The sequence below is a fragment of the Nelumbo nucifera genome, chromosome 1 (assembly GCF_055504915.1).
Source record: "Nelumbo nucifera cultivar China Antique chromosome 1, China Antique-T2T, whole genome shotgun sequence".
Lineage (NCBI taxonomy): Eukaryota > Viridiplantae > Streptophyta > Magnoliopsida > Proteales > Nelumbonaceae > Nelumbo > Nelumbo nucifera.
Window position 1 is genome coordinate 117,717,833 of NC_142649.1, and position 71,835 is coordinate 117,789,667.

At 37.1% G+C, this 71,835-nt stretch overlaps 1 protein-coding gene across 2 annotated transcripts; it reads right to left on the reverse strand.

Annotated features, from left to right (window-relative positions):
- Positions 1-15,771: 15,771 nt before the first annotated feature.
- LOC104601777 (uncharacterized) lies at positions 15,772-48,238 on the reverse strand. Of its 2 annotated transcripts, XM_010265239.3 has the most exons (13): positions 47,702-48,238; positions 46,347-46,521; positions 45,344-45,427; positions 35,248-35,489; positions 30,356-30,590; positions 30,092-30,171; positions 28,136-28,220; positions 27,904-28,035; positions 19,962-20,075; positions 19,703-19,750; positions 17,866-17,941; positions 17,083-17,139; positions 15,772-16,067 (listed from the first exon to the last, which is right to left on the reverse strand). In XM_010265239.3, the coding sequence occupies exons 1-13, from the start codon at positions 47,914-47,916 to the stop codon at positions 16,021-16,023; spliced, it is 1,590 nt and encodes a 529-aa protein (XP_010263541.1). In that variant the 5' UTR covers positions 47,917-48,238; the 3' UTR covers positions 15,772-16,020. The 2 variants fall into 2 exon arrangements, with proteins under 2 accessions (XP_010263541.1, XP_010263542.1); XM_010265240.3 differs by lacking the exon at positions 17,083-17,139.
- Positions 48,239-71,835: the final 23,597 nt, after the last annotated feature.

Sequence of the window (71,835 nt, forward strand, 5' to 3'; positions counted from 1 at the left end):
GCAGTACCGTGGAAATTGATAAAGTAGTCATGTAATACCAACTCAACAATGGAGACCAAATTCATTGCACTAGAATTGGCAAGGTTCGAGTCAGAGTGGGTAAAGAACTTATTGGCAGTTATACCACTTTGGTCACTGCTAGTTCCGTTTATATCTCTCCATTATGATAGCCAAATAGTGATAGCCAGAGAAAAGAACCAAACTTACAATGGTAAAAGAAGGCATATCCGCTTAAGGCATAATCTGGTAAGACAATACCTCAACAAAGGTACAATCGCTCTGGATTTTGTGAAGTCTAAAAAGAACCTTACAGATTTGTTAACCAAACCACTGACTTCTAAGGTGGTTTATGAGGCATCAGTAGGAATGGGGCTGAAGCTCGTTACATAAGTCATTAGTGATGGACACCCAACCTACGTGGAAGGATATCCCTGAAATTAGGTCGAATGGGTAAAAATGAGTCGCTAGATGACTTGGGAAAGCACTATCATTTTGTGTCCATTTCAAATGCCAAGGTAAGATAATGCTCATTGTAGTTTGAGGATGTTGAGCATAAGGCTCTTAATCAATTTAGAATAGTGTGTGCATTGCATGCTAAATAATTGACGTGAGTGTGAAGTTTAGCCGCTTCTAAGAGAAATCTAGGGATGACTCTCTAAAAGACTCATGATTTCAAGAGGGGAACAAGGCCGAAATGTTCCAAAACAAAAGAACCACTAAAGAACTGGTGAGTTGAGTTGGTTGGTAGGGCTAGTTACGACAAAGAGGAAAGGTTGAAGGAGTCTGACTCCACTCGTATTTTATAACATAGCCTGTCATACCTAAGTGTTGATTGAGGTCCAAAAGACATCACCATGAATACTTTTCTCACTGTGATGCTTAGATTGTTCGATTGTCTTGTAATTTTGAATCTTGTAGGAGATTGTTGAAAGAAAATTCAAAATTTCAAGAACCTCTCATCCCCAGCTTTGGATGCATAGGAAGACTCCTTGTCCCATATTGCTTGGGAAAGGAGTTGAGTTAGAGTATATCTATAGACTTTCTCTCTCTCTGGGTAGGGACCCATAGGAGGAAAGCACCATAGAGATTCCCATGCATGAGCCCTTATAGGCCCTCAACAGTCAAAGTTTTTCTATACATTTTTTAAAGTTGAAATGTCTATTTTATGTGATTTGACAAGATGCATGTCTCAAAAATTTGCATTAATCAACCAAACTTGATGTGCAAATAGGGTTGGCAATTTTGACCCCGACCATGTGATCCACCCATTCCACTTGGTCGAGGGTACCCATTGGATCATTGTTTTAGATCTAGAGTTGAAAGCAACATTTTCTCCATCGCTTCCTTGAAGGCAACAACCAACAAAACTACCATTCAAAGCAGTTTTGTCCAGCCTATCGATAAACAAAACCACCATTGGAAGCGCCTATGTCCAGCCTACTGGTGAATAGAGAACAACTAGTCAGCACTTCTGTTTCACCTCATTGAATTATCTTCTTCCCCAATTCAACAAATTTCTCTCTCTCTCTCTCTCTCTCTCTCTCCTGTTAGAGACCCAAATAGGGTCGTAACGTAAATTCCGTCTACTTCGAGGGAGACGAACACCTCCAAAGAGATAACTCTAAATTAACAAAAGATAATTCTCATAATCTATACTACTTTAAAAAGTACGAATGACCTCAAGAATATTTCTAGAATTTTTTGAAGACAAAATTTACCCCATCTATATTTAAATTTAATGATAAAAATGAAGGCAAATAGGGTAATCGGTTATTGATATTAAATGAGTTGAAAAGAGGTAATTTTAAGATATTCAATGCATTCAATTCCCTCATTAAATCCAACATCTAAGTTATTAACTTGCATTCATGTTGATTGAATCATATATTGAAGTCATTTTGTTTCTTCTCAAGTTCTCATCATTAAGTTCTATTAATTAAATCCATACTTAATAAATTAATAATTCCAATAACATAAAAGCTTATACTTTTAAAATCTACCTAGAAAAAATAGTATTTTCATTTAGGTGGTGGTAAGAAATTAAACCATTTTGGGTCAAATGGGTCAATCCATGTTGCCACGATTAAATAATAAAATTCAAAAATAGATAAAATAAAAAAATTGGGAGCATTTTTAACATACATATTAAATAATAATAAGTATGATAAATAAGAAATATTGTTATTATTGATGAAAATGAAATGTAAAATTTAATTGAAAATAAAATTATTTTCCTATTCTCTCTCATTAAATCCTACATTTAAGATATATTTTTCCCATCATTAAATTCTTGTAATGAAATCCACAATATTAATTTTAATAGTATAAAAATAAATATTTTGAAAAGTAATTTGAAAACAAAACCAATTTCTTCCCTCTCGGTGGTGGGCAAGTAATAAGGCCATTTGAGGGGATTAATAAATAATACCATAATTAATTAATAAAAATTTAAAATAAAAAAGTATAAAATGTAAGAAGTATTTTTATTAATGATGAAAATGGAATGCTAAATTTAAAATATACCTAAAAATGAAATGATGTCATTAGGGGTGAGCAAAAAAGCCCAAAAAACCAAACTGAAAATCTGGTTAACCAAACCGGTTGATTCAATTTTGGTTCACTATTCTTAAAAAACCACAAGTTTCAGTTGACCTTTTAAAAAATCCGGCGGTTAACCGAACTGACCAGTATATATATACTGGTCAAGCACCAAACCACCAAAACCGAGCCCCAGCTACTCCCTCTCCGGCGACACCTATCATCTCTGCCACCTCTAATTTCAGGTTCAGGCGACAACAACCAATCCAACACTGACAAATCGGCCACCACTTCAATGTTCATTGTCCAAGTTCGACTTCAGGCCTTCAACTTGTTTAAGGTATTTTTTATTTTTATTTTTTGCATAGATATTATTTATAGTGTATTTTTATTTTTTTGTATAAGTATACAAGCCTTCTAGATTTAGCTTGTTCATTGTCCAAGGTTATTACACAAAAAAAAAACTGAAAATAGTTCGGTTTTGGTTCAAGTTATTAAGAAACCGACCAAGTTGGTTTAGTTCAAAAAAACCTCACGAACTGAACCGTGAGCACCCCTAGATGTCATAGCCAAATAATAAAATTAAAAAAAATAGAAAATTCAAAGAATCACAAAAATAAAAAAAAGGATAGAGAAAATTTTGGGCACATATCTAATGTTATATATTTATAAAAAAATAAAATATTGGATACATCCCTAACATTATGCATTCATTATATTGAACAAAAATAAGTATTATAGATAAGGAATAATTTTATCAATGATGTAAAAATTAAGTGTGATAAGTAAAAATTATTTATCTAATGTAAATGAAATATATAATTTAAAGGGAAAATTATAGTTAAAGCCAATTGTACATTTAAATTTAGGTTACAAGTTGGTCTAGAAACCAGTAAAACTCTAACAACTAGCTCTACATTTCAAATTATAAAACCCCCCACCATGTCATCGAAGGCTTATCCGGCTATTACCAACATGGGACTCTTAATCCATGTTGGACACAACAAAAAGCCTATATCAAAAATAGGTTTTTAGTTTCTCTCATGCTTCCTCTATCTCTCGATCTCCCTCCCTTCTCTCTCACTCTCACAATCATCTCTCAACCTCCCGCTCCCTCTGTCTCTCCCTTCTCTCTCACTCTCACAATCATCTCTCAAAAATAGGTTTTTAGTTTCTTCTGCCTCTCAGTCAATATCTCCTTCTCTTTCAGTCTTTCTCCCACTCCCTCTATCATTCTTTTTTATTTTTCTTACAAAGGGACCAACCACTTGTACAATCAAGCTATAAATTTCTATCAAGTAGATGTAAATTTCATAGTCAAGAGTTTCTTGTGAATTTTTATCAAATTGGTATAATGATTTTTGGACCATACCAAGTTGATCTCAAATTCTTTTATATGGTATGATTAATATCATGTAAGTGTGTAAGAAAATAAAAAAAAAAGAATAAGAGAGGGAGCAGAGGGACATTAAGGGAGAACAACAGAAATTAAGGGAGAATAAGAGATTGGTCGAGAAAGAGAATCAGAGAGATTGAGGAAGAACAATAGGTAGAGAGAGAATGAGAGAAATTTATAGAGAGAACTAAATACCGAAACAGTCCCATGTTGGCAATAGCCACATAAGCCTCCAATGACATGGCGAGGTTTCTATAATTTGAATTGTAGATAGTTGTCTGAGTTTTGTCGGTTTGAGGACCAACCTGTAGACTAATTTTAAATGTACAACCCACTCTGACTATAATTATCCCTAATTTAAAACCAATTTGAAAGGAAAGCTATTTTCTTATCTAGATGGTGGGTCAATGGTCCAATTTTTCAAGGAAACCAATAATGTCATAATTTAATAATAAATATTTAAAAAATAATAGAACACCAACAATAAAATTATACAGATTTTGTATAAAACATTTGAAAACATTTCTAATGTCATATACTCATCATATTAAATAAAAACAATTGTTAAAATAAAAGTTATTTTTATTTATGATAGAAATAGAATACAAAATTTAATAATAATAATAATACTTGTTATTTGCTACAAACATTTAAGTTTATTTTTAATTATATATATATTTTTTTAATTTTCAATTTATAACTTAATTAACTATGATATATCTAAAACTCAAATAATTAATATGAAGAAAAATTTCTCACGTGCAATGCATGTGCTTAATTACTAGTGTTTAATTAAGAGGGAAATTACAACTTAAATAGACTCTTTGATAATAACTGACTCCCTAAAACTAAGTAACAATTTGACCCACTTACCCCAACCTTAATTTGACCACTCTCATAAATTCCCAACGTTATCCAATAATCCTAAACTCAACTTATGACTTTTAAGAGACCCCAAGTAGATATTTATCCACAAAAATCTCAACAACTGACCCTTATCCATCCAATGACTCCCCTAAATTTCTTTAATTACATTGGCCCATAGGCCCCCATTAGTGGGTCGGTGACATCTCCCATCTTGAACTCAGTGGCTGCATTCACTGAATGACTATACACAATAATGATTTTTCGAAGCTGGACTCTGTCAAACTTCTTGTCGCCTTCAATAGTCATAGTTTATTATTCAAAAAGATCTGCAATTAAACCGTCGGCTTTGCCATTGTCGTCACCATTGACACTGTTAATATCCATTGCCCTTGGGGTTGCAAAATGCAAATACCATCTTTTCCTTGTAGGAACAAACAAGAGTACTCCGTTTTTTCCTTCTGGGTTTTGACTCAACGAGGCTCTTTCTAGATTTTGACATAACAAAGGATCATCGTGTGAGAAGAAGCACTTTTCTTTAATCTTTTATGTTTTTATATATTTTGTTGTTGTGCTACATTTTTTTGCAATTTTCGTAATTTTATATGTTTTTGCGGTTAATACATTTTCTTACAATTTTTAATTTTATTTTCCTCAGACATATATTATTAACAATTTTTTATCTATTTATATATTTTTCTTCAAATTTTGCCTTTTTGTGTTTACTGAAATATATAATTCTTGATTTTTTTTATCAATTTTTGTTTTTTGGCAGGTATAATATTTATATAATATAATATGCAAGTTTCTACATTTTATTCAAATTTTAGTATTTTTTGTATTTTTATGATTTTTTTTGCAAACAAAAATGTTTTTGCATTTTTCTGAATTTTCTGCAATTTCTTACAATTTTCCTGTAATTTTTATGTTTTACATGAAATATATATTTTCTACTACTTTTTGTGGTTTTATGTCTTTTTTATTTTTTGTAAAAAAGTTGAACTTTATGTTTTCAATTGAGGTATATCGTTCTATATATTTATGCAATTAGAATGGAGAAAAGGAATAAAGATAAAAAAAAAAGTCTAATTTGAATTAAAGGGTCAAATGGGTGGGTTAGGGTTGGTCAAGGTTAGAGAGGGGCACAACCCATTGTGACCCACTAACATGGGTGGCAAATGGGTTAGTGGGTCAATATGAGTAGGTTGGTACTCAACCCACACCCAAACCAACCCAGCCCACCCATTTGCGACTCTTGGGTGCAAACAACAATGGTATCAAACTAGGGTTAGGATTTATACAAACAATACTTGTACAATGGGCTGCATAACCCAACCCAATTATGAGTGAACCCAAATTTCCTGCTCATTTTTCCTACCCACTCTTTATTCGCCTGAATGGGAAATCCCGTCTGAATTATGAGTGGGCATATCAATATGTTGCAAATTTACTCTTGATTGGATAGAGTCGATTTGATGATGTTAAAGGGAGTTCAGATTTACTCCTTACACCCATCTCATAGCATGTCACAACTGCACATTAATTAGGAACATCTCCCATACTTGTATGTTTTCATTTATGATTGTAAGTATTGTAAGGTGGATGTAAGGACCATTCTATGAGGAGGAAATTTGGATTTAAGAAAGTGCAATGTCACACTCTTTACTTAGATGAATCCCGAGAATTAAAACATGTTTTACAAATACTTTTCTCAAAACATAACATATATATATATATATATATATATATATATATATATATATATATATTATGCAAAACAAATCTCAAACACAATTGAAATCCATTATCGGCAATTTAGGTTTTCATCAAAGAGAGTGTAATCTTGATCATTCACTTTGTTCAACAAAGGGGCCGATCCTATCATTATGATCACCCACTTAAGTGAATTCTCAGATTGCCCCAGCATACCTAGGTTTTGACCCCCAAAGGATCTCACTAATTGGCATATCAAAGATAGCCCGTTTTGACACATAGTGTAATACCATAATCAAGTCTAGGGGTTATGTGTAACTTTCTAGTTTTCCCCATCAGTCTCCAAGGTCTAGGGCATAACTGGAAATTGGTATGAATTCAATGCTTCAATCAAACACACACTACATGTGCTTCGGGTCTAACCCTAGCAACTGAGACAAGCTGCCCCAACTTCTTTGGTAACACATCAGTGTCAGCCTTGGCAGAATAAACTCCCCAAGTTTATCCAATAGCTGAGAACATTCTAAACTAACACGAGTCTCATAAGTGTCCAATTTAAGGGGGTACTTTCATAGAAACATACCAATAACAACATGAAACAATAATGTACTTTTATTCATTTACAATAATATATCTGTATATCAATATGATTAGAGCTAAGGGCATACACTGTCTAACAACAAATGCCTAGAGTTGGTAATTCTCAAAAAGGCTAATGGTTAAGCATAATGTACATTGTCCAAGGAGGGGTGGTACAACTCCAAACACTATGCTTCAACATGTCCATTTTGTGAGTTATTCTTTCAAGTAAGCTCCTATTCAAGGAACGTATGAAGTTGGTTCTTCTTTTAGACAAGTTCCTACAACAACAAATGAGGCGGGTTCTTCATCTGGATCAGCATATTGTCTTATAAGAAGAGGTCAAGTAGAGGTAAGGCTCAGTATCCTACAAGAAGATTGCAAGTAGAGGTAGGGCTAACTATCATGCAAGAAGAGATGCAAGCATAGGCATATTACTTCATCCAGTTAGACAAGTGCATACCCTAACCGCACATGGTGTGGGCTCCTCATGTAGACTACCACATGTGAGGTACTTAATCTACTTGTCCTATGTAAACATATAACTTAAGCAATAAAATAACTTATTTCTATTTAACATGTGTGTAGGTTCAGCAACCATGTAGTGAAGAGATTAGATACGCCCAACCTTGAAGACCCATTTCTTCTTTTACATGTTTATCACTAGATTATGAACAATGCAATGGGATTTGAAGAACAATGATCAAGTGCTTTTATATGGTTGGTATCTCTATTTTTTTGTATGGTTGGAACTCCATTTCTTTTGCACATGTAACTCATAAAAATCACTTACATAATAAGGCCATGCATAATACACATGCCCATAATTCTCTAACTTCCAATTTTTAGACTCCACGATGATGCATTCTCCACATCAGCATAGACTTAAAATCTTCATAATTGATGTTTGTTTTTCTCTAAGGCTCCGTTTGGTTTGTGGGAAGATTTGGATGGGATGGGAAAGTGTAAAAATTTGCACTTCTGTTGTTTGGTTTTATATATGGGAACAAAATGGGAAAAACACTATAACAAGCTACTTCTTCGTCGGATTCATGTAAGGTGAAGAAGAGAGCTCCATGACTGCAGCGGCAATCAGAGAGAAAGAGGGAATTAGAAACACTAGATGATCGAAGAAACTAGTTAAAACCAATGAAACGGTAGCCGGAGACGGTAGGAATGATGGAGTATAGCCGTTGTGGGGTGCTCTATTTCACCAAGAGGAAGACAAACAATAGTTCGTTGGCAGAAAGCAAAGATGATGAACAGTGCCGCTTGTCACCATTGGAAAGCGAACAGTGCCGCCAGAGACAATAGTTCGCCGATAGAAAGCGAAGACGATGAATAGAGAGGTATTAGAGGGTAAATGATCCTGGTCACTGCCATTGTTACTTCCTGTGTTCGTTGTCGAGAAGATGATGAACAGTGTTTTTCTTTGGGCGAAAAACAAAAGACGGAAGAAGAAGAAAGAGAAGAAGAGAGGAGAGAGGGAGGAAGGGAGTGGCTGAGAGGGGGTATCGTCGCCGCTACTCTGCTTCTGGGTTCGAACGAGGAAGGGAAGGTAGCAGATCGCCGATGGGAACAGGGAAGGCACTAGTTCTCTCCCTCCTCTATTTGTCGTTGATGTAACAATGGTTTCTCAAATTTTTCCACCTTGGTGCGACCCCAAATCCACGATTTTGGGATCTGACATCCCACATTTTTCTCATCCCATCCCTTTATTTCCCTCAAAACAAATGAGAGAAAAAGAAATATTTTTAGAATATTCCCTTTTTCTCATCCCATCTCACAAACCAAACGAAGCCTAAGGGAAAAGTAATGGATTTACAATTCTTAGCTTTGAAGAGACAATAAGAAAAACTTAATACATCACTTAACACTAGCCCCATTGATCGAATCATTTCATCAAACAGGTTGGCTAGTTGGGCAGGATAGGCAGGCTCGCTAGTTGGGTGGGTGGGTAGGGTGGACATGGTAGACAGGCAAGCAATAAGCTGGATAGGGTAGGTAGGCGGGATCGTTAGGTGGGTGGACTAGACAGGGTAGGCTGGCTGATTGGCTGGGCGGGCAGTCGCGCATACACACAAGTGGGCTAGTCAAGGTAGGTTCACGGGGTGGGCTGCTGGGCAGGTTAGGTGGGTGCTTAGGATGAGCGGGGTAGGCATGCCGTGTGAACGGGTTGGATGGGCAGTCAGACATTATATTGTATAAGTGCACACTGTACGAAAGAAGGCCTTCTTCACCGGCGCATGGCAAGGCAACGAGCACGACTGAGGCCAAGGGGTTCTATTTGAGTTTGACTATTAATATTAGGATAAATTTTTTAAACTATCCTTATGGTTTAGTTAATTGACTAATTCTACTTGTTTATATATTGTTGTCTTATAGTACCTTTAAGTTTTCTGACAATTGTCTAAAACCTCATTGCCATTAACGTTCGTTAACATAAAGACAGAAAAGACTAGTTTACCCATCATTCTCCTTCAAATTTTCAAAATGAAATAGGAAAAAGGGGGAGAGAGAGAGTATAGGTTGAGAGATTGGCAACGACAAAATGTCCATTTTACCCTTATAGATTAGATTTAAAGGGATAGGATGTTTTATAGATCAATTTTCTTCCAACTTTCTTTTCACCACCAAAGAGTGAAATATATCGGAGAAGATAACCATTGCAAATCCCAACGATAATTTTTGCATTTAAATCTCGCACGAATGGGTAAGAATTCCTGAAGCACAGAAATTATCGATGCATTGTGGGTTTTTCACGGAATCACCAACTCACTATTGGGCTCCTTTGTTCCTATAGATTGTACCAGATTTTTTGGACTCCACTTTTGATGCAGACTTGTAGGTTTCACCAGATCACCATTGGACTACAAAACCCTTTTATTAACGAGTCTGGATCTCCTGCCCATGAGAACTCTGCCTATGTTTATCGGAGCCACACATGGAGAACATCTCATCCTCTACATAGTATTATGTAGGGGGAGATGTTCCTAATTCACGGGGAGTAGTGTATTGTGGGTAGGCGTGGGCTGAGTTCTCGTGGACAGGTGATTCTGAATCCCACCAATTATGGATCTCCTGACCACGAGAACTCTGCCCACGCCTACCCACAATACACTACCCCCGTGAATTGGGAACATCTCCCCTGCATAATACTATGTAGAGGATGGGATGTTCTCCATGTGTGGTTGCGATTAATGGGGAACATCTTTATGACTTCTGAAGGCATGACTGCTACTTTGTTGGGTTTGTACTCCTTATGTCAAGATCGCAGCCGTAACCCCATCGGAAACCACCGGCTCCTAATGTTCTTCAAGAACAAGGTGGATTATTGTCAAATCCACAGTTACGAGTCTTATGACATCTTTTACAACAATTTTCTACTCCACCCCAACCCCAAGATGAATTCATTCTAGGAGAAGATTTGTTGTCGGTGAGGGAGATAGAGATAAAGATGGAGTGGACTTAGATAAAAGGGTATTTTAGGAATTTTTAAAAATACATATCAATTATATGATGGCATGTGTGGCAAAACGTAACAGAAAGGTAACGGTAAGGAAGGTTTTAGATAATTGTCATAAAGCTTAGAAATACTCTAAGATAATGCGTAAACAGTAAGAGGTGATCACTGCATTTGTTATCTGCAACTGCAAGAATAAGAGTGTTGCTCATTATTTCATTGTTTAGCAAGTGGAGACAAACCTATTGTGTATCACATACAGTGAACGAACGTTGGCAATGGCTACGAACCAATCCTAACCAGTCTGTTTGTACATTGAGATTGTTACCTCGATGTTAATTTTCAAGTACAATCGTGGACGAAACTCTGATGAACGGATGATGCCGCAATGTTGGCCTATAAACAGTTGCAACGGAAGTCCAAGTTCTGCTACAAACAAGACTTGACCATGTTCTAAAGGTCAAAGGGTATTTTCATCCATAAAGTGTATATTTGGTATTTAGAAAAATTATATAAATTACATGGCATCAATGTTTTTAACCATCGTTGATCTGGATGGTTGGACTGTTCAGCCTGAAAATCATTCAAGCAATCGGTTCTGTTTCACCCCTAACCTGTTCTTGGGTCAAAAACCATTGTTTTCGTTAAAAAACCATTAACCCGAGCGGTCAAACCGTCAACTCATTTGATCCAGCCAGCAGTTCGCAATATAAAGTTGCAGAGAGGAGAACTCATATCTGAGATCCAACCTGAGACATGAACTCAGATCTGGGATCTAGCACAAGGAGAAGAAGAAGAAGAAGACTACAGGTGTTTTAGAGAAATTGATCTCAGATCTGAGATCCGAGATCCGAGAACTCAGATCTCAGATCCGAGATCCGAGAACTCAGATCTCAGATCTGTATCTGTTGCCAGTTGCCACCGCCTCGTCGTCGCCGTCGCCGGTGAGCATCGAATCCTCCTCTTCCTTCATCTTCCCTCATTCTCTCCTTCTTCTTCTTCTTTTTTTCTTTCTCAGCCTCTACTTTCTCAGCCGACAACTCTTTTTTTCTTTCTCCTCTCTCAAATCTGAAATCTCATATAAATTTTCCCTAATATGCAAACCGTCCAAACTGTTAGGCCCGGACGGTTGAACCGCTGACCCAAAAACTGGTAGCTAAAACAGTTCCGTTTCCGGGTCGATTTTTAAAACCTTGCATGGCATCACATGTGAGCAGATTGCAATGATGAATTGGATTTGCTCACAACAAAAACTATCCCAACACTTTTCCAACATGATCTGTATCCGCACATCTCACCATGAAACTAAGACCCACCATGTCTAATGTACAAACACAAATCATGGTGAAGTGTGTTAGAACACTTTTTTTATTGTGAGCAGATCCGACCTCTGTATGGTAGGGAAGGATTTTGTAAATTATCAAAAAAAACTTAATACTTGAAAAGGGATTTGTCAAATAATAGGGGCTTTAAATATTCGATTGGCAACATACTTTTTAGGAGAATTGAGACTATCCTTAGGCCAAAACCATATCTGATTAGCAGCTGCAATTTTGATCTTTGAGATTTTATATAATGAGTATAGTCTAGACTTTGAGGAATATAGCTCCCGTTAGTCGGGATGCAAGTCTTTTTTCATCATGGGGTATACACCGGTGTTAGCCGATGCCATGTACCCATAATCCTTTTAGTGCAAGTCAGGCTCAGTTTGAAAGGAGTACAAATAGTAAAAAAATCTTGTCTTTTATATGTACTAGTAAATTTGCATATGGTCTGCACATGACAATTTTAGATGACGAAGATAGTAATATACATTCAAATTATTATAAACTTTGTATATATTTCTATGTATATAAAATAACTGGATATTAAAGATGTCACAAATGTTTTCTACAAATATTATGCATTTTTTTTTGTTTTTGTCTTTAATTTTTATTATTTAATTATGACATCATGGCTTGACCCAATGTTCAAAATATTGATATGCCCGATATGCCAATATGGGTGTATTGGGCAAATCGATATTGTTTTTTTTTAGTTTTTTTCTGAAACCGGTTTAGGTCTCCACCCCCTGAACCAGTCAGATCCCCGATACACCCACTATAGGGGCATATCGGAGGGGTCACGGAACAATACATGTCAGCCAATACGTGTCGATACTTTGAACCTTGGCTTGACCCAAATGGTTGAATTGCTTATCCACCGCCTAGACTGAAGGACAATTTCATTTTTTGGTTCAACTTTGAAAAACAAATGAAATTTATTATTAAAAGTATTGATATTGATCTAATAACTGAATTTATTTGTGAGAAAATATCTTAAATATATCATTTAATGAGATAGAATAGGCGTTGGCCCCTCAAATATGAGTTAATAAGAGGGATTTTAATGAGGTGAAAAATAATAGTTCAAATTACACTTTTTTACATTTGTTATATTTCCATGTGCATAAAAATAATTCTTATTTATGATACTTGTTTTTGTTAATATGATGAATATACAATATTAGAGATGCACCCAGATTTTTTTTTTTGTAAAATTTATGTATTTTTTCAGTTTTACTATTTTTTTTAGCTTTTATTGTTTAATTATAACATCAAATATTGGCACATTTGAATTAAAAGTTGAACTATTAATCTGGACCAAATAGGAAATCAATTTCGTTTCTTGGTTGGTTTTAAAATTTGTGTTTTCTTACCATTATCAATATAAACAATTCTTGTTTATGACACTTATTTTTGTTTATTATGATTAATATAAAATATCAAAAAAATGGCCCACATGGATTCACCCAATTGACCCTAGACGGTTGAATTGGCTTAGCCACCACTTGGATGGAAAAATGGTTTCATTTTCTTTTTTTTTTTTGGTTAATTTTAGAAAATGATAAATTGTTGAAATCTACCTTGAAGTTTTTGACCATTGCTAAAATCTCCCTAAAGTTTGGTAATTGCAATCGCTTCCATTTCTCTCTGAATCCTCTAACAAGAGGCACACAAATATCCAAAATACCCATGCAGTTACCATTGAGGCTAGTTTTTGTATAGCATAATGCAAACTTTATGAACAACAAAAAAAAAAGAAAGTTTAAATTTGCAACTTTTTGAGGGATTCATATGAAGGGAAAATTTATAAAATAAATCAATTTTAGAAAAAAGGTTGGAAGGGTCTGGGGTAGTGATTGACATGAAGGGAAAATTTGGAAAATAAACATTTTAGTCAAAGTAACAAAATGGTTATTTTGGACATTTTCATGCCTTTTGTTAGAGGATTATAAGAGAAGGGGTCTACTTGTAGCTGTTTTAAAAAGTTCAAGGGAGGTGATTGCAATTACCAAATTTCAGGGGAAGTTTCAGCAATAGTTAGAAACTTTAAGGGGGGTTTTAGCATTTTATCATTTAAAAAACATGGGTTTCATATTGTTAAAAAGTAAAAAGTATTTGATAAAGATCTAATTATTAGAATTTATTAAATAAAAAGACCTTAAATACAAAATTTAATGTGAGAGAATGTGAATTAGTTCCTTATATATAATGCTTAATGAGAAGGGAATTAAATAAGGTGAAAATTTGTAAGGGATATTACATTATTAGCCCTTGGAATTAAATTCAAAAATAATAGTAGTTTAGTAAAAAAGAAAGTTCCACACCCTCATTGAGTTATAGTATAAATAAATATACTATACACAAAAGTATGTGTGTGTGTGTGTGTGATATAAAATAGGGTCATTTACTAAAACACCCCCTACAGTTTGTAATCAATTTACTAAATCGACCTTCCATTAGATGAAAGTGGAAAATAACGGTTTTAACCCTAAAGTCCATTCAAATAAATTTAATGAAAAAAACTAAAAGCAAATTAGATGTGTCCCCAAAATTTTATCTAGTTTTTTTATTTTTGTGATTATTTTTATTTTCTATTTTTAAAATTTTATTATTTGACCGTGACATCATTTCATTTATAGGTTGATTTTAGATTTAACATTCTATTTTCATCATTAATAAAAATACTTCTTATATTTCATTCTTATTTTTGTAGTATAATGAATATACATTATTAAAGATATGCTTAATTCTTTTTATTTTTCTATATTTTACATTTTATTTATTTTAATTTTTTATTATTAAAGTATGCCATTGTTGATTAACCCATTTAACCCCAAATGGTTGAATTGCTTACCCACCACCAAGAGGGAAAGAAAATAGTTTTGTTTTCAAATAATTTTTTAAAATATTTATTTTTATAGTAATAAAGTTAATGTTGCGGATTTAATTAGTGGAATTTTATAGGAAAATAGTTTTATTTCAATATAGGATTTAAAGAGAAAATATAACTTAGATATGAGTTTTATAGGAAAATAGTTTTATTTCATATTGGCTTTATATATATGATGTTAAAAGTGTTCCAAATTTTTCTTTAATTTATTTTTTTGCACTTTATCTATTTTTGAATTTTATATTATTTAATTGAGGCAACATTATTGTTGTTATTTAATACAACATACAAACTTTTCAACAAGTGGATAATTGGGGCAACATGAGTTGGCCAATTTGACCCAAAATGGTTTAATTTCTTACCACCACTTAGATGAAGGTACTATTTTTTCCATGTAGATTTTAAAAGTATAAATTTTTATTCTATTGAAATTATTAATTTATTATGTATGGATTTAATTAATGGAATTTAGTGATGAGAATAAAATAAAGATGCTTTAAATATATGATTCAATGAGAGTGAATGAGAATTAATACCTTAAATGTATGATTTATGAGAGGGAATTGAGTGCATTGAATAATATAATCAAAATTACATTTTCTACCCTCACAATAGAGGGATCATATTTGGGGGCATTTTAGTCAAAAAATATTCCAAAAATTTAGAGATTGTTTGTATAGATATAGATTTGTACTAAACCTCGAAATATCCTTCACTGGCTATGATACAAGTTTCAAATTCAAAGGCTTTTGTAGACAGACCCATAAGCATTTAGTGCAAAGTCAGAAAAAGTATCAAAAGTATCCAGTAAACAAGTTCTAACCCTCGATGGACAAGCATTGCTGTCCATAAAGGAGAATGTCATGCCACCATGACCCTATTTGTTAACAGAAGATTATCTATTACATATTTCCTTAACATGAAAACATCAGTCAGATTATGTACTTATAAAGTTATAATTGAATTAGGTATTTATTACAAACTAGCACAGATCAAAAACGAATTTGCATGTAATCAAGCTTACCTCGAAGAAGAATAAGAAATTATATAACATTTATACAACATATTATAGGGAAAAAATGGTGGTCGAGATTAACTTACCTCGTTAACTGCCATTTTACACTTGTTTACAAAATAATTGAAAGGAAATGAAATGATCGCAATTTCTACAGTAGCTTTACATATCATATATATATAAAGAGAATGAAAATACAAACTCGAGTATCATATGAAGATGAAAGAAGTATAGAATTCATGTATCACCACTTGGGTTTGCACTTTCTTGCAGATTCATTTCACCTGCATAGGCATTAAAGAATTTAAATTACCAACAATGGGTTTATTGTCATTTATGCTACTTTAGGTTATCAAGACTACATTTTTATAACTTCTAAAGGAATAACGTAATAAAATTATAAACTATTAAAAGTCTCTCATTAAATTCTTTGAAGTGGGCTTAAAATTACAAAATTTTGGAGGCAAATCCTTGTGAATGATAGAAATGCCCTTAACCACTTATATGGAGTTTACCACAATTATCCATGCCAACCTTCTTTTTTTATCAATAAGTCGTAACTTTCATTAATAAAAAAATTAAATACAAGAGAAAGGGAGATAAAATCTCTTAAATCCCCCACCTTTAGACAAACAGAAAAACAATAAAAAAAAGACTGTAGTGAGCCCAAAAGATAGAGTCCCTAGACCCTAGTCACCCCTTGTTTGGCTAACCCATCATCAGCAAAGGAGTTAGCACTTCTTTTTACCCAGTTCAGTTTAATTTCGATATCCTTAGTCAAACGCTTAAATTTTCTCTTCCCATTGCTGTAGTTCCAAAAGCTAGCATTATCTTCTTTTAGCCAGCCCACTACCAATTTAGAATCTCCCCCTGTGACCAATTTAGTGATGTTCAGCTCATTAGCCCTTCGAATTTCTTCTAGGACAGATGAGATCTCAGCCCAGAGAGCATCACCCACTCCAATTGGCCCCAAAAACATAGTTATTATCCTACCCTCCTCATTTCTTAGAACACCCCCAATACCTGAAGGACCTGGATTTCCAATGCTACTTCCATCAAAATTTAATTTGAAGAAACCACTGGGAGGAGTCCAAGTACATGCCAACCTTCTTTTGATGTTAGAAAAATTAAACGATACATTAAGCCCTTCATTTTTTCAATTTAAGATCAATATTGTTCATTTATTTTTCATCGGCAGATCATATGCATTACGTAAATATAACAATCCTTTGTCAAAGCTATTTAACATTTAAAATTAAAAATAATAACTTCAGGAAAATTAAAATAGGCTAACCATACCAAACAAGGAAACAAGAGATGGTGCCTTTGAAGAACCATCTGATCTCATATCCATACCTGCAATCAACATAGAAGCTAGTGAATACATACACTTTATTGTTACAAGATATGGGGAAACCACTTTCATAATATATGCATACATCATAGGTCATTTCCATTTTGTGTGCAAAGAAATTTCATAGAGTAATTTTCCTTTCCAGAAAGCAGTGAGACATCAGTGGATAGTAATGTATGCCACATAATTTCCTTGGAATAGGAAAAAGAGAAAATCAGGACCATCCAGAAATACAGCCATGCATGTCAACGGCCACAAATTAAAAAATTACTAAAATTACTTTCTTCTGAAGTCCCTCCTTGTGAAAACAAATCGAAAATGCCTGCAGTAAATTTAAAGGAAAGCTAAGCATGCTCAAAAGGGTAGGAAGAGAGATCTACTCTCCATCTTTGCTTTACACCTGTCCATGAAGAAGGTTATGCAATCATTCTCCATATCACATAATATTGCCAGCTAAATTTATATCTTCATGATTTTCCTGATCACCTAAAGTTCTGCTACATTTTGTGGACATCTTAAAAAATCCAATAAGCACAATCCTCTAAGCACAGGTCACATGGTCAACATTCAAATGTGAAACCCAAAAACCAATGACATGCAAGGAAAGAAACCATATAGACATACAATGTTCCAAAAGGAATTTAACATTAGCAAGGGATAATCCGTTGTGATAAGATATGAATATTAATACTTGTTGCAGAAAGTAATTGAAATATAAAATCACAAACCTGAAGTTCCAATGGATTTTATGTCTGACTTCTTGAAAGTAAATCCTAGGAAATTGGCATCTTTTGATGTCAACATCTGCAATATCCAACATGGACAAACATAATTGAAGGTGTATTTCATGTCGCAAATAGCATATTCTTCAATAAGTGGTGTCTATTACAGAAGCCTATCCTTAACAAGAAAGTTGTGAAAGTGGTACGTGAATGCATGAGTTCACATATGCATGTAGAAAAGGGGTGTGGTGGGATAAAGGGGTCTACCGGCTATACTTCTAAAACTTGTTACAAGCAGCTAATAACTCCTAATATTTAAGACCATTGGTGCAAGAAACAAGAAAAAGCCATTTGTGTATCCATGACTAACTATTGAGCATATAGAAGATCCAGTGAAAACTCAAACATGGGGATATGGAGAAATTTAAGATATAAGTTGATAAGGAATTTAACATGTTGCAGGTATAGACAATGATCTCAGAACTCAGACAATGAATTGTAGTCTGAGTTCTCTCATATGCACTACTCACAAATCTCCCTTGTATTTAATTTATTCCTCACTTCAAAACACACAGATGCATTTTTCAAAGTAGAAAGATGCTGTAACAGAATAGAAAGTAAAGGTAAATTTTATTTGGAGAGAAGTTAAAGAACATAAAAATAAACTTCATTTGGCTACTACAACTGGCAGCAGTCTAACTGTACAGTCAATCAATGATTGGATACTTCATGCACTACAAAGTGAAAACCGTAACAAGCATAATCAAAGAACTACTTAGATTGTTTGGGGTAGGTAAGTCTACAAAGGAATATGGCAAAAGGCTGCTCGGCAAGTCTTTCTAGGTAGATGATTGTTTGGGGTCTTGTCTTTAAAGATCAAGACTGTTTGGTTCATGTTGTGATCTACCAGGCTGTTAAAAACAGCTGGGAAGGCTGTTTTCAGCATAGAAAGATCAAAAGCTTCATTTGAAGCTTCCCAATTTTCAGCTTTTTCTGTGCGCTCGTCTTCAGGTCTTTCAGTCTACGCGATAGCAAACGGGAAAAGTCCATTTTTTGGTCTTTTGAGCTTCCTGTAGACCAAAAGACATGCCAAACACCACCTTATGCTTTAATGGTTGAGCTATTAGTCTTCTAGCAGAGGCTCAAAATATTGATACTTGATACACAAAATTGGATATCGAGACTTTTGTTCCACGGAAATTCCTTTTTTTTTAATTTTTTGGATGGCATTTTGTTAGTGGAGATGTCACATCACCTATTAACATGGTTAATAATTGAAATCACCTGACTCTCTATATTTAGTGTATCAATGACCCTGAAAACCGATACATATCAATACTTTGAACCTTGCTTTTAGCAAGGTCTAAAGTTAGCTTCATGGAGGGGTTGAATAGGGATGGTGATAGAAGGTGAGTGCATGGCAGTAATTGATTGGGTGGACTCTGCAGCAGCTGGACCTTGGACACATAAGAGAGGCTAGAGTACTAGTTGCTCACCTTAACACATCATTCAAGTAAGTTCCCAGATACATTAATGCTCTAGTAACTACAATTATTCACTTACCAGAGGAGAGGTAGGAAGGCCGACTCTATTATGGGCAACTCCAGGCCCGGGGTTATGATAACATATCCAAATCTGATTCATCCCTGGTGTATTTTCTAGTCAGAATATGGGTGTTTTTTTATCTGTTTTTGTTCCCTGATATTAGCTTTTAGCATCAGAGTTTCTTCTTAAAATGAACAAAACCCCCTTAACTATGTTGTTGATGGGGAAAAAATCACTTGTGCTATAATAAAAATTCAGAAATTCAAGAAAAATGAGGACAAATCAAACAATTAAGTACCTTACGCCAGGGTCCCACTCTCGGCAATGCTGATGGTGAACATTCTACCTATAAGGAGCAAAGAATTAACACGAAGATCTTAAAGTGATAGAAAAGAAAAAGATAACGGCTACAAGACAGAAATGCTATAGGAGAATCTCAAGTCAAAGAGGTACTCAAGGATCACAAAAGCCAATAACAATTAAATAACAATAACAACAATGACATACATCCACTAATAGGGAATGCCGCAGCAGTTACCAGTATTTTGAGTACTTACTTCATCAAACTTCTCAAAATTTTGTGTATCTAATTCTCCATTGACTGTAGGTTTATAGGCAGCTTCCATCTCATACAGCATGTCCCACTGAATGCCTTTAAACCATGGATGTGCCTGAAAACACATTTCAAGAGTGAAGGTCAAAATTTCATTGCCTACTTGCATCAGAAGAAAATATACAAGCACATAGTGCATTTGGCACTTCAGGAGTAAATGTACAATAGAAATCTAGTGTAGTCTTGTTATGCAATTCTCAAGGTTGTTTTATTGTCAGTTCCTTGGTTTTCAAGAACATCAATTGGTAGTTGTGTTGATTTTTGTAAAGTTGATGGAGTACATTTTTAGTAAGTTGGTTATAGGTTGCTTTTCTTGGGTTGGTACTGGGTTTTCAGAATAGGTTACACCTATATAATATATAGGGATGAAAGCTAAGGGCCAATGGTGTGAGTTGTATTCAAAATTATGCTTGGTTTTCTTGAAAGAGTCTTCAATGGGTGAGAAAGAAAGGGAGAAAGGGTGTACAAGGGATTAAAGTTGGTTTTACGGTTAAAACCACAAGAAGTGTTGTATTTTGTTATCTATTAACTTCCACAGTTACCTTGGTTCAATAGTTCATAACAAAGGAAAATTGAGGATGTCAACCATAGAATTAGAGCAAGATGGGCAAAATGGTAGGGTGCATCTAGAGTCTAATGTAATAGGAAAATACCACTTTGGCTAAAAGGAAAATTCTATAAAACAAAGGCCAGCTATGTAATGGAGAAGAGTGTTGGACAGTTAAGAAACAGCATGTCCAAACAATGGGTGTGGCAGAAATATGAGTGCTCAGATGGATGAGTGGTAAAAGTGGAAAGGATAGGGTTAGAAATGAAGTCATATGAAAGAACCTAGGAGTAGCTCCAATAGGTGATCAAATGAGAGAAAGTAGGCTATGATGGTTTGGTCATGTGCATAGAAAACCATCTACAGCATCTCTTAGAAAAAGTTATCTAGAAAAGCTAGGGGCCCAAAAGGATTTCGGTGGTAGTAATAAGAAATTATTTAAGCACCCATATTTTAACTATTTAACCATGAATATGGCACTGAACAGAATAGAATGGTGAAAAAGGATTCATGTAGTTGAACCCATCAATAGTTTCGAACTGTCATTGACCCGAACGATCAGACTATTTGGCTTGGGAATTGTCTAGGAAACCGGTTCCGTTTTACCCTGTTTGTTCTGTAGCTACAGTAGTTCGAACCAGGAGAAGAGAAGAAGAAGAAGAAGAAGAAGAAGAAGAAGAGATCAGTCAAACTTGATAGACTAAACCCTATCAGTCGACCCTTAATATGGATTAGCCTCTAATTAGTATTACAAAGACTAAACTGCCCCCACTTAAGTATGGGACAAGAAGTCTCTATTAAAACTGCCACATAAGCACATAACTTAACAGAAATAAAATGACTAATCTACCCTCATTCGGCTAGCTCTAACACTCCCCCTCAAGCTGGAGAATATATGTTATATAATCCCAGCTTGTTACATATATAGTTCACTCTCCCTAAGCTTAAGCCTTTTGTAAACAAATCTGCCCATTGATCACCTGAGCCCACATGTTCTGTGCTTATCTCTCCAGTAAGGACCTTCTCCCTCACAAAGTGGCAATCAATCTCTATGTGCTTTGTTCTCTCATGAAAAACAGGGTTGGATGAGATGTGGAGTGCAGCTTGATTGTCACAGTACAATTTCATAGGTCTATCCATGGAGAACCCGATTTCTTGTAGGAGATTCCTCAGCCATACTAGTTCACATGTAGTGTGTGTCATGGCTCTGTATTCGGCTTCAACACTGCTCCTTGCCACAACTGTCTGCTTCTTACTCTTCCATGTCACAAGATTTCCTCCAAGAAATGTGCAGTAACCTGTAGTAGATCTTCTATCAGACACAGAGCCTGCCCAATCTGCATCTGTATACCCAATTACTTCAAGTTTTCCTCCTGGTTTGTACAATAACCCACAGCCTAGAGCTCCCTTTAGGTACCTTACAATTCTAAGAACTGCATCCCAGTGAGGTATTCGAGGATTCTGCATAAATTAGCTCACCACACTGACTGCAAAGGAGATGTCTGGTCTCGTGACAGTCAAATAGTTCAGCTTCCCCACTAGCCGTCTATACCTTCTAGGATCATCAAATATTTCCCCTGTATCACTGCTCAACTTAGCATTTGGCTTCATGGGAGTTTTAGCCAGTTTTGCACCTAACAGTCATGTTTCATCCAACAGATCACGAACATATTTTCTTTGGCACAGGTTTACACCTTGTCTTGATCTAGCAACTTCTATACCCAAGAAATACTTCAATGTCCCAAGGTCTTTTGTTTGAAAATGATTTTGCAGAAAGGCCTTTAGTTTATCGATCCCCAATTTGTCATTACCAGTTATGACAATATCATCCACATAGACCACTAATAAAATCTTTTCGGCTTCTGAATCATAGTTGAACACCGAGTGGTCAACCTGACATTGTTTCATTCCAAAATTCCTCACCACTTCACTAAACTTCCCAAACCAAGCACGAGGCGAATGTTTCAACCCATAAATTGCCTTTTACAGTCTGCACACCTTACCATCCTCCCCCTGAGCAACAAACCCAGGTGGTTGCTCCATATATACCTCCTCCATAAGGTCACCATGAAGGAAGGCATTTTTAATGTCAAGTTGAAACAAGGGCCAATCATACACTGCTAGGGAAATTAAGACACGGGCAAAGCCAATCTTAGCCACTGGAGAGAAGGTCTCCATATAGTCCACCCCATACAACTATGAATAACCTTTACCAACAAGTCTGGCCTTCAGACGCTCCACACTACCATCTGGCAAGTATTTAATAGTATACACTTATTTACAACCCACAACATGCTTACCAGGTGGAAGAGTAGTGAGCTCCCACGTGTGAGTATGCTGAAGGGCAGAGAGTTCCTCCTCCATTGCCTACCGCCACCCAGGTGAGCTAAGAGCCTCTCGGACATTCTTAGGTATAGAAATAGATGACAATAGTGAAACAAACTGGCGATTTGAAGGAGAAAGGCGAGAGACTGAAACAAAATTGGAAATGGGATGGAGGGTACAACTACGTTTACCTTTTTGTAAAGCAATGGGAAGATCAAGTCCTAAAGGTTTAGGGACAGAAGCAACAACAGGATCCGCAGACAAGGTAAAAGCTGGGGGAGGAGCCGGTGTCTGTCGATGAGTATATACGTGCCGGATCGGTGGTCGTTCAGTAGGGATCTGCACTGGAGGAAGTGAAGGGTCAACCCCAACTGGAACACTCGGAACAGGATCACTGGCTGGAAGAGGAAGAGGAAGCAAAGGTGGAGACACGGATACTTCAGGTCTCGAGAAGAAGGGGACAGACTCAAAAAAGATGACATCAGGACAGACATAGCACTTCCGAGTAATGGGATTGTAACACATGTACCCTTTTTGAGTCCGAGAGTAGCCAAGAAAGACACACTTAATAGAGCGTGCATCTAGCTTGTCTATTCCAGGACTCAGATTGTGAACAAAGCGCACACAGCCAAAGATACGAGGTGTTAATGGAAAGGGAGACCAACCATGAAGAATGAAGGAGGGCATCCGATTAATAAGGAAACACGCAGTAAGTACAGCATCACTCCAAAATCGTTTAGGAGCACTCATATGATGAAGAATAGACCGAGCAGTTTCAAGGAGATGACGGTTCTTTCGTTCAGCCACCCCATTTTGTTGAGGAGTGGATGCACATGAAGTTTGATGAATGATGCCATGCTGTTCTAAATACTGTTGAAAGGAAGTAAGAAAGTATTCACGACCGTTATCTGAACGAAGAACTTTGATTGGAACACCAAATTGTGTACGTATTTCAGCATGGAATTTTTGAAAAATGGAAAATAATTCACTCCTTTCTTTCATTAAATAAATCCATGTCATCCTTGAACAATCATCAATAAAAGTGACAAAATACTTGTAACCATTATAAGACTATTTTAATCGGGCCCCAAACATCTTAATGAACCAAAGCAAAAGGACTCAACATACGACTTTCAACTCTAGGACTGAAGGGAACACGACTCACACTGTAAAGACAACAAATGACTCAAAGACGGAACCAGTATCTTGAGTGCCTTGAGAGATGGATGTCCTAGTCGACAATGCCACTGTAGAGGAGTGAGTGAAGTCTGAAATGCAACTGACGATCCACCACCGTCAAGGTAATACAATCCACCAGCCTCATGCCCCCCACCAATCTTCTTCCCTGTCTTGAAATCCTGAAAAACACAAAAGGAAGGGAAAAATGTAATAGAGCAATTAAGAGTCTTGGTTAATTTACTAACAGACATAAGATTGAATGGAAACTTAGGGACATATAGAACAGATGATAAAGAAAGAGAAGTCGTGTCAACATTACCAACACCACAGATGGGAGAAGAGGAACCGTTGGCAAGGGTAACAGTTTGAGATGTGGAAGTTTCAGAGAGGGAAGAGAACACACCTGGAGTCCCGATCATGTGATCAGAGGCTCCAGAGTCAATAATCCAGGGAGAGGGTTTGGATGACAGACAAGCTATACCTGAGTGGGCAAGGGTGGCAGTAGTATGCTGTGAAGTAGTCTGAAGGAACCTCTCATACTCATCACACGGTACACTCACCATCTCCTTCCCGGAAACAGATGTAGATGTGGAAGGAGTTAGATCTGCCTGTTGGTTATCACTGACATCAACCCCACCAGGTACTGCATGATTGGCCCATGTAGAAGGAGGGCCATGGAGATCATAACAGAAATTCACCAAATGTCCATCCCTGCCACAATGGGTACACTTCCTTGTAGAGTTACTTTTTCCTTTACCACGGCCTTCCCCTGAGTCACGACCACCACCACGGCCAAATACGGAACCACCACAACCTCCTCGGGAGGCATGTCCTCCCCCTTTAGTACCACGTCCACCTCCTCTGGCTATCACAAATGCTGATCTATCATACTGTGTGGGATTCTCTGTAGGTCCCAAAGAAATCCTACGAAGCCGTGCAAACACTTCCTCAAGTGTAGGAAGAGTAGAGCCCCATAATATTTGGGCCCTAACTGGTTCATATTATGATTTCAACCCCACTAAGAACCTAGTGACATCTAGTTGTTCCCTCTGTTGTTGCTGAACCTTAACATCTAGAGTGAGGGGATGTTAGACATTGAGTTCATTTCTGAGGTTCTTCATACTGGCATAGTACTCTTCTAGGGTTTTATTCCCTTGCTGCAGATCGAAATACTCCTGATAAAGCTGATATACCCTTGTAGTATTATCCTGCCCAGAATAAAGCTTCTTGGCATATTCCCATATGTCCTAAGCTGTATCTAAGAACATAAAGTTGGCACTTATTTTGGGTTCGATACTATTCCATAACCATGTCATGATTTGGGCATCTTCCTGTTCCCAATCATCAAACCCTGAAGAGTCAGCAGGTGGTTTATCTTCCTTCACATGCTTCACTTTCCTTTTTGCCTTGAGAAAAACTTCCACTGACTTGGCCCATGGTACATAGTTCTCACCATTAAGTTTAATTGAAGTCATCTGCACACTCAGATAGTCAGAGGGAATTACCACACTAGGTTTCTGATCACTACGGCCATCTCCAGTTGCTGCCATGATGCTCTTCCAATGCTACTTCTAATCTGAATTCCCGGTTGCCAACTAAGTACTGTTGTCAGGAGTTTGATGTTCCAAACACTACAGCAGTCCCCAAACACAGTTGATAGGTACACAAACTTTTGTTCTTGTTCACACCACTACTGATTTCACAAAATCATGGATCACACTGACATTAATTCAGCAACTCACTGACCGCATACAAGCCCTCTTGAAACTGCTCAATAGAGATTGAGCATCACAAGCACCACCACACAACCATAGCTGTCACACATGGTACAGATCTGTCTGACCTTTTCAGAGGGCACTACAAGTCCAAAGAAAACATCAACTACTGCCACTGCAGTAACCTGTCAGTCAATTCAGGTCACTTGTGACAAACAAAGGCTTCAAAACAACTACAGACCAACATAAAGGGTCAAACATAGCCTTACACCATTCGGCCACTGTAAACACAACCTGTTCTTGGACCTTTTTCCAAGAACCAAGGCTACAAACAACCTAGTTCTCTAGGTTCTGATCAGTCCCCACAGATTTTGAAGGCTTTCAACCCAAAAATACCAACAACACACAAAAAAAAGAAGTAACCAACCTTCGATGGAGAGCTTCAGTCGACCATCCACTTCTGAAGTTGTTTTTTTTTTCTTGAAAAACAGTCAAGTTCTGCGCAGAGGAAGAAGGACTGAGGTGTTCTTAGACCTAGGCCGAATCTGTGTTCTCCATTTTTTTCAGCCCAGAAAGAAGAAAAAAAATGAGGTCACGAACAGAAAGGAGCAGGTCACAAATCTATGAGGAGATTTAGAGAGTGATGTCCTGCTCTGATACTACGTTTGTTCTGTAGCTACAGTAGTTCGAACCAGGAGAGGATAAGAAGAAGAAGAAGAAGATGAAGAGATCAATCGAACTTGATAAACTAAACCCTATCAGTCAAACCTTAATATGGATTAGCCTCTAATTAGTAGTACAAAGACTAAACTACCCCCACTTAAGTATGGGACAGGAAGTCTCTACCCTTATTCGGCTAGCTCTAACATACCCCAAACCCAGTCCTTGGCCAAAAACCGTTGAATTGGTTAACGGCCCATTGATTCAGGCGGCTGAACTGTCAACTTGTTCAACCCATTAGACGGTTTTGGTCATTTTTTATTTTAATTATGTTTTAAATGTTTTGTCAAAGCGGGTCGTCTGTTCGAACCGAACAGTTGAACCATCTACCCGAAAACTGGTGGCTAGAATGGTTCTAGTTTCAGATCAGTTTTTTTGAACCCATATATTTGGAACCAATATTTTAAATGTGCAGGCGTGATGCAAGGTGTTCCACTACCTAGAGGAGTGAAGCGTAGTTCAAAACATAGGAAGCATAAGCGTTCCTGAACACAAGGTGTAAGCCTCCTTAAGAGGAGGAGTATTAGGAGGAAGAAGAAAGAGGGGGAGGAGGAAGATGAGGAAGGAGGATCTCATTTTTATTTATTTTTAATAAAAATATTTTATATTAAAAAGAATGGGGGATTTGGTCTTTCCCCTTCTCTTTTCTTCCCTTTTCTTTTCTTTCTTTTCTTCTCTTTCTTTCTTTTTCTTTCCTTTCCCTTTCCTTTACTTTCCTTTCCTTTCTTTTTTTCTTACTTTTTTCTGTCTTTTTATATGATGCGTGTGTGAGGCACATGAGGCCTATGCCTCTAACACGACTCATGAAAAAGGCATATGAAGCATACACCTCAGAGGTGTTAACACCTCTAGCATACGCCTCAGGGTGTTTTGGGGGCACCTCCCCTTGAGGCATACCTCCAAGCGTATGCCTCCCACACCTTTTAAAACACTGGTTAGAACAAGGCTTAGATGATGATGATGATGATGCTATCTATTATCTTCCATACTAAACAACAGGTTGATATCTCTGTGGACGTGGACACAGGACCAAACCATATAAAAATCTTGTTGTGAAATATGCAAAGTTTAGGTTGAAGCCAATAGGTTTTCAACAAAAGCAGTACATGAAAGGAGATATAGATCAAGTAGCATTTAATAAGTTAATAGATATTGCACAAGTATTCATACATCACGAAAAATGGGAAATCAAATATCATGTTAGCATGGAAAATTGTGAATCTTCTTTGATATAAATTGTTTGAAAAAGTTGAGGTTATTTTTTTGTTATTCTTGTAAAACTGTTCTGCAGTGATGACACCTAGTCACCTGGATCTCTTGTATCTCTTTTTTTCGCAATAAATTTTCATTTTTATTTATCTTCAAAAAAAATCATGTAAAGACATCAAGAAGATGTTTACCTTTATTTCTTCCACTCCTCTGGTCCCCAGCCTTGTTTCAACATCACATAGCAAGTGACAAATCAGATCCTTGGCTTCATCTGAAATTTTTGGTTCCTCGGGGAACTTCAAGCATGTTTTCCAATTAATTATCTGATACACAACAAAAAAGTAAATATGTTTTGCATGACAGAGAAGCAAATAGGAAAGACATAATCCCCGTGACGTACCTAAGAAGGAAAAATGACTTTACCTTCCGACAAGTGATCCTTGGATCTTCAGAACAAAAGGGAGGATAGCCGATAAGCATCTCATACATTATTGCACCCAAAGACCACCTAAAATACACAAAATTTGTAGAAGTTTAGGGAACTAATTATGCCAACGAAAAATCAATTTCATCCACAATGAATCCTATCAAACAATAAGCTAAAAGCAAGGTTCAAAGTTTCGATACATATCGGCCGATATGTATCATATTGGGGGCTTCCCGATACGCCCCTGCAGTGGCTGTTTCGGGTTAGACCATGGTTCAAGGGGTAGACGGGCCTTAAACCGACCCCTCTTAACCAGATTGAAAAAAAAACAAAACTAGAAAAAAAGAAAAGAAAAATGAGCCTCGATACAGACTGATATGCCCCTACCAGTGTATCGGCTGTATCGATATTTTAAACCTTGGCTAAAAGATCCTTTATAGAAACTAGAACATATTCCATAGAAGTCAATGATGTGAAAAAACAATTTCAACTCACAAAACCTTATCCCAATTATTTGGGTCATCTGCACATTTTGTTTCACCAATACATTATCAAGGAACAATCAGGAAATAGTACATCGAAATGAATATATCAGGAATTTTGGTTGAGGTGAGACGATCACCCCATGCCTGTAGTCTCTGCTTGGGTTCTAGTGAAACAACCACACGCCTATTAATCTCCTGTCTTTTTGTGTTCTTTATTTGGTCTTGGTTCTCTTCTCTCTTTGGGTGCAGGTAGACCCCACCCCTGGGCGTGGTGAGCCTCTTTGATCCAAATGTTTCAGGCAACCAAAGATGTGTGGAAGGGTTACGTGGAGAGCTACAAGAGCAGCTGTGCCTTGGTCAGTTTGGGAGGAAAGAAACAATATGATCTTTAAAGGTGTGGTTAGATCCAAGAAGGAAATTGTAGGTACCGTTAAGGTTATTCATTGGTTGAAAACAATTGATTTGTTTAAAGACTTCTCAGCTGAAGATATATACAGGAATTGGAGTGTTGTGGCAAGTTCTTTCAGGCCTATTGTACAGGAACTTTGTTCCCTGGTAACACAAGAAAGGGTGAAGTTGAACTTTGATGGAAGCTCTATATGCCATCCGGGCCCATGGGTATAGGGGGTATTTTCAGAGATGGAAAAGGCAGAATAATTGATATGTATTCAGGATCAATGGGAGTGGGAGATTCTTTGAGAGCGGAGGTCATGGCTTTGCTTCAATGTGTAAGATATGCCAAACAGTTGGGGCTACACCACATTGAGATAGAAGGGGATGCCAAATTGATAATTAGGTGGATGCAGTCAGGTTGTTTGGGAGCCTGGACACAGGGACTACTTAAGGGATATTTTTAGTTTAACAAGGGAGATTAGTGTTTACTTTAAGTGGACAAGAAGATCAGCTAATGGATTTTCTGATACCTTTGCAAAATAAAGGATGGTATGACTAAGTGGAATTATACCAGAAATGATTTTTTCCAAGGAAACTTAATGGTATCACATAAGCAATAAGATAAGATCAAGATGTTTTTTTATCATTTGAAAAGAAAACCAAGAATGTACTAGAGGACTGATTAAGTGCAAGTTAAAAGCTCTTAAAGGACAAAAGAAACCCAAATGGGACCTCTTCAAGTGGGGAGAAAGATTAGACAGCTCATTCTTTAACAGAAGATATGCCCCTACCTAGTGTTGAATGGATGACTGGAATTCATACAGCTCACCAACCTAGGTGCAAGAATATGGATGATGAAAATAATGGCAACTAGAGAAGATCTACCCATGATGAATTCTTCTAATCATTTGATATATGACCTTGTGTGGACCCACAAAAAAATATATCAAACCATTTTACTATCATTCAACACAATAAAGACTATGATATGTCCAAACAATAACACCAGCAGTTGTCACCAAATAAAATCAAGCAGGTATTGATTGGCAAATAATTTTCAGAAGTAGTTCCCACCAGTCACATTCTATTCCATAACCTTTCTTCAGCAACACTTCAGGTGCCATATAATCCAGAGTTCCTACAGTAGAATAAGCCTGCAGAACAAAGATGCATAATAATAAACTCAGTGTAGATAGGATATACATATAAACAACGTAGCTAACAAATCATCAACAGCAACATAGCTAATTATAGTTTCATCATTATTTTAGTAGCACTGAAAGCCACTGACTAAAACAAGAAAAAGAGAATGCCTGGATCATAGAGCAAAGATGTTACCAGTACACGTCGATTGCGTTTCCACTGTTGTAACTGTTCTTTTGGCATCAACCAAGGTGCTCTATCACACACAAAATGTCCTCCAGTTTCAGTTTTTGTGGATTCTTGTAAGCTGACTGCCTCATTTTCCAAAAAAAATGATGAATATTTAAAGTCTAGGGGTTTGCACAAGCCGAAATCTGAGAGTTTCACATGTCCATTTTTGTCCAGTAACAAATTGTCTGGCTTTATGTCTCTGCAGGCAGGAAAAAATGGGAGTTTAAATTCGAAGCCTATTAGAAATATTTTCTCAATTTCGAAAAGGCTAAAGATAAAGCTTTAGGTTTGAAGAAATATGATTAAAATAAAAGCAACATGAGAAATCACCAACAGTGTTGTGGATCAACATAACATCAATAACCATCAGACAATAATGTGGCAGCGAAGGAAAATCCAGGATCATATGAATATTATAGTTTATTGGCATACCTTTATAGGATCTATAATCCATATTCAAAACTGGGAAAATTGGATAATCTTCATTGTTCTGTAAATTTTTCCAGTGGGGGGTTGTGAATGTGAGCTGAAGGAACCTTTTTTTTTTTTTTTGAACTTTTAGTCTATTCATCTTATATGGAGGAAATATTTGCTCTTTCATAGGGATTTATATTTAAAACCTTGTTCACTTGTTTTCTGAAGTATTGGATTTGTACTTCTCAAAAAGGCATAGTTGTATCAAAATTATATCCAAATATTTTACAACTGTTACTAGGTCAACTCTCAACAAGGTTCAAAGTTTCGATATGATACATATCGTTGTGCGTCATATGATGCGTTGGTTTTCACAGTCATCAATATGCTGAAAAATGAGAGTTAGGTAAATAAGTGTTTTAACTATTAATAATTGATTTGACATGCCTTCTGACATATTGTCAGATCAAAAAGTTAAACAAAAAGTATCAACAGAGACAAACTCTCGATAAATCAATTTTGTGTATTGAGATGGCTAAAACATGTTTTGTGGATTTTGTGTGTTTTATTCAGATACTTTTTTTATGATTTTAGAGGAACATGAAGTTAACTTCTTTTATATGAATTTGTTTCATGTGTTTTATTTTCAGGTTTAACTTGTTTGGAAAAGGTGTTAGAAATAAGGAGATTCAAGCTTTAATTTTTATTTAAATATGTCTGCTTAATTCTTTTCTTTTCTTATTCACAAATCACAATAAAAATTTCTTTTGACTTTTGAATAAACATGATTTTTTTTTGTATAGAAACAACCAAACAACCGGGAACATATTAAACAACCTTAAAGGTTGTTGAAGAAACAAGAATATTTGACTTAAGAAGCTAAGATTGTTGCAGTTCTGCAGATGATGAACCAACTGAAAATAGGCTTATTGTTGGAGGGAGTGAATGTGATATGACATTGCCATGTAGAGAATTCAAATATTTCTATGAACTTGAGAGATGTGATTGTTGATTGAATTCGATATTATTTGTTCATTTCTAATTGTTTGTAAGAACAAATGGAATTAAAGCGGAATGTGAAACAGTTTCTTTGTAGGAATTAAAATGGATTATGTTCATTTGAGCAGTTTTTAAGATTTAAGAATGTGAAACGGTTTCTTTGTAAGTGGTGAACATGTGTTCTAATACGTAAAGGAAAACCATAGTGAAATCTTTAATAAAAAAGAATAATAAAATAAATCATTTTCTTAGGTAGGGCTTTAGGCTTTTTATAAGGGTTGGGCTCGGGCTCGGGCTTGAAAAAATTCTGTTAATCAAGAGTGAAAGCCCAGCCCGGCCTGGCCCATGGACAAGTCTAATTGTGAGTCATGTGAATTGTCAAAGCATTGTAAAAACTCTTATTCTGCAAGTAATAAAAGATCTACAATTCCTTTTATATTGTTCACTTTGATGTGTGGAGGCCATACCATTTACCTTACATGGGTGGTTATAAATATTGTATTCTACTTACTGATGATTTTTCTCGTTACACATGGCTTTATCTTATGGGTTCCCATGATAAAGTATCCAAACTTGTAAACAGTTTCATGAATTTGTGCTTACCCAATTTGGTACTCACATCAAGATATTTCAATTAGATAATGCTAAGGAATATTTTGAGAAGTATCTTGTTTCATACTTTGCGAAGTTTAGGGTTATACATCAAAGTTCTAACCCCCGTACTCTAGAACAAAGTGGGGTAGTAGAGGGAAAGAACTGACATATTGTTAAAGTAGCCAAGAGAATCCTTTTTGCTTCTCATGTTCTAAAGAGATTTTGGGGTGATGTAGTGATGACACCTACCTTATTAACCGCATGCCTTCTCAAGTCTCGGCGTTCAAATCTCCCTTTGTTGTCTTGTTTCTTGAAAGTGAATCGTTTCCTATTCCTTTGTGTGTCTTTGGGTGCATGTGTTATGTTCATGTCCCTAACTCTCAGAGACCTAAGTTTGAACCCCAGGGCCAGAAGTGTATTTTCTTAGGGTATGCCTCCACACAAAAGGGCTATTGTTGTTTTTATCCCACTAGTGGAACTCGTTTTGTCTCTATGGATTTTACCTTTGCAAAGTCGCTTCCATTTTATGCTTATTCTTCTGAGGGGGAGCATTCTGTTGAACTATTTTCTTCACCAATTCCTCTACCTTCTCCTATTGATCTTGAGGTTAAGTCACTTGTGGTTCCTTTTGTTCTAGTGGCAGAGCCTTCTTTTCCCAGTTTTACCATTCCTACTCCTCCTCCTCCTACTAATCCTCCAATTTTCATTACTCATCCTATTGTTTAATGGTGGTACCAGAGAAAAAGGCTACGGCATGATCAGGTTGTTCCCTCATCTACAGTTGAGCCTCAAACACTCTCAACCCCTAAAGAGATGACAAGTTCTTCACCGCCTACTCCAAAACCTCCCTTCCCAAACTTGGACTTACCTATTGTTGTAAAAAAATGTGAGGAAATGTATAGCAGATTGTATTTCCAAACACCTATCTTACAATTTGTTATCCCCATCTTTTATTCTTTCTTAGCCCCCATTTCTTCCCAACCTATACTCAAGTCAGTTACAAAGTCTTGTCTAAGCCAAAATGGAGGGAGGCTATGAGAACTAAAACAGAAGCACTTCATAAAAACCATACCTAGGATATTGTAGATTTGCCTCATAAGAAGGAACCAATAGGATGTAAGTGGGTGTTCATTATCAAGTATCACGTTGATGGCTCCATTGAGAGGTATAGCGCTCGACTAGTAGCCAAGGGTTATACTTAGGTATATGGAGCTGATTATATGGAGACTTTCTCACCAGTTGCAAAAATGACCATAGTAAGATTTTGTTATCCTTGGCAGTGAGTTATGACTGGCCCTTAATATCAATTTGATGTGAAGAATGCTTTCTTAAATGGAGACTTGACTAAAAAGGTTTATATGTCACTTCCACCGGATATGTATGGTAAGGAAATGTGGGGCAAGGTATGCAAGTTGAAGAAATCTCTTTATGGCCTCAAGCAATACCCACAAGCTTGGTTTGATAGATTCAAAGCTGCACTTGTTGAGTTTGGCTATACATGAACACAGGTTACCTTCCTCATTGTTTATGTTGATGATACTGTCGTTATAGGGAGTGATACAGAGGAAGTTCAGGCACTCAAGACATTCCTTAACTCAGAATTTGAAATTAAGGATTTAGGGGAATTGAAATATTTCCTGGGAATTGAAGTTGCTAGGTCTAAAGATGATATTTTCATCTCCCAACAAAAGTATGTGTTAGATCTTCTCACAGAGATTGAGAAACTCGGTGCAAAACCTGTTTCTACACCTATTGATGCTAACCATAAACTCCTGGATGATGATGGTGAGCTTTTGGCAGAAAGGAAGTGTTCCAGAGACTTTTAGGGAAGTTGCTATACCTTTGCATGACACGACCAGATATCTCATATGCTATTAGTGTAATTAGTCAGTTTATGCATGCCCCTAAAAACACACATATGGCTGCTGCAGAACAAGTTTTGTGTTACTTGAAGGGAACTCTAGGAAAGGATATCCTCTTCTCTAAGCATGGACACATGAAGCTAGAGGCTTACATGGATGCCGATTGGGTTGGTAGTATTGATGATAGAAGATCTGCATCGGGTTATTGTGCCTTGGTTACAGGGAACATTGTCTCCTAGAGGAGTAAGAAACAGTCAATAGTAGCTAGGTCTTCAGCTAAGGTAGAGTGCAAGACAAAACATATTGAAGTTAACTGGCATTTTATAAGAAAAAGGGTAGCTTCCAGAGAAGTTTTCCTTCCTTTTATTGCCTCGGAGCAGCAGTTAGCAGATGTTCTGACTAAGGGTGTCCCCAAGGCAAAGTTACAACATTGTATAAGCAAAATGGGCATGATTGATTTCTATGCTCAGATTGAGAGGGTGTGTAGAGATTATGAACCGAATGGACCTTAGTTTCTTTGTTTTTCTTTAAGTTATGTCTATGACTTGTGTTAGCAGGTAGTGGCCCTTAGTTATGGGCTTGTTTTCTCTTCTTCTATTGTTTTATATTGTTGTCTTTAGTGATGGATGCCCTACTAAGGGCACTCATGTAATTGTCCTTACTTTTTACAACAAAAGAATAAAAGAGATCATTGGGGGCTGAAAAGAGGTTTTGAACTACTCTCTCTTCATATTTTCTTCCATCTTCTTCCTCCATCACTTCTCTCTCTTCAATCTCCTTCTTTTCTCCTGTTTCTTTTCTTTTAATTCAAATTATTGCAAGTGTGATTTACAACTAACTATTGGCAAGCATAGACAAATCTATTTGCAATTAAAAACATCTAGAAACTAAATACCCAAAAAAAAGAAATTAAAAACATCTAGAAACTATGATGTTAATACCTACACCTTGTGTAGTATTAGATCATGTACAGATCAATCACAATACCTATGAACATAGTTATGCTGGTGAATTGAATGAATTGCTAGAATGCTCTCTGCTATGTAAAACCGTGAAACATCTTCAGAAAGAACATCCTTTCTCATCAGAAGAGTCATAAAGTCACCACCAGGTAAATATTCCATTATAAGGTACAAGAAATCTGAGTCCTGGAATGAATAAAAAAGTTTTACAATGCACCGGCTATCAACTTCAGCAAGCAAGTTCCTCTCAGATCTAACATGCTCAACCTGAAATATAGAAGGATATGAGTAAAATGATTGATTAAAATATTGTAATGTAGAAAAACAAATTAAAACTGACAATCTTTTAAGTATTCATTTATCATTTTGCACTTGTAACTAAGACTTGAAAAATGGCTATTCTCACATCTATGAAACCTATGACACTAATCTATTTTTTTTTTCAGTAACAGCACAAAATTTAAAAGAAACTATTGCACTTACTAATCTTGGTTTGCATACACAAAAAGATATAATACCTCTTTTTACTGGTAAGATACAACTGGGAACACAATATCATGTTTGTAATATAACATCTCAATGAACAGGGCTACAGCCTACAGATCAAGACATTAAGAGAAGACTTCAATACTCTTTCAAGTTTGAACTATACATTAGTTACTAAAATTACCAATATAATGTTATGAACTTACAAAATAAAAATAAATGTCATAAAACATTATTAGTTTTTGATGATATCCTGCAAATCCATTGATGTGCATGCATGGTATGCTAAAATTGCTTGTTAACAAATTGTCACTCCTACAGTGCTTTTTCTGTTGTCATTCTGTAAAGTTTATTGCTGATAATGTTTTTCATGCACAAAAATTATATAACTATAGCTTCAGAAACAAGCTTCTCACTTTCATCAAGTGAATTGATACCGATGCCAAGATAAGTAGGCCATATGATTTCAAACTAGGATTCTCAAAGAGAAAGGAATGGCATGTACATTGCAACTTAATTCAACTCTATATTTTCTACACTGGGGACCAGTATGAAAATAAAAACTAAGACAACAAGCATCAAAATGAATTCAAGTCTTAAAGCCGCAACTTTCTGCTAAGTGTCAGAGGTTAGGTCCATATCCAGACCACCCCCCTCTACGCAGAAAATAGCCTGGAGTCTCTGGACAACACACTATCAGATTCAACCAGGTTTAAACAAAACAACCTCAGGGCAAGGTGACATCCATAACCAATTTTAAACAATGGTCTTTACTAAGGAGTCTTATTTATTACTTTCTATACAAGAAGCAGTTCAGTCCAACCCATTAGGGTTGCCTGGCTACCAAAATCCTATCCTATAGACTGGGATGATCAAGTTTGCTACATTTTCCATCCAGTTCACATGTGTGAAGAACAGCAAAGGACATGTTCCCAGATTAAACAGTTCAACTAGCAGATATGACAAAAACTGTTATAGAAAATAAATATTATATAAGTCATGCATTTCTGTAGAGAACACTGATGTGGTCCCCATAGTGTTCGTTCGTATGGCGGCAATATTTCTGTTAGATATGTCAGTGTTAGTTGGTAGTTATTTCAGCTTTATTATTATTTATTTCTTATTCTATTTGTCATATAAGCAATAAGGGCAATTCAGCCTTTTACAGTTATATAAATACTAAGAGTGGGTCGGCAGAAATCATAACCTTCCCTCTCTTTTTCTGAAACTCTCTTCGTGTACTTCTTCTCTTCCTCTCTTCTCTTCAATTTTTCATCCTTCTTTTCTTTTAAATTCAAGATTGATTGTAGTCTAGATCAACTACTTGGTATCAGAGCCGACTTAGGAGCTCTTATGCTAGTCTGATTAGGCCGACTGCATGAGAACCTCCTAGGTTTGGAAATTTTTCAACAAGGAAGGAGGATCTGCTGATTCTTGGAGGTTACTGTTAGTGTGCGGCTGCTACTAAAGAGATTGTAAAAGTCTGGGAGAGTTCCAGTAGTCGAGAAGAATCAGAAGAAGCTTCGGATCCTCAAGATTAGGGTTTTGCATCAACCAGAAGGTGGCGGCCAGAGATTTTTTCATAAAGTAAGTTTTTTTCTTGTGATTGACTTTAGAAAAGATCATCTTGGTTTAGTCTGAGAGGTGCGGCTGGAAAATCTTTGTGTTTTCTTTAGGGTTTTGAGAGAAAACCCTAAAATTCAGAATTGTTATTTGTTTCAGATCAGAATTTGAACTGGTTTCATTCAGAACTCCGTTTTCTGTGTTCTTCGGAAGACCTAGGCCTGTTGTTATCAGTTGTTTGGGTGTTGTTTCTCCTATTACAATAATTAAAAAAGGGTTTTTTATTAATTCTTGATCAAGAATGGAGTTCAAGAGTCAAGGGGAAGGTGTTTTTGGGACTAGCAATTCTAGCAACATGTCTGAGAATACCTTTCAGATTATAACAGTTAAGTTTGATGGATCAAACTACCTAGAATGGGCTCAATCGGCCATGATGGCCATTGAGGGTAGGGGAAAACTGAGCTACTTGTTGGGAGATGTGAAAGAACCAACTAAGGAGAACCAAACCTATACCAAATGGGTTCAGGAGAACTATTCGGTTATGACATGGTGTGCAACTCTATGCAGCCACATATCAGCCGGAACTATTTGTGGGCAAAAACAGCTAAGAAAATCTGGGATGTCATAAAAGAGACCTACTCCCAACCCCTTAATGTTGCTAGGGCTTATGAACTGAAATGTGAGGTTAATAACCTTAAGCAAGGAGAGAAACCAGTCTCGGTTTACTTCTCTACACTAAAATCCTTGTGGCATGAAATTGACCACCTAGAAACACTTGAGTGGGAAAGCCAGAAGGATGCACAGACTCATAGAATGCAGGTTGAGACTAATAGGGTTTTTGAGTTCCTAGCTGGTCTAAATCCTGAGTATGATATTATGAGACAGCAACTACTGACAAGAAACAACGTGATCCTATCACAAGCGTACTCCTTAGTGCATAGTGAAGAGACTAGGAGAAAGGTTATGATGCAGCACTAGCCCTTCCCACCAGCCTTGATAGTAGTCAAACCTAAGTTTGGGGGTGATACAAAGAGGGATATAAAGAAGGAAGACAAGCAGGATCTAGTAATGTGAACATTGCAAGTAACCCAAGCATACTAAAGACACCTGTTGGAAGTTGCACCCTCATTTAGACCCAACAAAACTCAGGAACAAAAGGGGTAATGCTAATATGGTTGTTAATACTGATTGTACCTCCTCATTGGGCACAAAAGGCACACCTCTAGACACCCTAGCTGCTTTCCGGGCTGCCCTGACTCAATTGGAAAAGGAAGTTGGCAATTCAGCTCAATCATCTCAGCCGTCATCATCTTTTTCTCATTTAGGTACTCGGGCCTCAACTTATCATGCTTCAACTCCAGGTAACACTGAACATTGTTGGGTAATAGACTCGAGTGCATCTAACCATATGACTGGCTTGCCATCACTGTTCACTACCTATCACTTATCTTCTGGTAGAGATAAAGTGTCCATTGTTGATGGTTCCCTTGTTCCAATTTCTGGCAAGGGAGACATCAAATTGTCTAATGCCATCTCCTTATCTTCAGTTCTGCATGTTCCTAAGCTTAATACTAACTTGCTTTCGGTCAATAGCATTACAAAACATCAGAATTGTTCAGTAACCTTTTTCCCTAACCGATGTGTTTTTCAAGACTTGGAGACAAGGAAGGTAATTGGGACTGGCCGTGAGACGAATGGGATCTATCTACTTGGAGAAAGTTCATATTGGGAAGATAGTGAAGATAGGAAGTCTTTTGTTTCTCAGTCTGTTAGTCAGGTTATGCTTTGGCATAATCAGTTGGGTCATTTATCTTTTTGGTCTTTGAAGAGTTTGTTTCCTGATTTATTTAAGTCTGTTCAGATGTCCAGTTTGAGATGTGAGAGTTGTGAGCTTGCAAAGCATTGTAGAACATCTTATTTATTGAGTAATAAAAGAAGTAATAATCCTTTTGATATTGTGCATACCAATTTGGGGTCCTTACCACATCACTGTTATGGAGGGGTACAGATATTTCTTGTTGTTTGTTGATGACTATGCCCGTTTTTCTTGGGTTTACCTTATGCGTTCTCAATATGAGGTTCCTACTTTGACCCGGATCTTTCATCAGATGATTTTAACCCAATTTGGGATCAAAATCAAAATCTTCATATCTGATAATGTGAAAGAATACTTTGCCAACCAATTAGCCTCTTAATTGCTTGACCATGGGATTATTCATCAAAATACTTGTCCTCATTCACCACAGCAGAATGGGGTTGCTGAGAGGAAGAATAGGCACATATTGGAGGTGGCCAAAAGCATCATGTTTAACTCCAATGTGCCTATTCGTTTCTAGGGAGATGCTATTCTTACAGTAGTGTATCTCATTAACCAAGTTCCTTCACAGGTTCTTGACATGAAGCCTCCATTTACCCTCATATACCCTGATAAAGACTTGTATATTGTTCCCCTTAAAACCTTTGGTTGTACTTGCTTTGCTCAGATTCTTGGACCTTATCGTTCCAAATTTGATCCTAAGGCCTCCAAATGTATTTTTCTTGATTATGCACATACTCAAAAGGGATATTGCTACTATGAACCCACTTCTGGGAGAAGATTTGTCTCTATGGATGTCACTTTCTTCGAGGATGTACCCTATTATCCTAAGGTTTCTCCTCAGGGGGAGAGTAGTGAGTGTGGGGTTAACTCATCAGAAGTTCCTTTACCTATTCCATTGAGTGATGAGGGATGTAATAGGGAGGGGTGTCAGAGGTGCCGGGATTTGAGAGTCTATCACAGGCGGTGGAGGCAGGTTGATTTCGGTCATCAGCAGTCCAGGCCAGCCCCAGTTCCTTCTGTGGATCCAGATCCATGTACTACAATCCCTTTATCAAATCCAAGTTCCACTGAGATACCTTCCACTGTTGAGCCTTTACCTCCTTTGGATGACCTTGGCCTTCCCATTGCAGTCTGTAAAGGCAAACGGCATTGCACCACATCCACAACCCACTGCATTTCCTAGTTCTTGTCCTATGATCACCTGTCCCCCTCCTACAGGTCCTTCCTCACATCTATTGCTGATATTCCTATCTCCAGAACAGTGTAGGAGGCTTTGTTAGTTCCTGAGTGGAAAGATGCAATGAAGGTTGAAATGGATGCTCTTCTGAGGAATAATACTTAGAAGCTAGTAGACCAACCTAAAGGGAAGAAACCGGTTGGATGTGGATGGATATTTATTGTGGAACATAATGCTGATGGTTCCATTGAAAGCTATAAGGCTCGATTAGTTGCAAAGGGATTTACTCAGACTTATGTTATAGACTACTTGGAGACTTTTGCTCCAATAGCAAAGACGACCACTATAGGGTTTTATTGTCCCTTGCAGCCAGTTACTCTTGGCCCTTGTTCCAGATGGATATTAAAAATGCCTTCCTCAATGAAGACTTGTAGGAGGAAGTCTACATGTAGTTGCCTCCTGGATTTTATGATGCAGAAATAGGAAAGAAGGTTTTCCGATTGAATAAAGCCTTGTATGGACTCAAACAGTCCTCCAGAGCTTGGTTTGATAGATTCAAACAAGCCCTTGACAGATTTGGCTATGTACAGGCCCAGTCATACCATACATTGTTCATTAAGAGATGGACTCTTCCTTGACCTTGCTTGCTATATATGTGGATGATATTGTAGTGACAAGGAATGATAACGATGAGACTGAGTCTCTCAAACAACTCCATCAAGAATTTGAAGTGAAAGATCTGAGAGAGCTACGATACTTCTTGGGTATTGAGGTAGCTAGACCTAAACATGGGATTTTTGTTTCTCAAAGAAAGTATGTTCTAGATTTGTTGGAAGAAACTGGAAAGTTAGGTGTTAAGCTTGCAGATACACCTATTGAACAGAACCACAAGATCAGTGTAGAGGGTGGAGAGCCACTTGAAGATAAAGCTATGTTCCAACAGTTAATTGGAAAACTCCTCTATCTTTGTCTCACACGACCTGACAACAGTTATGCAATCAGCATTGTCAGTCAGTATATGCACTCTCCTAGGACTACTCACTTACTTGCTGTTGAGAGGATATTAGCATATTTGAAGAGGTGCCCAGGTAGAGGTATACTATTCAAGAATAATAATCACATGAAGATAGAGGTTTATACAGATGTTGATTGAGCTGGGAGTGTTGATGATAGAAGATCTACCTCTGGATATTGTGCTTTTATAGGAGGTAACCTGGTCTCCTGGAGGAGTAAGAAGTAGAGTGTTGTTTCTCGTTCTAGTGCAATAGCTGAATACAGGTCTAGGGCTAATGGTGTGGCTGAAATCCTATGGTTGAAATCACTATTTGAGGAGTTGAGTATTGCTTATGAGAAGCTCTTAATGCTATATTGTGATAATCAGACTGCTATTAATATAGCTCATAATCCGGTATAGCATGACAGAACTAAGCATATTGAAGTAGACCGACATTTTGTCAGAGAAAGGGTTTCATCTCAAGAAGTGTGTCTTCCGTATATCACCTCCAACATGCAGCTTGCAGATCATCTCACCAAGGCGGTTCCGAGGAAGAAGTTAGAGGCAGATCTATGCAAGTTGGGAATGACAAATATCTATTCCCAACTTGAGGGGGAGTGTAGAGAACACTGATGTGGTCCCCATAGTGTTTGTTCGTATGGCAGCAATATTTCTGTTAGATATGATAGTGTTAGTTGGTAGTTATTTCAGCTTTATTATTAGTTATTTCTCATTCTACTTGCCATGTAAGCAATAAGGGCATTTCATCCCTTTTACAGTTATATAAATACTAAGAGTGGGTCAGCAGAAATCATAACCTTCCCTCTCTTTTTCTGAAACCCTCTTCGTGTACTTCTTCTCTTCCTCTCTTCTCTTCTTCTTCTCTTCAAATTTTCATCCTTTTTTTTCATTTAAATTCAAGACTGATTGTAGTCTAGATCGACTACTATTTCTATCTCCTAGTTCTGCCAAACAGAAATGGCATGCACAAACATAGTTGACTAGAGGTAATAAAAATTCTTTTAGAAATATAAGACAAGTGATATGCTTCATATTTTTTGTTGGGGACTTGATGCAAGAGAAGAACTAACCAACCAACAGGTCAAACTGATGCAGCCTCCATAATAGATATTAATTATTAAGAAACACTTTAATTATTCTGTAATTAAGGTATGTTTGTTTCCAGTGCAAACTTGATTCAGATACAAATTTTCAGCCAGTTCAGTTTTGCATCTATTTGTATGTAATCATGATTTGTAATCCTATCTGATACAAAATTTGTATTCCTTGTCTCATTTGCACTCACTGGTAATGAAAATTCTGCATATCAAAAACTGATGCAAAATTTGCACCACCATCCTCCCAATGTTTTCAAAAGTGCAAGGCGAAAAAAAAAAAAAAAGCACAATGGCCATTTTGTGCCTGAGGTGCAAGGCAAGGCGCGAACCTTTTTGAAGCAAGGTGCAAATTTAAAAAAAAAATCAAAAAATGCAAAAAAAAAAGTGTAAGAAAATCAAAATAAATAATGAAAATATTAAAAATAGTATTAATTAAAAAAATCAAATTTTAATTCTAAACTAAATGTTTTAAAAGGCCTATTAACTCAAATTAAAATGCATAAGCATAACATAAACACATTCAATGTAAAAAATGCAAAAGTAAAATAAAAGACAGCATACAAAACATATTCAAGCATGTCAAACTTTGAATTTCTTTCTTTCTTTCCCAATTGCATTATTTCAAATAGCTAATGTGATGTTATACATCTTTCATTCCTAATCCTACAAGCCACCTTTGTACCAAGCCCCACGAGGCATGCCCAAACAAATCCATGTTAAAGTGTTAAAGTCTTAAATTCTTAATCCCTAAAAAAATGACGTAATAATTTTAGTTATCTTCTAAATAATTATTAATTCTAAAAATGATTTAATAATTCTACGAGCTACTCCGGTTCGCTAGCACTCGCTCACCGAAGCTCTAAGAACCCCCTATTTGCTAATACTGTTTATTCATTTATCCTAATAAAAGATATTTTTAGAAGATAACTAAAATTATTTAATCATTTTTTGTAGGGATTAAGAGTTTAAGACTTTAACATGGACTTGTTTGAGTTTGCCTTGAGGGGCTTGGTTGAGGGCCCGGGGGCGGAGCCATCAGCCTGAGTGCTAGGCTTAAAAAATAGCAAAAAAGCGTAATTTTCAAAAAGGCGCACACCTGGGCTGAAGCGCAAGGTGCACCAGGCACACGCCTAGGCATACTAGGTGTGCACATTTTGAAAGTGCTGAGTCTAGGGCCTAGGCGTGCCTTTTAAATCACTGCATCCTCCTACCCCAATGCTCTCTCATATAAAGTGGGGACTGCATCATCTTGCTTCCTACCTCGATCTCAAACAAATAAACCTCTCTTATCTCCATTACCTTTCATGTAAGGTGGGAACTACATCATTTTACTTCTCACACACAAGTAAGATAAAGTCAAATCTGATGCAAAAGCAAACCAGAATTTACACTCAGCCAATGCAAATAAAATTTGCACTCCAAACAAACTGAACCTAAGGAGAAATAATATGGTTTATGTTGCATATAAGAAAATTAAAAGTAAGAAGAACAATGAATCTTGCAGGACTTAGAACTAGAAAGAATTTTAGGTAATTCACTTATAACTCTTGAAGGCATTGCACCTCCAAAATGTTGGCATCTCGAAAACAAAGTATAAAGCTGAAAACATCAATTTTATTTTGTTAGTTCCTTTTGTAGAAAAATCATGAACGTAAAGACCCCGACAATCTAAAACTTATACCCATAGATAAAAATACTTAGAACTGATTAAAAGCTTTAAAAGAATTGTCAAAAATAGACTTTTGACCTATTAAAAATTTTACCCATGTTTCAAAAAAAATGAAACAATTTCCTATACCACAATCTGCCAAAACAAACCCTAAAGACTGTAAAACTTTTTCAAAAAAATAAATTTTAAATTTAATAAACTCTAAATAAAAAACTCGAACAACTCAAAGGTTTCCATAAATTGGTAACAATCTGTGTCCAGTCATGAAGAAAACCAGCAATCTTAAACTTGTTGTATAAGTAATCAAATAACATTTGTATGCTACAAAGTCCAGCTAAATGGGCATGTTTTGACACCTCAAATTTAGGTAACAAGTGCTGTGAATTCAACAGTTCTCTCTCTAGCTTCTGGGTGAGATCCAATAAATTGACATATTACCTTGAATATTAGCACTAAAATCCCTGCATCAAGAATGTCCCTAAGAAAATTTTTACCCTGTGCATTTCCATGCGTTTTGATATTTTTCAGGAATCTAAATAAAACCAGGTAAAAAATGAATAGGTCACAACCACAGAATGCTAGCTACCAAGATGAGGTTTTGATATCTGCTTATGCGAGAGAGAGATTGTAGAAAGATATTAAAGCAAAGCACCAACCTGAACATCTTAAACCTAGGATTCCATTAGGTAACTAGATATAATCGTCATGTTTCAAGTATTTTGCAATTCCAAACTCTCAACCTGAGTTCAATGCTTATCTTTTCGTTCTCTGCTTTATTTATTTATATATTTATTTTTATCATTGGGGAGGGGGGAGATGGGGAGAGGCCAGTGGCATAATCACTCACAGTGACATAAATTGGCTAGGCCAAATGTGTATTGGAATGACATGGGAGATCTTAGAGTGGCAGGTTTCCTCAAAATCAGTGTTATTATACCATAAATGAGAAATTCAGATGTGCCTACCATTTTTCCAACTAAAGAAGTGCAGTTCTAAATATGAAATTTCAGGAGTTTAGAACAGAAAAGAGGAAATAGCTGCAATCAGCCAACCATATAGAGCTTCCAAATGAAAGTATTCTCCAACAGTAGTTTCCACATAGCAGATTCTGTTCTATACTATCACATCAATCGCTTTAATTGGGATATTAACAATTTTCTTGAATGAATTTGGTCGAAGCTATTAGGAGACAAGGAGATATAGTAAATGTATCTTCCTGTAAAGGGCTTTCAAGGAATACTGCAGGAGTTGTAATAGTTAGAAGGTCATAATAATTTAGTTTGAGAATAATTTACCTGTCCACGACTGAGCATGTCTGATTTCTTCAACTTCTTCATGGCAAAAATTTCTCCAGTGCTTTTAGCGCGACAAACCCTTACCTGCATTTTTCGACATTTGTCATCCTTGTGAATGAGAATGACTCAATCTGATCTTTCTATATTTGTGCTTTAAAGCTGTGTTCGGTTTGAAACAAAAGTTAGGGAAAGGAAGGGAAAGGTAGGGAAACCTTTCCCTACCTTTTCTTTCAAACCAAATACAGCCTAAAGGGATCATCTAAGCCATGACACTGGAAACTCCTAAACAACCATGCAATTAAACTAGGAGAAACAGAATCTTAAAACTATAGATTCCTCTTCAGGTTTAGCAGTAAGTATAAATATGCACAAAAGAGTATGAGAATTTGAAAATGGCAATGGTAAGGATATGCAGGTAAGCTTCAGATATCAATAGGTGATGCCCCACTTGAAGGGGCAACATTTGCCCAACAAAAAACAGTTGAACAAAATACTTGGAATTTTATTAAAAAAAAAAGCCAAAGTAAATTTTCATTTTACATAGTAAAATAGCTCTTTTGGTGCAAGCCAGCTACTTAACCTCAGCTTTCATTAAACAAACAGAGAAGTGAATGAAATGAGAATCCAAAACCTATTTGAGTTAAATATACCATTCACCCAGGGAAAGAAATACAGCCCAACTTTTTAATTATTTGTAGGCATTCAGCTTCAAATTGAAATCAAACGTCTTGCTATACATCATTTATTGATTATTACAAATTGTCAAAATGGAGATGATTCATTTCAAGTTAATGATTTTTTTTCTTTTCAGAATAAATTCCAGGCCAGAACTTGACCCAAAGAGCTATTCATGCTCTTTTGTCATGCTTAACTCCGTTATTTTTCTAGTTAAATGCATCATTCCATCAATTGCATCAAAAGAGAATGTTCAGAGGACCTACTATTATATCCAAAGGTGAAGCTAGAAGATAGTTCCAAATGTAGTTCTTTTTTTTACAAATACCTCACCAAATGCCCCTCTCCCAATTACTGTTAATTGCTCGAAGTCATCAATTCCCACTTTATGTCTTTGCAATCGCATATACTCAGTTTCTTTGCGTTCCAAATTCCTCAGCATCTCTTGTTGTTCTTCATTTGAAATTTGAGCTTCTTGTGCTCTCTTTTGAAGTGCCCAACGTCTGAAACAGATTTATATGAAATTATATTACCATTTATTCTGAGATAGGAAAGGTGAATGGTTGAGATCTTGAAAAGAATACAAGGACAAGTAAAATGGATGGCATAGTCCAGGGTGTATAATTATGGCAAATAAAATCTTGTATAGTCCAGGATCTTATCTAGCTTCAGTTTTTCTATCCTAAATTATGAAAATAAAATGGTTAACAACTAATGTGCAAATAAGGTGATTTAAGCAAGTAGAAGTTTGCTAGTAACATGTATATAAATTCTCATCATCATCCAAGCCTTATCCCAACTATATGTGGTCGGCTACACCTGTTTCGCCAAATCATTCTGTTTAATGCCATATCCATTGTTAAATTATTGGTGCTTAAATCATTTCTTATACTTCTATTCATTTCCTTTTAGGCCTACCCCATACCCTTCTAGTCCATGGTTCAACTTGTAATAAACCAATTCTCCTCATGGGTGCTGTTGATGCTGTTGACTGTCTTCAATGCACATGACCAAACCATCTTAGTCTACTTTATCTCATTTTATCACATATTGGAGCTACTCCTAGGTTGCTTGGGATTACTTCATTAAAATCTTATCATGTCTAGTTTTTCCACTCATCCATCTCATTATATGCATTTCTGCCACACTCATGTCTATAAATTCTAATAAGCAAAAATAAAAGTCGCCAGACACAAGCCAAAATATGGACTTCAAGATATAAATTTTATTCAGAAAAAAAAAATGCATATGAAACAAACGACTATATATACCAAACTCTATTCATAATCCATTAGTAACGGGTGCATTGAAATGCCACGTAAAAGTAAATCATCTCATTAAGTTTTTCAATAGAACTTGAGCCACAATGTCCTCATATAAATTGGAGCCATTTCTAGCTGTATCGAAAAACGAAAAGGAATTCATTTCTTGAAAGTTGAAATCCTGAAATGACCTCATTTACAGATTTTCTTAATAACTGGAAATGGCACCATTTTAGTGGTAAAATTGTTCTCTCAAATCAAATGAAATCAGAAACCATAACAAGATCATAAATTCGCCGTTTCAGATGGTGGTCTACAAAAGTGCAAAAAACGAAAAAAGATAAATTCAGGTGAATTCAATTGTCACATTACTAAAACACTCTCTTACAGGTTTAAGCAGCTGGAAAGAATCGAACTGTACCTTTCTTTACGATCCTGAAGGCCTTGTAGATAATTCTTATAATGGTTCTCTATGAACTGCTTAGCAGCAGCAGCTTTCTGCCGAGTCACCGGCGAAGAAACAGAAATATCCGGAGAGGGGTCTGTTCTGAATTGTCCAACGCCACTACGATCGAGGCCCCGATCTTCCTTCAACTTCAAGGTCCCCAGCTTCATCCCGGTATCACCAGCCTCCATTTCAAACCAGAAGAAAAGAAACCTCCCTAAATCCAATCAGATCTATACTTCTGATAATAAAACGGTAACCCAATGAATCCAAGCTCGATAACTGCAAAGGAGTTCAAAAGCACCTTCTCTATGTTCTGCTTTAGAAAAATCAAAGGTTTTTCAGGAATCCAATTGCGAAAACGTGATGAGAATCTGACAGGTATTGAAACTTTCCAGGCTATCAGCACCTGTGATATATTATTTCCGATAACAGATCCAAATGGAACAGCACAGCAGAGAGAGAGGGGAGGGGGTTATTTCTCACGAGTCTATTGAAGAAAACGATGGGGTTGAAGGAGAAAATGAACCGTCATTTATAAGACAGTAACGCAAACTGTCTCTTTCGATTTATGTCTCGAATTCTTTTGTATTTTATTTCTTTTTTGGTTGGGAGAATGGAGTGAGACCGACGCCATTGTTTCCCTCGCGTTTACTGGATCCTCGGAAGGATCATTTTGTATTTATTTTGGAATTTAAAAAAAAGAAAAGCGGGAACCAGATAGATAGACTGCTTTTATTTTCTTTTATACTACAGAATACGGATATAGAATTTAGAGATAGAGGACGGAAATGCTGCTGACTGTCGGCAGTATCCCAGACTCCCGGTCTAAACGAACGTTCGTAGAATGGATCGATTGATTTGAGACGTGGAGGTAGAAAAAAAGAAAAAGCAAAAACAGTCAACACCTGATCCAAGTGCATTCTTCCTAATGCTAGACGGCTGTAGGATTCGAAGAAGATATGTATTGGTCTGAGCATTCGCTATTCGTTAGCTTTATTTGTGTTTGGACTTCGGAGTTGGGTTTGGCCGCTTTTAGCCGGCCCTAAGGGCTGAGGCCGCTGGCGCTGTCGGGTCTCGAGTTTATACATTTGTTACAGTTCACTTACCCTTGAGAGTTGAGATTCTATGGCTTATCTCATAAGAATAGAATAATAATAAATAATATCAATAGTTCTGTAGTTGATGGTTCTATTAGAAACTATTTTCTATATAAAAACGGTTCTTAGCTGGAAATTAGCTATTTTCCACTCGCCATAAAAAAAGAAAATATTGAAATTTTGTCTGCGAGCTGCCATTTTGATAGTCCAAGCAAAAAAGTCATCGCCATCAATGTTGTCACGCTAACGCTCGGACCAGACTGGATAATCGGACCATCGGAACCGGGTATTCACGATTTTGTAGTTGAATAGTTAAATGAATCTAATAAAATCTTTTTTTTTCCTGGTAGAGAATCTAACAAAATCAAATTCGATGATCGAACCGTTCATACGGTTGCAACTTGCAAAATCGGATATGAAGGTTCTCCGGTCCACTGCACTGGAACTGGGCCCTTGGGCCCAGGCCAAGCTCATTCAAGTATCCAAAAGCTAAAACGGTTCTACGTTCAGTCTGATTTCTGAATCGCTGTAGAAGATTCCCAACCAAAGAACATTCTCACAAAATGAGATTAAGTTGAGATAAATATATCGACGTTGATAATAAGCAAGATTATAATAAGGAATAAAACAGAAGTTGGTGATGTATGAATCGTCTTGATAATCTTTCTCATATTTTAAAACAAAAAAAAAAGTCAACGATGTTTGGTTAGAAGATTAGGGCAGAGAAAAAAAAATGGTAGCACGGTAGCACCAGGGAAGCAAGATGAAGGGTTTGAGAAGAGCAGTGAAATGCTTAAAATAGGTGAGAGATATCCATAGAATATTGAGGATCCATCCAACCTCAGAGAGTCAGAGAGTGCCAAGTATCAATGCAAATTCAGCTTTCATAGAGGAGATGCTTATTAGCCAGCCATTCGATCCATTGAGTAGTCTTCTTCACAACTTTCTAATTCTAGGAGTTGTTAGAGGAGCATCTTTCCACCATCCAAACTATCATTCTTTTATTCTGATCATGGGCCCAACTACTGTCCTTAGATCGTGGGGCCCATTTGATCATTTGGGTATCGATCCTCTGAATTAAGCATTGCTTAACTGACAAGTTATGGAGCTCCACTCCAGAGTTCATATAGGTTTATGGGTATAATAGATAAGTTCATTCCATTATGTAAATTTATCATGATTCAGTTTTTCTAGTAGAATAATTTTGACATGATGCAAATTTACCTTAGACTAAATATTATTCTTTTGTTATGATGTCTCTGTTTATTTCGACATAAAAGGGAAAAAAAATATTTTAAGATGAAATACTTGAGCTATATTTTACGCTGTGTTTGATTGCAGTATAATTTTATTTGTATTAGTACAAATGTATTGGAGTCCAAATGAAAAGAAAAATGCAAAGTTTGGTTTAATTTGTTTTGGGTTTAATTTTATTCTGCCTTGGGTCTCAATTGTACTGTAACCAAACAAAGTAAGATAAAATTTGAAACAAAAGTAAATCAAAATTTGCACCCAAATCATTTACATTATCATAGTTTTGCATTTGTGCAAATAAATTTAGACTGCAACCAAACACATCTTATGAATTATATCAGAGCAAATTAAAAATTTTCCTATGAAAAGGACAAATAATAGCCCAAGCCCCAAGTATTCTATATAATATAGGAACAATAAGCACAGCTGTAGAAAAATTTGTCTCTACACTAAGTAAAAGATATTATGAAAAAATACATTACACCCCACTGCAGAATTTTAAATTCCACTATAGACTTGTAAGACTACAATAATTCAAATGTATTGGCATCAATTCTGACCTTGCACCTAATCCCAACTATACCATGGGGTTAAGAATTCTAACAATGGGCTGAACAGTCATTCTCCCTTTATTAAAAAGGTTGAGATCTGCATTCATACACTTTGGTACAACTCTTTGCATGTAATTTTAATGCTTCTAAAATTTCAGTGTGACAAAAGAAAAAGAGATGAAGCATGGTGTGTACATGGATGCTGTGTCAAAAACCAAAATGTCGGGTATACAAATTGGCACACCATACCTAACGAATTGTTCCCACATCCATAGTTACATACCCACAAGGCACTCACTACCTACGTGTATTGGAATTTGAAAACGATTTGTGGATAGGACATCTGGAGTGAAATATAAAAGCAAAAATTCCATTTCAATACCCTGAACTTTGGGGTAGTGTCTAATGTCTAGTACCCAAACTTTCAAACTGTCATTGCATTACCTAAACTTTTAACCGTTAGTTATCTATTGAAAATATCAAAATTACCCTTCAAAAGAAGACACTGTTCATTGTCTTCTACCTTGAGAATGAATCGGTTGAGCCGTTGAAGTGTTTGAGATTCTAGACTAATGAAGTCATTGTCTTCTATCTTTAGATCTTAAATACATTCTTGTCTAGTTATTTCTTTGCTTTCAGTTATTGTTTCCCTTTATCATATTTCATGCTTTTTGTTTTTTCTTTGAAGATAATCAATTTAGTCTCAAGGTAGAAGACAATGAACAGTGTCTTCTTTTGAAAGGTAGTTTTGACATTTTCAACAAATAACTAATAGTCGGTTAATGACGGGGACCAACTTGACACTTTTTGAAAGCTTAGGTACTGCAATGACATGTATAAAAGTTCGGGTACTAACTTGACACTACCCCCAAAGTTCAGGGTACTAAAGTAGAATTTTCCCAATATAAAATGCCTCTACTTGTGCACATTATGATTATGTGTTTCACTCAGCCAAGTTACCAATCCGATCTAACTCACAAGTCAAAGGAATCTAAATTAGAAATAACAGAGGGTGCAAAAGAATTATGGTGGCCATTTGACGATTTAGGGGTATTTTACAACATGAATGTTTTTGTTTTAATTTGTTTTTTGAATTGCCACCTCAGCCAGAAAATAAAAACATGTTTTTGAATTCTATTTTTGTTTTCAAAGTGAAAAACAAGTTGGTTTTGTTTTTAAAGCAATACATATTTTTGGAATCAATAAAATATTAGCTTTTTAAATATAAACAAATTTTCTAGTATAAGACTTATATGATTTGTAGAACATGATGTTGAATAATTAGATAAAAATATGTTTTTGAAACCAAATTCAAGAATATAATTTTAGCTTTGGTTTTGAAAACAAAAAACATATACAACCAAAAACATATTTCTTGTGCATTTGTTTTAAAAAACAATCTATTTTTCGAACAAGATCGTTCTTATTTATTTTTAAAACCAGCAACAATAAAAAATTAACAATTAACACCCCTTAATCGACGATCCGGTGATCCACAAGCACTGGCCAAATGGCCATGGACCACTACATTTAAAGCAAGTCTGTTGATTTCATTTATCATAATGTATTTGTACTCCTTCCAAACTGAGCCTAAAGTCCTCTACCAATTGTAAAGAGTTTATTTTTTTCTCCATTACAAGTTAATATGCAACATTTATGGCCATCTAATTTGTCCTCTACCAATTGTTCTGTGTGTCTATCTCCATGAAATAATGAAATAAGTTGGTTGCACTTACTAAAGTAGTAGTGCTTGCCTCATATCAACTTTGTAGTTCAGATTGCAGGCTTGCAGTTGGAATTAAAATTACTGCTCATTACCACTTTCCCTGAATTGTTTTTCTTATTGTCAGCTCCAAAAACAAATGGAAACCACCTAATTTGAAAATAAGTTGTTAAAACAAATATACAAAAACATGTTTTTTTGGCTGTGTATATGTTTTTTTGTTTATTTTCAAATATTTGTCTTTAAAAGAAAACGCAATTTTAATGATTTCAAAAACATGATTTGTTTCTAGAACAAGGCCATTCACCCTTTAAAGCAAAAGGCCAAAAACGTTTTTGTTTTCTGCTGTTGATATGCCACTTATGAAAACAAGTAAACACAAAAACAATCACACCATCAAACACCCCTTTAATTAAACTGCTTGTCCTACCACTATTATAGTGAACTAAAATAATAAGATCAGATCATTTTGCTTATTAATTGATGTTCGTGTTAGGGGTGCAACTTGGGTATACTAAGTTAACATTTTACACTATTTGAGTTTGAGCTTTTGGATTGGATCCATTCAAATTTTGACGAAAATCCCAATCCAAGCCCATCCAAATTGTACACCTAAATACCTAATTGATGCCCTTTGAACCCTCATACATACTGATTATGCATTTGGACTGAAGTTCACCATTTCACTACAAGAAAATTGGCTTTTAGTGACGAACGCATAATGGTGTCTGTCACTATATATCATTTATAGTGACAAATTAAAATTTTTTTCACTATAAATTTAATATTTAGTGACGGAAAATTGACGGAGGGATTATCCGTCGCTATAAATAACCTATAGCAACGGATAATTGAAATTCTGTCACAAAATCTTTATTTATAGTGACATACAATTAAATATCTGTCACAAAATCATAAAAATTTGATGTATAGTGACGGATATATAATGTCCGTCACAAAAGTTTGTTTTGTAGTGACAGACAATTGAATTTTCGTAAAACAAAAAATGACTTATAGTAACCGACAATTGAATGTCTGTCACAAAATCACAAAAGTGTGACATATAGTGATGGACACTTAAGGTCTGTCACAACAAACTTCATTTATAGTGACGAACAATTCAAATTTTGTCACAAAATACTGATTTATAGTGGTGGACAATTGAATGTCTGCCACAAAATTAAAACTACAAGCTCTTCATTTAGGCTCAGTTTGGTAAGAATACAAATATAAATATCTACAATACAAATACATACCAAATAATACAAAATATAAGATTTTGCACTCTACATATTTATATTTGTTTAAAGGTTATTTATGTTTAAAATAATCCAATAAACTAGTCCTTTGAATTGTTGAATTGATAAGTCCAAATAATGGGCCATATACTATACATTTAGAGATTTAAAAATAATATTTTAGTAAATTCCATTTAAGACCTAGTAGGGGAAAATACTAGGTTGAGCTTTTATAGACCACTAATAGAATTTAGTACTACTTAGGCACAATGGGCCCACACCTTAGGCTGGATAATATATGTTTGGGCTTGCATTCGAGTTGGACTATATAAAAATAAACTATTTGTAAAAATCTCAAACATTAATTTAATTTGATAATCAAAAATATAGAAAAACATGTAAAAATTTTCTATATACATACATACGCACATGTAGCCCAACAATAATTTTAGTTAATTAAATATTAAATATTATTTAATTAATTATTCATTAATATTTAATTTATAAATATTATTTTTATTGTCTTATATTTTATATTTTATTATTATTTATCAATTAATTGGTTAATTTTTAATTAATATTTTAAATTTATTAGATAATATTTTATTTATAAATATTTATTATTAATTAATTAATGGTTCTTTTAATATAACCAAGCCTGAAAACCCAACTCGACCTTTGCCAATCTTGGACCAACCCTTTTATCTTAGAGTGTATAAGTGTTGCCATGTGTCCTTTAATTTGCTTCTCATCTAGCTAATCACGACCCTTGATCCTCCTTGAACTTCTAAATTTTACAAATTAAGACTTCTTTTAGATTTTTAGTACTTGAAGGATTGTTTGTAGCTCTACAAATGTCTTTGATAACTCATTAGATTTATGCATTGTGCATCTTAATAGGGCATGGCACCTTGTTGCATGCCTCCACATTTAATAATACATTTAACAAGGTAAATCTGCTTTCTTAGTCGAGGGGCTAACGTGTCCGAGGGCTGATGTGTCCGACCTAAAGATAAGAGAACAAGCCAAAGGCCCCAAGAGTTATCCCAGGGGTGGAGACTCTGACAGTCAAATTAGCCAAATCTACGAGAGGGGTCAGACAAGGCCTGAGGAGAGGATTCAGGTGAGGTCACTCAAGAGCAAGAGAGCTAGAGAGCAATGAGGAGCAAAATGCCTTACCAAGAAAGGGGGACCCCTATTTATACTTGACCTTGCCTTGGAAGTGGTTAAAGGTGGTTGGTGATGGGCGGAAAGGATTGCATCCGGCAGATGCCATGTGGCATCATTCTAGGCCTTGCCACATGCGCCTATATCATTTGCCACCCACTCTCAAGGCTGTAATGAACGAGGTCCGATGAGGACTGAGAGGAGACCTCTTCCGAAGAGAGTGCAACGATGCCACTGTAAGGCGTTGGATGGTGCGTTAGGCAAAGGCTTTGGCTTGGTCAAAGAGAGCATCGTTCAAAAGTGCGAAGGTGTCAGCCTCAGCTGTAGAGAGCTTCCCTTAGTCGTCTAGTGGCAGCTACTTCGTTACTAACTCCACCTCTTAGGAGAATCATGGAGAGCCGAGGGTGTAGAGCCATGTCCTATATGGGCGTGAGGCGTCTGCATTATCCGGCTGTGTTCCTCACGGGTGTCATCGTAGATCCATACACGAGATGGGTGTTGGATAGGTTGATCGTGTTCGTTACCATTTGTGTGCTTCTGCTCAAGTCTTCAGAGACCTCGACCACCTTCTAGATGAACCCTTAGCCTTCTTCTTCGACTCAGACTACTAGGTAAAGGACTTCTCCCATAGACATGTCATACTCTAATTTTGATCCTGAGTGGTATGAGCTCCCCAACTTTTCAGACACTAACGCACTGAGCCCTTGGTGTGGGCTGGTCTTAGCCCCGCCCACCTCGGTAGGGGAACTCCTACTGTCGGTTGTACATGTCGTCTTCACTTATTTTTTTTTCATTGTGTACTAACATTCTTGTGGTGTTTTGTTGTACATGTAGTCTTAGCCCCACCCACCTCGGTAGGGGAACTCCTGTTGTCGGTTGTACATGTTGTCTTCACTTCTTCTTTTACTAATATTATCTTATTTATTATATACCAAATTTATCATTCCAAAGATAAAAATTATAAGAAAGTTAAGAAAATAAAATAATCATTTTCAGTTTAAATTGCTTCATGACTAAAAAGAACTAGAATTGACACAATTATTAAATAAGACAAAATCATGAAACCAGAACCATTATAATCGGTTTGGGGCTACCGTGTAGACTTGATCCATTGACAACCCTACTTGCATACTTCTTCCTACCCTCTTCCCAAATATACCTATTCATGGGTCGGTAGCCCAACCCTTTTCAAATAAGCCCATCCCGAGCCCGGTCTGACAATATTATATAATAATAAAATTAATAGTAAAAAAGTATTATATATTATAATATATAGAATATTATATAACATGTAATTAAAATATTATATAATATGTAATTAAAATATTATAAAATACCTATCAAAATCAAACTTATAGCTTTATATAGACCGAGTCGGGCTCAAAATCTAGACCCGATGGTTAGGCTATACCATTTTCTATTTATAAAGAGTCAAACTCCGACCCAGCCCGTGAATAGGTTTATTCCCAAATATCAAAAATCCAAAAAAAATGAAAAAAATAGTCCCACGCGCGCCTTCCTACCCTCTCCCCAAATCCATTTGAGCCTTGGCTTTTCAATAAATCCCTTTATCGTAGTTTTTTTCCCTTTGTTTCTGGTTGTTTTTCCTCATTTCTACTCGCCATGTCGTCGCTTGGTCTCCTGCTCTCCTCTCACGCTTGGATTCTTTCTCAATTGGTCATTGCTTGGTCTCCGTCCCGTCTCCCTGATAAGCCCTATAAGCGTCCACTAAGCACATTTCCTCTCTACCTCCCTCCCCCTCCCCCTCGCCTCTCTCACTCTCTTCCTCATCTCTGAGTGAAACCATAGCTCTACGAGAAACTCCATCTACTATTGGCTCTATTTCTCCATTCCTCCCTCCCCATTTCTCACACACTCTCTCTCTATGAGAGACAGAAGTGCAGATCTTTGCTGGGTTTTTCGTCTCTCTTGCCCTTGCAGCTTCTCCTCCTAGAATGTCAGCCTCTCTTTTTGCTACATCCCTAATGCAGTCTCATGGCTTATGTATGCAACTCGGCTCAATCGATAGATTTGTTTTCTTTTATTTTTTTCTTGCAACTTAGAAATTTCTGCAATGTTTGGTACAATAGTCGTTCTATATTTCAAAGCTGATGATGTGCGATCTGTAAGCTCCTAACTAGAAGATGACCTAGACCTTAGTCGTGTAGCGAGCTGGACCAAGCTGCAAGACAGTCTATCAGAGAACCCGGGGTGGCTAACCTGGCAAGGCCGCTCCGATGCTTAAGTCAGTACTGGGTTGTGTGAGCTAAAAGTTTGTATGCTAGTAAGCTAGTGAGCAAATAATCACGTGTTCCCTGTGTCATTGGGGTTGGTGCCTTTATATAAGCATTGTTTGGTGTAGGCTTCACACACCGCATCTGAGATTTTCGAGAGGTCGTGCCTTACCGGTCCAAAATCCTCGGAGGTAACCGCTATGCATGTTGACCATCCTCTGGAACATTCGGTACGCGGGCCAACTTCAGAGAATCCTGGGAGTGTTGGGGTATGCATGCCGAATTTGTCGGTGAGCACATCTCGCAGGTCACTTCCTAGTCCTCAGTTAGGTCGGCAAGCCCTCGAGAGAGGTCGTGCCTCGCATCGAGATCACTTCAGTCGGTGACGAGGTGCTACAGGTCGGCCCTGGACGAGGTGCTACAAGACGACCTAAGTTGTGGTCGAGGTCACCAAGTCAGCAATAAAGGCAGGTCGCCAAGTCGGGGTGAAGGCGAACTACGATCTAGGACTCCAAATCATCGCTTAGGTGGCATATGGGTGTTGTCCAAATCATCGCTTATTGGAGGGCCAAATCCGCCCTCATCAATTGCCCCCCACTCCCGAGCTGAGGGCAACTCAGTGAAGGGAGTAGATTGTTCCTTTGGCCCAGAATGATAGTTTGATGAGCTCGTAGTCGTTGGCTTCAATCCAATTTGCTCCTCAAGTCGGAAGAGTCCAAGTATTTGTAGCCTTACGCAGGACCTCGCAGTCTTGATTATCAGGGCACAAGAGCAAATTCATCCACTCGAGGAGAGGGGAATAGGTACCCCGAGGACATCTACCTTATTAGGGATGCGACCATCAAGGGGTTCTGCAATCCGACTAAGTACCTCAAGAGCAAAGCTCATCATGCCGTCCTCAATAAGGGGTTCTGTGTGACTGCTTTATCAGGTTGCTCCACCTAGGTAGACTTCGACACAGTGTCCCTCAAGCTGGTTCTCAAAAGAGTAGCTAGCGAATTCGATGTGGAACTTGAAATCGAGGTGGAGGTCTACTATGAAGAGATCGACCAAGTTCGCATCTGTCATGATCTAGTCTTTCCTTTGTTTCTCTTTCTTGTGCTGAATTAGTCTTCCTTCCTTCGCTTCCTTTTTTGTCTTTCTTCTTCTGCACACCGATGAGGCTGAGGCGGAATGTATGTACCTGACCTCTCTGCACACCGGTGGGGCTGAACGCGAACTGCTTTTTTATTCCGCCCATGCTAAAGAGGCGATTGGGTCTTAAGTTGTCCATGTCGAAGAGGTGATTGGGTCTTAAGTTGTCCTTTTTTGTCCGTTGGCTGTCGGCTCCTGCTGGAGCCACAAAGAGCTTGACTTGTAAAGGCGACCTCGCGAAACGGGGCTGATAAGGCCTTGTCCTGGCTGATTGCTATTGAGGATGAGTTGAGGTCGTTTTGCTGCTATCTACATCGGGCTTCTCCCATGCTCAAATATGGAAATTCATGCTTCATCTCATAGAATTTCCATGCTTCATTCTCGGCGGGAACTGCTGGTAGCTCTACCGTGGGGAGAAGGGCATTCACATGCAGTAGCGGTATATTTATCTAGGGCACTGGGAATGTTGGGTTCGGCCTGAACTTGTTTGATTGTTACGGGGGAGTTCTCAAGGTTCATCACAGATGTTCTTGCCCCCCTCTAACTGATATTCGTTCTGGATGTTGGTGCTGCTCAAAAAGGCAAGATCTTAGCTTTCTGGAAGATGAGGACTTAGCTTTTTAGAATGTGAGAACTTAGCTTCTTGTAGTGTTTCCCACAAACGACGCCAATTGATGATGTGCGATTTGGAAGCTCTTAGCTAGAAGATGACCTAGACCTCAGTTGTGTAGCGATTTGGACCAAGCTGCAAGACAGCTTATCAGAGAACCCGGGGTGGCTAACTCGGCAAGGTCGCTCTAATGCTTAAGTCATTACTGGGTTGTGTGAGCTAAAGGTTTGTATGCTAGTAATCTAGTGAGCAAATAATCGCACGTACCCTGTGTCATTGGGATTGGTGCCTTTATATAGGCATTGTTTGGCATAGGCTTCACGCACCGCATCTAAGATTTTCGAGAGGTCGTGCCTTATCGGTCTGAAATCCTCGGAGGTAATCGCTATGCACGTTGACCATCCTCCTGAACATTCGGTACGCGGGCCAACTTCAGAGAATCCTGGGTGTGTCGGGGTATGCATGCCGAATTTGTCGGCGAGCACATCTCGCGGGTCACCTCCTGGTCCTCAGTTAGGTCGGTAATCCCTCGAGAGAAATCATGCCTTGCGTCGAGGTCACTTCGGCCGGTGACTAGGTGCTACAGGTCGGCCCTGGATGAGGTGCTGCAAGCCAACCTAAGTTGTGGTCGAGATCGCCAAGTCAGCAATAAAGGCAAGTCGTCCGGTCGGGACGAAGACGAACTACGATCTGGGACTCCAAACCATCGATTAGGTGGCATCTGGGTGTCATCTAGCTGTTTCAGGATGCTATATGTCATGAGTTTATGCCAAATCTGCCCTCATCAAAAGCAATTCCTATATTATGCTTGAATTCTTTCTTTTTAACATCGTATTTGGAATGAGATTTCCATGTAATGTTGGACTTGTATGCAGATTTCTAATTAATTTAACTTGATATTTCATTGCAACTGTTAATATTTATAATTATTTATTAATTTTAATTACTATTATTAACTATTGTTAATGATAGGTGTTGGGTTTTATTCATCTCATAGTGAATATATGTTCAAATACCATTATGGGTAATTTTATTTGTTGATTATGTGCTTCCTGTTTTGATATTTGTGAAACCAAACTTGCAGACGCCAACAAAATGCCTCTCAAGTCTCACGGAACTTTTGATGAGAATAAAAAAAAAAGCATATTTGTTTTGAATGTGGTAAACTATAATCCCTTTCCTTCTATTCGTTTGAATATCAAGGGTGGTTTCTCTTTTTTGATTTAGTATCCCCCTAAACAATGGAAAATTGGAAAGATAGGAATAATTGTTTTCCATTTACTTTTAACTATACAAATGAATTTTGAAGCTTGCCCTTATGTTCAAGGCAGGTTAAGTAATTCACCAAATCATTCTAGGTGTTTTCTCACTTTTTCTATCTTGTTTTTCTTCTTTCTTGTGTGTGCATCGGTGCATGTGTTCTCTTTGTTATGTTTGGTTCATGATTAGTTCTTGATTGTTAATTGAACCTCCAAATTTTTGATTTATTTCATCATCAATCGAGTAATCCTACTTTCTTTTACTTTAAGAACTTCTTTTACTGTCCAAATCACATAGAGTATTCATCAATCCCCCTTAGATGATTCCAGAAGTTGAAACATAAACCATCCTACCATAATTTCCATAGAGATTAATTAATAAATTAGCTCATTTTTACACCATGTGGATATATTCATCTTATTTTATTTAGTTCCACCAATTTTTACTGCTCTAAACGACATAGTAAATGGAGATTTTATTTATTGATAAAATGAGCCAAAGGCAAGGACATCTGTGAATACAAAGGACCAGAAACAAATATGCATTACAAAATCAAGAGCTTAATAAGAAAAGACAATGGTTCCCCACCCATTACAGAAATCAGAGAATAGGAGCCCATTGAACTCCTTAAAGACGGTTCCCCACCCAATAGGAATGTCTAAACCAACACTGAAAACCTGCAATGAATAAGGAGATGTTGTACTGATTCCAAGTCTGAGTTGGTTATGAGAGAGAGTTCTTTCCTCCACCCGAATGCTAAGTCTCATAATGTACTTTCTGAAGGCCATTTAATTTGATGAATGAAAACAGACATTGATGGCCCCTATGTAAAGAAGTCTATGGAATTGTGACATATGTTATGTTAATTAGGATAAGATGAATGAAGTAAGAAAATCACTAATGGAGCACAGGTTGCACCACCAAATTTATTGTAAGTTTTAGAGCCTGCTTTTGAAACCCAATTCCAGAGTAGGGGAGGTCATGATGAAACACCGAGTACGTCATTAGAAACCTCATCTAGCATGAGGATTGAGGTAATCTTGATATTGAAATTTGAGCTTCACTTATGAGATTATTAGAATTTACTATATATAATTTCACAATTTTAATTGATTCAACTACTTTTATTTGTAAATATGACCCATCTAGGTTATTTCAAGAAGTTGAAGGTGAAAGTGAGGAATGACCAAAAACCAACTGGGAGCATCAACAAAGTAGTCAGGAGCAAGATGTATGAAATTATCCTCTCTAATTTTGCATAGTCAGTTACTCTACCTTCTTTTAAATAGTCATTAATATCTATCTATCTATCTACATATATATATATATAGTGTATGTATATGTAGGTATGTATGCATGTATATATATGTAGGGATATCAATGGACCGATTTGAGGTTGGACTCCATCCAAATCGGAAGTGTTATGGATGGTCCTAAAATTGATATGGACTCTGTCACTAGAACCTAGCACAAAACAAATTAAGCTTCACTTGATTTCTTGTTTTTTCATTGTTTTAACATAATTACTAAATAACCTGGCCAACAACAGTTTTTGGTCTGCAAAACATCTATTCTCTCATTATTAGCGGGGAAACACTTTTTAGCCATTTCTTTCCCATGAGGCCATGAGTACTTAAGCTCCAACAATATTAAATTTGAAATTAATAGATTTTACAAAAGAAAGAAACCTATAATTTATTGAAACTTTATTAATAGATATATTTAAAAAGAAAACACATCCAAAACATATATATATATATATATATATATATTTATTTATTTATTTCAAACAGAAAATGTAAAGAATGCTCTTGACTCCTACTTGGCTACTTCTAAGAGATTCAAGTTCCTCTCATTGAAGACCAAAAACTTTGTATCTCTTGGCTTCTGCTTCCTTTGATAATCAGTAGGCCACAATCCCAAACCCTGAAAATCAGAACCTAAGCAAGAGGAGGCAAAATAGTGCATTGAGCCCAAATATCAGCTCACCAATTTAAGGGAGACCCAAAGATCCCTACCTTAGCCAACCAACCTCTCAGTTTTAGCCTTGGGTTCCATCTGAATAAGATGTCTATTCCATCTAATAAATTGATTTTTTTAGTAGAGATAAGGTATCATTTCTCTAATTAACTCTCTTAAAGGTGGTGTTCTTTTTAATGGTTGAGTCAAAATTTGGATTTTAGATCCTTTGGAAAAATTTCTTGTTCTTTTCTAAAGCCTTGGTGTAGCACATCCGTTTTTTTGAAAGGTATTGATGTAGCACACCCTTTCCTCTACATTTTCTGATTAAAACCCTTTGAAAATTGAGATGCGTTTTCACTCTTACGTATTGGCAATATGAAACTTTCTGATACTTTTTCACTCTTTCTGATGCTTCTTATTCTCGTCCTACAAATATTAACGATATATTCAAGTCTAACACTCCCCTCTCTCTACTAATGTAGGGAGGATTAGGTAGAGATGCATAAGAGTAACTGTTCTTTGGAGTGTATGAGATGAAAGGAGTTAAAGAATTTTCAGCAACAAACTCAAGAGATGGAGATCATAATTGACTTAGGAGTCATTTGATAAAAGTTGGAGATGCTGAACTTTTGCATATTTCTTTGTCTTATAAGTTTTTTGAGGTTTTGGGCACCTCAATGGCTGAAACTGAAGTTGGTAGATGATTATACCCTTGAAAATTTTATTATTAATTATTTTAACAACTAAAAGACAAAACAATAAGTCTTTTAGCTCAGCAACTTCAGCCGTTATCAAACCTCAAATGGACCCTAGGTCCCTAGTTATGGCAAGCTTTGTGCAGCATAAGAATCCTATTCATTTGCTTGGAGTGCTCTTTACGCAAATCAGGATACTAGGGGATAGGAGGTGTCTTCAGAAATCGTGAATGGTTTTTGCTGCTCAATTTCTTAGGTCTAGTGGGAGAAAGAAATTCTTTAAGAGCTCAGCTTCTTGAACTTCTTCAAAACCTCAAATTAGCATTAATTTCCAGTTGTCCATGCTCAGATGTCCATCAGCCTTTTTGTAAAGATTCACAGTATGGGATCATAGGGCTGTAGGGGGCCAGGAGCAACTTTGTTTTTTGTATATTCCCTGTTTACAACTTCTTGTTATGCATGGCATTTTCATAAGTTAAGGAAAACTTTACTTTATTTTTCCTCAACAATATATATATATATATATATATATATATATATATATATATATATATATATATAAATGTCTTAGAGAAGTTTTCTTGTACATAAAATAGTTTTACTGAAAAGATAGTTTGGAAACTTCACATTTGCACTCAAAGAAATTGAAGATCCTCCCCCCATTGTCTGTTGACTAAGACCATGCTTATGGATCTCCATCTGCAGTTCATGGTAGTGTGCTTTCAAAGATTCTATACTTCTGCAGTTCATGTAACACATGTAACAGCCAATGGGAAAGTATTTGATATAACTTTGATCTTTATGCTCAACTTCCTTTAAGACTAGCAAAACAGTTCCTTTATGATCATTCCGTTGACTTATTTCTATGGAAATTCTTAAAGGAGGTTTGTTTTACAGAGAACTAAGTACTTTAATAGTATATTTTTTAGATTATTAAAGTATTTTAGTAGGTAATAATGGAGGGTGATTTGGCCCGACCTCGTAGCATGGGGATACGCGGACATGACCTGGCATAAGTGATGACTCGGCATAACAGCCTGGCCATAACTCGACGTAATGAACTCGTCGGAGCCCGGCTGAACAACTCGGTGGATGTGGCAACTCACCGGGAAGTAACACCCAGCTTACCCCGAATTCCCTCTAAGGGAGGAACGCCCCGAGTTCCCTCCAAGCGAGGAGTCCCAAGCTCCTCTTAAGACCTGAGCTCCTCCCAATGAGCTCCGAACTCTTCCTTCATGAGAAGGGAACACCCCGACCTGCGGCTAAGTATCCCGAAGTGGAAACACTTCGGGTCAGCACCATTAACACTCTTGTCCATACTTGCCTAAGGCTCACCTCAAGCATAAGCACCTTGGCGCACCCCCAGCACCTAGGTGTAAGGTAGCTCGACCCAAGGTAGCTCGGTGCAAAGTAGCTCGGCAACCTGCAGGAAAGATTTGTCTGACAATAGTACCTGCCGAATCTGGAGGTTGCGCCCACGTCCCTCGTCAGGCGGCGTCGTGCCTTCCATTTCTGAAAGATGTGGCACGCCTAACAGGTCCGTACCTTGCAACGACTGCCTGCACCCGCCACCTCAGCTCTGGTAGTAATGGCTGCGGTAGAGGTGGTTACGCCTGATTTGACAAAACTCCAATATAAAAGGACCCCGATCCCCAAGGAGCATAGGTACTGAACTTGCGCCATCTACACTCTTAGCTCTCTCTTTGCATTCTCTACAGTTCTCTCAGAGTTCTAACTTAAGTATCGGAGTGTTCCCGTCGGGTGAGCTCCCCGGGAATTCTTCACTTTCCTCTTCTTCTCAGGTACCGTCCATCGCCAGCTAGGAGCCAGGTTTCCGCCAGGTAGGAGTGTCCGGATCGCGCTGCATCATTTGGTGCCGTCTGTGGGAACGCTTCAAAAAGTCTTCCTCCAATCTCTACAACTCTCAGAACTAAGCATCCATGGCTTCCTCCAGCAATGCCGGACGAGGTGCCAACCAAAACGCCTCTGAGGAGCAACCCCAGCTTCCCACTGTCTGCATTTGACAGTTCACCGTCCCCCTCTCTGCGGACGAAGTTCCCAACCTGAATGTGCCTTGGACAGTGGCACCTGTGAACGCTCCACTTCCTTCTACGAATGGAACAACCTTCACTGAACCCTCCATCGTTCCTCCGGTGACCAGCCAAAACCAGCTTGAAGACCTGATGCAATGCATGTGAGCTATGCAAGCTCAAATGCAGCAGTTCCAGCAGTTTCAACTCTATCAACAGCAAGTGCTGCATCAAGTTTCCTAGTATCAGTATCAACAGCAGTTTCCTCCACTGCCTCAGGCCCAATAGCCGCTCCCTCCTCGGCATCCGGCCACGCAGCAAGCCAAGTCTCGCCTAGGAGAGGCCTCGACATCGTCTCACGGCAAGAAAGAGATACTAGCTACCCCTGCCTCGTAGCTTGCAGTCAGGTCGGGGGCCTCTCAGCCAGTTAGGCCTGCGTCGCCTCAGCATTCGCAATTCGAGCTCCCGCTCGCTGAAAACCAGTTCGAGGTACTGGCCGCAAATTTGAGGCAAGGCCCCTCAATTTGCAGCTACCAGCAGTAGTCCGAGCCCCTCCCTGGGCTCATCGAGCTCGATAATACAGAGGCCAGCAGTACTAACGTTGAGCCAGCAAAGAAGCAGCGGAGGCATTGCCGAGCTCACCAAACTGCCACTCACAACCTGCCCGATCTCAAGGGTAAGGAAGAGGTAAGCTCAGGTGAAGTAAAAGCTACTCTGCTTCTCTCAGTTCCATCCCCCTATCTCCAGAACTCCTTGTTGTTCCTATTCCCAAGGACTTTAAAGTTCCCCCGTTGGATAAGTATGACGGATCCTTCGATCCGAATGACCATGTTGACGCCTTTCAGTCCTAGATGCACTTGGCGAGAGCCAGCGAGTCTTGCATGTGCATGGCTTTCTCCACCACCTTCAAAGGGGTGGCCCACACATGGTACCGGAACCTTGCGCCCGGATAATAAGAAGCTGGGCGCAGTTCGTGCAAGTCTTCACTTCTCATTTTGTCACCAGCAAGCAGTGCCCCAGAACCCAAGAGAGCCTCCTTGGCATAGTCAAGAGGGAGGGAGAGTCCATCCAGAGTTATGTCAAGCGGTTCAATGACACTTGTCTACAGATACCCAACCTGGACCCCGCAGTTCGGCTCACTACGGCCAAGAGGGGCATCATGCACAAGGAATTCAAGTGGCATGTGGTTGTTAATCAACCCAAGACTGTGACCGAGTTCCTCAAGCTCGCGGATCAGTTTATAGGGACGGAGGAGGAGATCAACCAGAAAGGTAAACAGGCCCTTGAGAAAAGAAAAAGGGAGACAGAGCCCTCAACTCAGGGTGATAGCAAGAAGAAGAAAAAGGACCAAGCTCGGGGGGCAAGGCCAGGTCAGCCTTTCCGAGCTCTAGCGGTAGAGAGGACAGACTACACGCCCCTGAACGCGAAGCGGGCCGAGATCCTTATGGCGATCAAGGACGCTCCATATGTGAAGTGGTCACCTCGGCTGAAGGCGGATCCTAGTGTAAGAAATAAAAATTTGTTTTGTAATTTCCATAAAGACCACGGTCATAGTACTGAAAATTGTAAAAACCTCTGCGACGAGATAGAGGAGCTCATCCGTCGCGGATACTTAATAAATTTTGTACAGAATAATAATGATAATAAAGCAGGTCGGCAGGGGGAGCAGAGTAGAGATGCTCCCAAATCCAGCAGGCAAGCAGAGCAGCTGCAGAGGCAGCCCCTTGAACAAAGACCAGTTCGGGGAAATATTCATGTGATTGTCAGAGGTTCAATCATCGCGGGCTCCACCTCTGTTGCAGCTTGGACATCAGCTCGCGAGGCTGCCAGGGAAGAGCAGACTCCCCCGAAGCGGCCAAGGACGGAAGACCCGATCTTCTTCACAGAGGATGATGCGCGCGGGGTCCACTACCCCCACGATGACACGCTCTTCATAAAGATAAAGATTAATGACTTTGAAGTCAGGCATGTCCACGTCGACTCTGGCAGCTCGGCAGATATCCTTTTCAAAGCAGCATTTGACAAACTTCAGCTCCGGGAGAGCGAGCTCAAACCTGTAAGCACTCCCTTGGTAGGTTTCAGCGGAGAGGAAGTCAGGCCCCTAGGAAGAGTCACCGTACCTGTGGAGGTCGGCACCTGGCCTAGCATGGTAAGGCTCAACCATGATTTCTTAGTGGTTGCGACTCCCTCCCCGTACAATGCCATAGTAGGTCGGCCCATCACCCATGCCTTACGCGCGGTGGTCTCCACCTACTATTTGGCGATGAAGTTCCCTACGGACTTCGGAGTCGGGGTGGCGCGAGGTGATCAGCTTGAGTCCCGCAAGTGATATGTCGCCGCCCTCAAAGGAAAAGCCAAGGTGGTAGACGACCTCGAGCTGGAGCGACCTGCGGAGCAATGCGAGGAGCGAGCTGCACCCACCGAAGAGACTGTCTCCATCCTGGCATCGACAGAGTACCCAACTCGGACACTTCAGATCGGCGCTTCTATTGAGGAGCCTCTGCGATCCCAACTAGTAAGTTTCTTACTTAAAAATTTAGATGTTTTTGCATGGTCCGCGGCAAAGATGCCCAACATAGACCCTAGCATCATAACTCACAAGCTTAATACTGATCCTGTAGTTATGCCCATTAGACAAAAGAAAAACAACTTAGCCCCAGAACGATGGAGAGCAGTTGAGGAGGAGGTCGGGAAGCTCCTCACAGCCGACTTTTATCAGAGAGGTCCATTACCCGAGTTGGGTGGCCAACCCCGTTCTAGTAAAAGAGGCTAACGGTAAATGGCGCATGTGCGTCGATTATACCGACCTGAACCGAGTTTTCCCAAAGGACTGCTTCCCTCTCCTCAGGATCGACCATCTGGTGGACGTGACCTCAGGGCATGAGTTGTTGTGTTTCTTAGATGCCGATTCGGGCTACAACCAGATCAGGATGGACCGAGCTGACGAAGAAAAGACTGTCTTCATAACCGAGCTCGGCCTGTACTGTTACAAGGTCATGCCCTTTGGGTTAAAAAATGCCAGAGCAACCTTTCAGAGATTTGTAATCATAGAAAAGAACAAACTCATCATTATAAAGGCTTAAAATTTGATGTAATGACGTATAGAAGTGTTATTATAGAGATACAAAATCCAATACATTAATGGATAAAACTATCACCATAGAAATTTGAAACTTAATAGTGACAGAAAAACTGTCACTATAAATGTTCAGAATCTAATAGTGACTTCTGTCACTATAAATGTTCAGAATCTAATAGTGACAGACAAAATTGTCACTATAAATACTTGAAATTGAATATAGTGACGGCTAAAATGGTCATTATAGGTACTCACAAACTAATACAGTGATAGACAAAACCGTCACTATAAGTATATATAGTGACGGTCTTGTATTGTCTGTCACTATAGCAAGACTCTATACTGAGAAATGAAGCTATCACTATAGGCTTAAATTAGTAACGAATTTTGAATTCCATCACTATAGATAGTAATGGCTATGTATTGTTTGTTATTATAGCAAGATTTTATAGTAACAAATATAACCGTTACTATAAGCCTAATTTTAGCAATGGATTTTGAAATCCGTCACTATAGACTATAGTGACGCCACTTGTAGTGACTGATGACATTTCGTCCCACTTGCAAGTTGCAAGTTGCAATTTATAATCAGAAAAGCATCTTGTTGGAATTTACGATTAATTATAACCAACCTCATTTAGAATTTCAGATGACGCCAGTTGGTCATGAGGCTATGCTATACAGAAATTGGATTCAGTCAATGCAAAGCTCGTTCAAACTGTTATCATAGTTTTGCATTGAGAATACGAGAATATCTCCCCATGATTCCCCATGAAATAAAGCATAGAGGTATGGAGATATTTCCCATATAAGGTCGTAAAATCTGTTCAAATAGTGTTTGAACAGGCTTTGTGCTGACCGAAGCCGATCTCAGCTACACAGCGTCACAGCCTAGAAGCTCACCTCACAATTCTAACGGTGTTGGAACGATAACCTCACAATTCTAATATGTAAATTAATCAAATTCACATAAAAATTAACCAAATAGCCAGCCCAGTTTGGGTATATTCAAAATAACCTGCATTTCTAACCATGCCAAATCTTTGCCCTAACACAAAGTCAATCAGTTACGCTTCTGAGTGTGGCACTAGCGAATTTTGTTCCAGAATCCAAATGACATTCTTCTATTTGTTTCCGGTGCTCTTTGCAAATGTTATGTTAATAAAAGATATTGATCAGCTAAATAGTACGTCCAGAATTTCAACATTGATTGTGTCAAATATTTATATACTATTAATAATTAAGCACGTGTGTTGTATGTGAAAAATTTTTTCATATTAATTATTTGAATTTTAGATATATAATAATCAAAATTAAAATTAAAAATTAACAAAAGTAACAATATGATTAAAAATAAACTCAAATACTCGTAGTAAATGTGCATGTGCATGTGCATTGTATATGGAAATTTTAAATTATTATTACTATTACTATTACTATTACCATTATTATTATTATTATTATTATTATTATTATTATTATTATTATTATTATTATTATTATTATTATTATTATTATTATTATTATTATCCTTTGAGTTGATTCATGGGGATTCGCTGGTTGAACCATGCATTTGGAGATGAAGCAAATTTGTTTCTAAGCTCAAGAGATTAAACCCCAATTCATCATCATCTGAGATTACCGTAGACAACAAAAATCTAAACCCCAATTCATCTGAAGAGGATGAATTTGCTTTTAAGCTTAAGAGATCTCAGGTGTTCCAGCAGAGAAAGTAGTGATCTCTCTAAGGAAGGTAAAGAGAACCCAAAAAGAAATTAAGGCTACCCTCTGTACCCACTGATGGGAGTATTGCCGCGGTTTCCAATGTCCTTGACATTCTCGATGTCAGGGAGAAGAGATGGGTGATGGGGGGAAGGGAAGACGAGGGTTTGGATGGAAGGGTGTTTGGAGAGAAGAGGATGTAGAAAGGGGAGGTTGTTGGGTATTACGAGTATGGTGATGGTTAAGCTACAAATGGCCAACTGGTGGATCAGATCCAGAAGCGGTAGCATGTATCCCTATGCAGGAAAAGGAAATACTAGTATGTGTGTGCCACCGCCGGAGGGATTCGTCGACATCTTGTCGGTGTAGAGAGAGAGAGAGAGGAAAGGGGAAAATAATTGTTGTCTTGTAGACAGTAGCCCTTGAAGAAGAAAGGGGAGGAGAGAAAGGGGAAGGGGAAAAAGAGAGACCGAGGGAGAGAGAGAGAAATGTAAAGGAATCTGAGGTAGAAGGGATTGTTGCCGCTACTGTTCCTGCATCATGAGGTTGGGAAAAGATGAACAATGTTTTTCTTACAAGGGTAGTATGGGGATTAAAAATATTGCAACGGAGGATTTCAACAGAAGGGGGTCTTTGTCTCACGGTCATAGTACAAGGGGGGTTTTGTCGCAAAACAAAGTACATGGGATCTTTGTCATAGATCCCATAGTACAAGGGGGGGTTCTTTGTAATTTACCCGAAATTAAATTTAAAAAATTCACTAATAGTAGTTTAATCTCCAATAATTAATGAAAGTTTTATATTAAATAACAAAACAAAATAAATTTATACATAATCATTAAAAATACATTTATCACAAAAACAATAAATAATTACTTAAATACAATAAATATTGCATAATTTCTTTATTTTAACTATTTAAAATCTAGTTATGTTAAATATTTTGTTATTTAAAATACCTAGTTATTTAAATACTTAAATAATATGTAAAATATTTAATTTTTAAAATATTAGTTATTTATGGAATTTAATTATCCATAAAATCATAATTTATACTATTATTACACGATTTCATTATTAATTTTGTAATATATTAAATTATTATTAATTTCAATATTATGTTATAATTATTTTTTGCTTTAAAGAATTTTTTTAAATTTATTACATAATTTTGTTAAAAATCTAGTTATAATAAATATCTATTTATTTAAATATTTAATTAATCTATAAAGTATTTAAATTTTTTTGTTATTTGAATTGTATTTATTTAAAGCTATTACATATTATTAAAAGTTTGAAAAACATTTAAATTGATGATCCGGAAAAAAATTTTGTGATACATTTTGTAAAAATATAAAATTATTTATTAGATAATTTCGTTATTTAACTTTTTAAAATATAGCTATGATAAATATTTAGTTATTTAAATATTTAAATAATCTATAAAATATTTATTTTTTTTGTTATTTGAATTTTATTTATTTAAATCTATTACATATTATTAAATATTTAAAAAACATTTAAATTGATAATCCGAAAAACATAATTTAAATTGTTAGTTTATAATTTTGTGATATATTTTGTAAAAATATAAAATTATTTTTTTTTGTGTTTTTAATAAATAATTTAATGTTATTATATAATTTTTTCAGAATATTCAAATAATTCTTAAATTTTTTAATCCAAACTTTTTTTTAGATAGATATAGATAAAAAAGTAGGGGAGAGGATAAATAGGAATTGGAGATAATTTAGGAGAGAAACTCTCTACTAAATTAGAGATAATTGTGGAGATAAATAGGAATTAGAGATAATTTAGAAGATAAATAGGAATTAGAGATAATTTGGAAAAAGTGAAGGAGGTAGTTTAGGACAAATTTTAAGAGAAAATTAAAAAAGGAGAAAATTGGAATGACATGGAATAAAAAAAAAACAAAAAATTAAAAAAAAAGGTGAAAATTTCTTGACCGCTTTGTTTTACTACTATATAGCATCCCCGAAAGAAGGCACACAATACATATCACTCTCTAACTCCTCACTTGTTTTTCTCGCCAACCACCCTCCTCGGCTCAACTCGATGACCCCTTGCTCACTTACTAATCTAAGGAGATGTTTGGAAGATAGAACTGTGGCCGTTTTTCAAAAAAAAAAAAAACGGTGCAACATCAGATCCACATAGGCGTTTCAACAAACGCCCATGTATCTCATTATTCGGTTCAATCGATTATTAAAAAATCAGACATGCCTCGAAAATCGGGACCCCACCGATGCATGCGGTTCATGCATCGGTGAACTGTTTCCCTCAACAGTTGACTGATGTGTATCCTATGTGGTGCTTACTTGTCAACACAT

Excerpts from the sequence above, each read along its gene's own strand:
- LOC104601777 (XM_010265239.3), bottom strand. The coding sequence starts at position 47,916 with ATGGAGGCTGGTGATACCGGGATGAAGCTGGGGACCTTGAAGTTGAAG. Across the intron at positions 46,522-47,701 it reads CTTCAGGATCGTAAAGAAAG|ACGTTGGGCACTTCAAAAGA; the intron begins GTACAGTTCGAT and ends AATCTGTTTCAG. Across the intron at positions 17,942-19,702 it reads GAGTGGGACCCTGGCGTAAG|ATGTTGACATCAAAAGATGC; the intron begins GTACTTAATTGT and ends TGGATATTGCAG.